Consider the following 72,089-nt stretch of genomic DNA (forward strand, 5'->3'; position numbering starts at 1 on the left):
TGGCTAAGGTTTAGAATCTTGGAAGGGTTCTACGGTTAAGATCTACTCCAATAATGAGAAGGATGGTCTAACTGCTATAATAAAATAATAAATGAGATAATAATAATTAGCTAAACTCAATAATTTCTCAATGCTTGAATGCTTAAAAAAAAGAACCCAATCACTTAAAAAAAAAAGAACCCAATTACTTTATATATAGAGGTAAAGTACAATGAGTTCTATTTAGACTTACCCTAAATGTTTATGCAACTCAAATTAGGATTTATCTTAAAAGCTTACATAATTTAATTAGACTTATTATAGAGGCTTACATGACTTAATTCGACTTGATTTAAGGGATTTTAAAGAGCTAAGTATAAATCAATTAAAAGATAAATAGATTTGATCCATCAAGCCTAATATACTTATAATGTGATTTGACCTGACCCGATTTGCATTAATCCATCATGCTTCCAGCGACTTTGTCTTTAAGGTGTCCATAGTTGTCTCCCAATCTTTCAGCGCTCTCAAACTACATGTCCTCAATCTTCATAGAAAACTAGGGTTCTATTATAGGGCTCACTTGTTCGAGCTATAATTTGCCCTAGTCACAAATGGATTAAGCTAAATCCTAGCCGTAGGCAATTCAATCTATAGTATTAGTGCATGTGATTTAGGCCATTGTTCTAGTGTGGGTGGTCCAAGGAAGGTGCTAGTGGCTTGGATCGAAAGTGTTTAGATTGGAAAACTAGGGTTTTGACCTTTATTTTCCATCTCAGGGGAAGATGGCTCGAGAACCATCGCTGGCGGTTGCTCCGTCGTCATGGCTATAGTGAGATTAATCTACGGGGGCAATGGGAGCTCAATGCTGCAAGAGGAGGAGGAGTTGTGGCGGTTTGAACTCCACCTCCTTCATAGGTGGATTCCTCTAGCAACGCGTGGGTTAAATTGCCTTCAAGGCTTAGATCATCTTGTCGATCCTCTCGAAGCTCTCTTTCGATAACTTAATCAATGCCTTTGCTCACATGGGTAATTCATCACCGATGGTTGCTAGTGGTGGTGGCTGTGCCGAAGAAACTCCCATAGGAACTGAGATGAGTTTTTAGTTATCTATGGTTGCTCCCTTCTCATTAGTCTTTCTCAATCTCATTTTAACCATCAGTTGAGGAATAGTTGCTTTGATACCAATGTTATGAACTAGATCTAGAACAATCTAGGCATAAGAAAATTATGAAATTTTTATGGTGGTAGCTCGTGAGTTAGAGTTTTAATGACTTTGGTTTTACATGAATCGAAGGTTAGACTGAAAGGATATAATCTAAATATTGGAGGAAGATCAAAATTGGATAGATTTTTACATATCTGATGTTACGGTGGTTATCGGAGTGCGAAAGACGTCCAAGAATGATGGTGAATGGACGTAAGGTAAGTTAACTCGTAGAGAAAGGTGGTGGCTAAGGTTTGAAAACTTGAAAAAGTTCTATATGCAAGATCTACTCCTATAAATTTAAAGATGATATAATGGCTATTATAAAATGGTAAATGTAATAATAAAAAATTAGCTAAACTCAATAATTTCTCAATAGTTGGATGCTTAAACAAAAGAGCCCAACATCTCTATATTAAAGATGTGGTATAATGAGTCCTACTACGACTACCCCTAAAGGATTACATGACTTGAATTAGAATTTATCTTAAAATCTTATATGACTAAATTAGATTTACCTTAAAGGCTTACATAACTTAATTGGACTTACCTTAGAGGTCTACATGACTTAATAAGACTTGTCTTAAGGGCTTACATAAGGAATAAGCATAAATTAACTAAAAAATAAATAGACTCGATCTATCAAATCTAATGTCCTCATAATGTGATCTTACTAGATCTGGTTTGCATCAAAATTTCTTTAAGTGGACCAAAACCTTCTACTTTGACTTATACTATCAAATTTGGTAAGAAGATTCAGTGCTACAAGTGTCAAGAATATAAACATGTGTCAAGAAAGTGCTCAAATTGGAAGCCTACTAGAAAGAATCTGAACTCCATTAGAAAATCATGTTGCTTTTACTACATTGTTATCCACTAATAGGTCTTGTGAATTTGTTTCAAATGAGCATAGGGATAACAAGGATGATGATGAGGGCATCGGTATTGATATTCAAAGGACCTATGATATGTTCCCCTGAGTCATAAAATGGCATGAAGATGATAGACAAGCTTAAAATTATCAATGAGGAATATATGTACTATTACGAACTTGATCTAGATGTAAGAAAATTGTGAGATTTTTGTGAGTGATACCTTCACAAGTCTAATGGGTTTTATTTCACATGAATCCAAGATCGAGGTGCAAAGTTATAAATAAAATCATTAATGAAGGTAGAATCTAGATAGATTGGTAAACATCTAATATTACAGCGCTCGTGGGAGAGCATTGGACGAACAAGGGTGGTGATGGATGGCTATAAAGTAGGGTGGCTCATGGAGGCCTTATTTCACAGGGCAACGCTTCACGATCTGCATCGATCAAAGTAGTTTGCCATATTTCCTTAGGCAGCGCATACATACACCAACCCAGCAAAGATGGGTGTCCAAGCTACTTGGATACGACTATGAGTTAGTGTACAAAAGGTGGACCGAAAATAGCATCGCTAATACTTTATCATGGCGTTCGAATCCAGCCGAGTTTGTAGTAATTTCGGCGCCAATTTTTCCATTTTTCTAGCAGCTATGGGAGGCCTACAAAAAGGATCCTAACACCATGAGGAAGATGGACGACCTTGCTATAGATCCCAGCAGAATGCAAGGAGTTTTGGTGAAGGATGGACTCATAGTGGACCATGGTAAGATGGTCGATCTAGCTGATCGCCGCTTACACATAGAGTTGGTGCGCCACTTCTATGACACCCCTATGGCTGGACATAAAGGGGTATTGTGCATCTTTAAATGGCTGAACCAGAGTTGCACATGGGCTAGAATGAAGAAGGATGCGCAAGCCTACGTCTGGGCTTGTGAGGTGTGTTAAAAAGCGAAGACCGAATCAGCTAAATCTTCCAGCTTGCTTCAACCGCTCCCGATTCCTGAGTAGGTTTGGGAGGACGTCGTGATGGACTTCATTGATGGTTTACCTAAGCATAGAGGTCATTCGGTGATCATGGTGGTTGTGGATTGCCTTAGCAAGTATGCACCTAAGGATAGAGGTCATCTGATTTTTCATGTCTCGAGCCTTAAGGCTCGAGTTCTTCATACCAAGCCAATTGAAGTTGTTCCACCCGAGCCAATTAGGACTGATCCGAGTGAGTATGAAGCCGAATTGAGTGCCTTTATTCTAGCTCATATCCTAGCCAGACGATGCACTCGAGTTTAGGACAGGTGTGTGATTGAAATTTTGGTGGAGTAGCGCTGACACACCGTGAATGAAGCGAGTCTGACTTCATGGACTGTTATCTAGATTTGACACCTTGAGGATAAGGTGAACGAAAGTGTGGTGGAGTGATATGACTTGATTGGATTGGATCTACTTACGGTATTGGTTTGATTAGGATGAGCCTATTTTTTACTTTGAGGGGGGGGGGGTGGGGGCGTTCGAATGCCAGGGACCTGTGTTTGAACGCACCATTTGAATGCCTACATGTGTTCATAAAAAAATAGAGAACGAAAATTGCGCATTCAAACGGCCTTGAGCCCGTTCAAATGCCTACACTCGTTCACAAAGACAAAAAACAGAATTTGCTTGATCGGGTGTGTTCGAATGCACCGCGGTGAGAATGGTTGGCTTTTTATGGATTTATTTTGGTTGTTTGGGTCAAAAGGCTGAGTTTCAATAAATATGTGAAGGAAACCCTAATTGGAGTTTATGTGATAATTACATCTGCATTGCTGCCGTAATCTCCCTCCTTCTTGCTCTAGCCGTCGACGCCCTCTCCCACCTCCTTCCTTCTATCGCCCAAGTCCTTGGACGGCCTCCTCTAACTCCTAATCCCCCTCTTCTGCAATTGCTTCTCCCCCTTCACTCTAAAAGAGAAGTTCTCCTAACATCTATCTAGCCATTGAAGGGCTAACAAGCTAGAGATTATCTGACATTTGGTCACTGTTTGGCCTATATCTCAAGATCTAGCCATCCAATAATGTGATTCGGACCACACCGAGTCATCTCAAGCATGAATACAACCTATGTGGATCTATTCTTATTTTATTTTAGTTATTTTCTTCAGAAAAATAAGGATTCTATATGTTGTGTTTGAATGCGAGGGGGTCACGTTTGAACGCCCTGTTCGAACACAAGGGATCACGTTCAAACGCCCTGTTTGAATGCCTACATACATTCACATCGGCAGAGAATGTGAAATCTACGTTCAAACGCGATCGGTGAGAATTCATTGTTTCTAGGGTTATTACTTGTTATTTTTGGCTTGTTTGGTTAGTCTCTTGAGGTGCGGATGGCAACTAAAAACATTATGATGAATGAATATTGAGTTCTATCCCCTTTTCTTGCCTCTCTACCCTATGAATCCAGAACCACTATGAATCAAATCAAGCCGGTTCATAACATTCATCTTGCCCAAATCATTAAATAGGAATCATTCTTTGTAATAATTCTATGCAAAATAAAATATTACAGTAGAAAATGAGAACCCAAATAAATAAGTTCAATCTATTTTGTTTAGATTTAAATAAATTAAAATCCCAAATTGTGATAACTCTCTACAAATGACATGGATGAAATCCCAAAATAAATACAGTGATGAATTTAATAAACTAAACAATTGTACAAATAGATTAAGACCCCAAAATCTATAACAAAAGATTGAGAACTTAAAGATCCTACTCTCTTACCAATTGGTAGATAATTTTCTTTTCTGGATTGGAGACTTACATGTCAATATGGTATATAGGATGTTGATCCACACAACTCTTTAGATGGAAGTGTTCATCTCTACGTCTTGGATCTCCACGCACTAGGGATTGCTGAGTTTTCTCTCACTCACTTACTAAATGAGATATTTACTAATAGGATGTGGACTCTCTATTTACAGGTGAGGGAGGGATCAGATCTTTTTATCATCACAACTTTTATCTTTATCTTATCCTACCCATCACGGATACATAAAAAACAACCAAATAGGAATATCTCCAATAGATTAGGAGACTCAAATCGATCAGGTTCAACTAACATGAGATAGTGGTCGACTTAATGGGGATAAGTGGATTAGTTAGCAATTATCTCTAACAAATATATGCATATGAGTTTCTCAAATAAATCCCATTTGATGTTGGACACATGGCAAAATAACATCTACATCCAACAAGGGAGAGAGAGAGAGAGAGAGAGAGAGAGAAAATAAAAAATAAAAAATTCACTTGAGGTTGTTGGAGGTCGAGATCGTCGACTCTTCATTCGAGCATGTTGCTGTAGAAGTTGATGTCACTCAGGATCTACTTAGGCACCAATGGATTAGGTTGGAGAGTAGAGAATGAGAGAGAAAAAAGAAAGAGAGAGAGAGAGAGAGAGAGAGAGAGAGAAGGGCTGGGAGGATCAGAGACATTAATAATTCATGTCCCGAGTTGGATATGAGTCCATCCACACCCTTATTATGTGAGATCGGCTAATACAACTGAACCTAGTCAAAACCAGTCAATAGACTAGTTTCATCTTGTGATCAAAATCGGCCAAAATTAAGTTCCTACTGTCTACGGCTTTTTGTTCACAACCCAATGGGCTTTTTTTTTTAACAAAAAATATATTATAGATTAACTTCTATAACTACAAAAAGCTCTATTAGAATCGGAGACCAAAAGTTGTAGAAGATCATAAGAAAACCCCCCATCCAGGTACAACCATAACCTTTGGTTCTACCATAATAAGTAAGCTAATCAGCAGCATGATTAGTCTCTCTAAAAGCATGAACAACTTTATAATTTTGATAATTGCAAGTGAGAAAATTAATATCAGCCACTATATCAGCCAAAGACCAAGCTGGCTTAGTGACACCATTAAGAATATCAACCAAAAGCTTGGAACCAGACTCAATGATGATATTTTGATTATATTTATCTTTCATGAAAAAAAGTGCCTCCCTAATTGCAATTGCCTCTACTATTAGCACTGATTTGTAGCTTCCTCAATGAGACCTTGCATAGATAGGAGCACAATTAGCTTGTCGAACCATAAATCTTGCTCCTCCAACCTCATTTGAGCTCTCAAATGAGACATCTATATTAACCTTCCACCAATAAGGGGGCAGAGGTTCCCGTCAAGAGTTCTGAGGATGCAAGTTTCATTGGTTCGACAAAGCGTGTCCAATGTAATCATTTGTTAATGGAATTAGGTGAGAGATAACCTGTTCTAAATTTTCCTGTTCACTTGTGAAGGCAACTCGATCTCTATATTTCCAGATCTGCCATAGAGTGGTTTCGATCAAAGCCCTAACCCAAGCTTTATTCCTGGCAGACAGACCCTCACCCTCTTTGAGCTAGTCCCTCTCAACCCAATTGTCCCAATGGAGTAGCCGACTTGGGATACGGAGAGCTATTTGGTATTTAAATGTAACCGTATTAATAGCTTTTAATTAGGAAAAGGATAAATATACCGCCAAGATAAGTTTTTAAAAAGATAAAAGGAGTCGTTTAATTTCTTGTATTTAAAAATATATGTTTAGTAAGAGATGCATATTTTTTGTAGATGTTATATCTAAAGAAATAAATGACTTATTTAGTTAATTGTATTTCATAACATTGTATTTGTTAACAAATATTTGATTAGTTATATGTATAATGACATATTTAAAATATAAGTGTTTAAGTAAAGAAGAAGAAAAGAGACGAGAGGAAGGATAGTTAAGTTTGATGATGAAAATTAGATGAGAGAAGAGAGATGTGTGCGAGTAGGATTGGGATGATGGGATGGGATACTTTCATTAGTATGTTGGGGCAGGTATTGTAGTATTTATGTTTTGAAAACAGGAATGAACGTATCGAATATATGTGCATATGCATAGCTCTGTATTACAGATTTTTAGCATGAGTATACGACAATTGTTAGTTTATATAACACCTTAATAGTCTAAATTTTTTGTCTCTTTTGCCTTGCCTTCCACAAGCATCTCTAGAACCGGTCAACTAGTAACTAAAAAAAAAAGAGACAAAATCTTGATCCAGCAACTAGGTTTGACAGTGAATTAAATGATATGAATTTGGTGCGGAAAATAGTAGGCATGAGCTCATTGTAGCAGCACGAGTTGGGCTCATCAGAGATGATTCTATTTTGATATCTTTGACTTATTAGCGAAATGTTTGCTGAAAAATATTATGGTGTTGTTTAGTGTGGTTTAGGATGAACATGTCACTGTGCAGGAGGCTAGGTCGAATATAGTGACTTGGAATTTGAATTATCGCAGAATGCGATCTAAAACGTGATTGAGAAGGAAGAACAGATGAAAAATTTTGTATCTCAGAATCGTGCTTTAGGGACTAATAGAACCGATAGAATTACTCGGCAGTTTGAGAATAATGGGACCTTTACCTTGAAGTCCTTATATAGAAAATACCTATAAAAGTCAGAGCCGTAATTTGATTGATTTGTAATAATAGGGTGTTAATCAGAGATAATTTACTGAAAAGAGGGTGGACGGTATTACGATCCAACCTCGTGGGTTAAATCGAGTCAAGTTGAGTCGAGTCTATTTATCTTTTAATTGATTCATGCTTATGTAAATCCTTAAAGCAAGTTCAATTAAATCATGTATGCCTCTAAGGCAAGTCCTAGTTGAAGTCTTATAAGCATTTAGAGTTAGTCTAAGGTAAATACTAGTTCGAGCCGTATAAGTTTTTAGGGGTAGTTCCAATAAGACTCATTGTACCCTATCTCTATATATGGAGGGGCAAGACTTCTTTGTTAAGCATCCAAGCATTGAAAATTAATTGAGCTTATGTAACGCCCCCGCTTGGCACGGGCACGTGCATGTCCACGCGCTCACACGGCACGCGCGGCGCACGCGGTCTGGCGGGGCCCGTCACGCAGAGATACACTACTGTGCACAAGTAATCATAACATAATCAAATAATACCTGCTGACATATCCATACTCACATAATCCAACACCAAATAAATTATATTATCAACCAAATAAATCTGTTAACATCCGAATATCCACGTCCACAATAATATACACCAGGCCACTATTTAATCTGGCAGGACTCACACAGGCCACTACAAACCATCAAGATACAACGGAAATAACTCATATAAGACTACACTATGATTCAACCTGTATTATACAAATCATCGTCTATACAAAAGAGTACAAATATCAAATACTGGTACAACTCAATATCTGGTTAAACTATCTTCCATACCATCTCACATCTATAGCTCATCTCATCCTCGCTCTGTAATATCTCTTTAAGATATCTCATGTCGCTATCACGTACCACATATCTGAGGGGGTTAGAAAAGAAATAAAGAGAGTCATGAGCAAAAGGCTTAGTGAATAGACCTTACTCTAAATCAGTGATACCAAACAGAGAGTAAATCATGTACTAGATAATATGAATCATAAATAGCATCATGTTATGAATAAGTATATGAATGTATCCTCAATAATACATAAATGAAAAATAGATAATATGTCATACTGATAAAAGTATATAATTCTCGACAATGAATAAACAAATCTCCATGTCATATGATCATCCTAACTCTCTATCAAATATGACACATGATGTATACCGACCATGACCATGCTATGATATCAAATACAACCATATATGGTATATATTGACAACTCAATAATCAGGTAATCAGATGATAATGAAATTATATGCATTTCTCAACATCTCAGTCATCAATGTCATCATCATACTAGACCACTGTGCACAGTCAACACCCGATACCCGATCTCAACATCATGCCCGAAGGCTCAGAGCATACTCTGCCATCCGCAAGGAGTATCTTAAATATAACCATACCCTGTCATCCGCTAAGGGTATCAACATCCATCCAGACTGGGCACCCTTCTAACTGATAGAAATCTTGTGAGGATAACTCACCACATATGCCCTGGCGAATGGCATGTGTTCGAATGTCTGCTGCCTACACAGACTAACGACCTCGGACATAAGGCCAACAGGATCGCCACTATGTCGAGCGATCAATTATCCACCAAGCGCGTCCTAACCCTCGTGTCCACTCAGGTATCCTCATGCTTTCTATTAACTATCCTATCAATCATATTTCATACTTTTCTTCTAAATGACAGATCATATGCATATATCCAATACGATACAAGTCAATGTATAATAGGAATGTAGGTGGAATAGAAATCAAGAGAAAAATGATGTAATGTAGTCTCCAACTATATAGTCAACACATGCATACTCATGCTAATCTATTATATGCATACCTATGCTATAGATCAACTAGACATAACCTTACAGCAGTATAATCATTTCTTATCATCTTTATTTATCATTATTATACTCATATCCAAGATCAGTCTAATTATATGCATGATAAAAATATGCTCGACTGTAATCATCTCTAGATAAAGTCATATAATCATGCTGGAGGCCAAAACATGCATGTATATAATATATAATATAACCTAATTTGAGAAAGGGATCTAGGGGATAAGACTACTCATATTGATCAGAAGATACAAACCACGTATCCTTTACATCCGCTCGTCAACCGTGTGACATTTCTCACTAGCAAGGTCCACGGGGTCTTAAATAAGGGGTCAGGATCTGAAAATGTTTAAGTAACATAAAGTTAGTTGTTTATCCCATTATAATCCGTTTGAGTAAAATACGATGATTTATTAGATTTTAGAATTTCTACTTATTTTATCACTACCTGCTCAAGCACTGTGCTGCTGAAAAAGAAGTAGAATCCGAGGGGAAGAGAAAAAGAAAGAAAGAAAGAAAGAAAGAAGAAGGAGAAGGAGGAGGAGAAAAAGAAGAAGAAGAAGGGAGGGGGGGAGGGAGGTGCGGACCCGGCTGACAGGGAGGGCACTGGCAGCTAGTGGCCAGCCAGCTGTCGGCCTCTCGCCGACAGCTCGGCTCCGACGAGCCCGAGCCCAAAGCAAGAAAAAGATAAAGAGAAAGAGAGAGAGATAGTGATAGAGAGAGAGAAGAAAAAGGAAGAAGGAGGAGGCTCACATGCGACAGTGCGACGACAGCGGCGGCGGTTCGGTAGTGGGGGGGAGAGAGAGAGAGAGAGAGAGTTTGAGGGAAGAAGGAAAGAGAGAGAGACCGAACGAGAGAGAGAAAGAGAGAGAGAGAGAGAGGAGAATAAAAAGATAGAGAGAGGCAGTAGGGGGGTTGACGGTGGGTGTGGCAGCGACGACGGCGATAGGCCGGCATCGGCAAGAGAATTTGCGAGAGAGAGAGAGAGAATATAAAGGGGAAGAGATAGGTGGTGGGGTCGTCGGCGCTGTAGCTACGGGGCTGGCGGGCCCATCAGAGCTAGCTGGCCTAGCCTGGTTGGCCGGGCCAGCGGCTGGGAGTGCGTGGCACCCCCAGCCCACGCCAACAGCATAGCATGATGCCATGCATAAATCCCTTTTTTTTATGTTGGGTTGTTATAGCTTAGTTATTTTCTTATTATTGTATTTACTATTTTCTCGTAATTGTTAGATTGTATTTATCTTTTTAGGAGTAGATCATATCTGTACAACTTCCAAGCTTCCAAATCCTAGCCACCACCTTCCTCTAGTAGCCACCCTATCTTACGACCGTCCACCACCACCTTTGGCCGTCCGCCACCCTTCGACGACCGCTGCAACGTCGGATATTTATCGTTCTGCCCCGTTCTAACCTATCTCCACTTTTTTATTTTAACTTTTTTATCTAGGCTATGATTTAGGTGAAACTAAAGCCATTAGAACCCTAACTCATGAGGCTACCACCACCTAAATTTTCATAATTTTCTTACTTCCAGATTAGTCCAAATTTGGTTCATAACATCGATATCAGAGCTGATATTCCTCAGATGATCGTTAACATGCGATCCAAGACAAACGAGAAAAGGGCAATTATGGAGGACCAGGAACTCATCTCTATTCTTATGGGTGTTTCATCGGCACCACTGCCATCTCCAGTAACCGCCAGCGATGAGCCACAAGCATGGGTGAAGGCATGGGTAGAGTCCATGGACTCATTGTGAGAATCATCAAAGAGAGCCACGGAAAGCTCTAAGAGGGTCGAGAAGGCAATCCAAGCCTTGACAACCGTTCTCCTAACCCAGCACGGTCACCTCGCACTGCTAACAACGCTATCCACAATCGAATTCGGCCACCAACTGCAAGAAAACCCAAGTTGTGAAGGATGGGACGAGCCAACCAAAACTATGGCCTCGACCCTTCCTCCAGCCGTAGTGGAGTTCCCTCCACCACCGTAGATCCTCGCATCGAAAGAGCCGCCATCACAAGAGCCAAGGTCTTCTTTCCCACACACAATGGAAGTTAGGGCCGAAAACCCTAGCTTTCCACCAGCGGTGGTCCAACCCCCACCTACGCCGAACTCCACGTTTGACACCTTCCTCGGACCACCCGCACTCAAGCCCAGGTCACCATTCGCGTTGACACCAGCTTGAAAACCACCAGAGATGGCGGTTTAGGTTGCAGCAAACTCGTGGGTCCGATGCTTCCACAACCACCCATGGCCATGACTAGCTTCCTCGGGCCGACTAACAACCAGTGGTGGCTGTCAAAGCCGTTGGTGAATATCGGGTGGCCAAACCCAACAGCCACCACCGTGGGAAGCTACTGCTACGTCGGGGTGGCTCTATTGTGGCTTCCCGCCACCATCACTCCCTTGTAGTGGGGCCAATGGTCCCTTCCGCAGCTATCGAGGGTCGATGGACTAGCCGCCGATGCACCAGCTTGAGCCAACGCTCACGTTTGGCCTTCCACCACCGCTTGCCGCCATTCCACCACCGCGAGGACTAACTAGGGGTCGACTGCCAGTGACCTACGACCAAACCTAGCCATCGCCGCGCCCCCATGCAACCTATGGCGATGCCCCTAGGCCGAATTCCAAATTCAACCCCTAGGATTCAGGTTAGGTTATTTGCGTGAAGGTGATGAAGTGCATGAATTCTAAGGCAGGCTAGATTTTTATGAATCGGTTCAACCAGGTCGTGTATGTCAATTTGGGACATATGTGCATGACCCCCTTGAGTACGAGCCTGAGGATGACTAGTGGAATGACCTGGTTGGCCCGGGCTATCAAATTGAGCCGAACCCGTATGTAGCCCGGGTGTGACATGAATCGGACCCATGGGCCCATGTCCCACGTGACCAGCCTCGATCGCGAGGTCACTTGGCCCATGATGATAGGCCACGTATTGAGATCCAAGCTCAGATCGTCAAGTTTGATTTCCCAAAATTTTCTAAAGGAGATACGTTGGATTAGACCTATCCAATGGAGCAATTTTTCACGTACCATGGCATGCCCAACCACCAAAAGGTCCAGCTAGCATCATTCCACTTAAAGGGCGTGGCGATTAGGTGGTACCAGTCGGCTGAGCCGGCTCGACCATTCGACTCTAAGTAGGACTTTGCGTATGCGATTTGTGCTCGGTTTGGTCCGACCAAGTACAAGGACTTTCAAGCCATGTTGAAATAGCTGGCTCAGTCAGCAACAGTTCAAGCTTACTAGGAGGAGTTCGAGCGGATATGCAATCTAGTTATTAACTGGTCAAACTCAGCCCTTAAGAGAGCACATTCATTAGTGGGCTCAGACCTGACATTCAGGCTGAGGTCAAAGCTTTGGGGCCTACTACTTCTAATGAGGCCTTCTACTTAGCTATTTTGATGGAGTCTAAGTTGGATCAATTGAACTAGATCCACAAGAAGGAGAGAAGAAAGATGGCCCAAACCCACGGCCCACTAGAGACTACAGCTACCCTGACTCAGCCTGCACAGACGATTCAGCCCAACTACCAAATGATTTTGTGCCGCTTTACCCAATAACTAACTTGGAGGAGCACAGAGAAATATTGTGACGACCAATTTACCCTCGGTCATAAATGCAAGCACCAGCCAGCCCACATCATATTCCTAAATGGACTCGAAGAGGATGACCCTAAGTCCACTAATGGGCATGATAAGTTATACAAGTATAAGAATATGAGAAACTAGGCACCTTGAGAACAAGGTATCAGAAGCGTGGTGAATTATTACGATCCGACCACGTGGGTTAAGTTGAATCAAGTCAAGTTGAGTCTATTTATCTTTTAATTAATTTATATTTATGTAAGCCCTTAAGGTAAGTCCAATTAAGTCATGTAAGCCTCTAAGGCAAGTTCTTGTTCGAGTAGTATAAGCCTTTGGTTAGTCTAGGGCAAGTACTAGTTCGAGTCATATAAGCTTTTAAGACTTATTGTACCCCACCTCTATATATAGAGGGGTAGAGCTTCTTTGTTAAGCATCTAAGCATTGAGAATTAATTGAGTTTACTTATTTTCTTATTACCGTATTTATTATTTTATCGTAGTCGTTAGATTGTCTTTACCTTTCAAGAAATATATCATATCCGTAGAACCTCTAAAGCTCCCAAACCCTACCTTACAGCCATCCACCACCAACCACCCTTGGCCATCTGCCACATTTCGACGACCGCCACAATGTCGGATATTTACTATTCTACCCTATTCTAACATATCTCCACCATTTTATTTTTAACTTTTTATACTGACCTTCGATGTAGATGAAATTAGAGCCGTTGTAAATTTTCATAAATTTTTTAACATATCTCCACCATTCTAAATTTTCATAATTTTCCTACATCCGAATTAGTCTAGATTTGCTTCATAACATATGGGTAATTTATCTTGTATCTTTTGTAATCAAGTTGAATAAGTGGATCATCTATTCTTGAGATGTAGATTTGGAAAATAGTTGCTAAGGCAAATGAAGAGGATTTTGGGTATAAAGGTGCATAAACATGTCAAAGATTGGTTTCGGCTAAATCTCATCTGGAGAAAAATGGTAGTATATATAGCTAGTACTTTTCTATGGAGCTTATGGGTAGAAAGAAATAATTGGATATTTAATAGTTGCATTCAAACTTATGAAGCCTTTACCCATAAGGTCACTACCTTATTCCTCTGTTGGGCAGGAATCCAGAAAGAGGAAGCTGTGAAGAAAGTTCAGTTTTTAACTCTGGAGGCTAAGGTGATCATGGACATGAAAGAGGAGGATTGATGGGGTGCAGCTGCTGCTTTCTATATTGTCTTCTCTTGTTATGTAGTTATTTCTGTAATGTACTTGCGAACCTTGATAACTTACTTTCTAGAGAATTGTGTGATAGAAATTTAGGACCTTGTGTGGTCCATCTACTGGTTTTGTTATTTCTGAATATATTTTGTTGTAATAATCTAGTGAGGAGGTTACTATGTTTTTAAGTTTCTAATGAAACAGAGGTTGCAGCCTGTTTGTTAAAAAAAATATATATATTATGGTGCTGAAGGTTTGGATATGTTGAGAAACATAGTTCATGAATGATATTGGTTAAGACTTGTACTAAAAAAGTTATGTGAAAAGTTACTTTGATTGATGAGGTGTGGACAAAACATATTAGAAGTTAATTTGAATTACTTTTAAATATATAATATATATATATATATATATATATATATATATATATATATATATATATACCTATGGAGTACTGGTTGAGAGAGCTAATGCTGACTTAAAAAATACTGATGTGAGATTTAAAGCATACTACTATAAGGTCTCTTTCTCAGTTTAAATTTCATTAATGTGCAAGCTCTTACTTGAGTAGGAGTACTTCCATATCAATTATAATAACTTCATTTCTAATATTCTTTTTGCTACCAACCAACTACTTCCGGTAGAGTTGGTACTTCCTCAAAATTAAGGAAGTCATTAAATCGACTCTAATTCTAAATAATTATTGTAAAAAAAATTATTTGGTAGTTGATGATGGCTTGACTCAATCATTTTACTTACTTGATGACTCGCAATGCGATTAGCTTAAAGGAACAGTTCGGCAGTACTGATAGCTTATAGTAATGTTTCAAGCGTTTAATTCAGAGCAATAGTTCAGCGACGCAGACAACCTAATATATTGGTGAAAGCTTGATGAGGGCATTAATGCCTTTGTATCTAGGGAGGGTTAGCTCTATATCTAGTCTTCGATCTCTTGAATAATAAAAAAAATATTCTTTTAGCTGTGACGTGGTCGCAATTTTTATATCGATATTATGTTGCTATGTATTATTCTTGGCATTACTGCTCCTCTATCAATAAGTCTTTTTTGCTTGGCTACTCTTCTTTTTCTATAATTTATGGGCTTTTCTACCTTTTGTCTTTATTGATCTCCCATCCTTAAATTACATACTAGCATTTTCATAATAAGGTTCCCTTGCAAGTTTTAGGTGGGAACTTCTTTGTTATAAACTTGCTTGTTTATACGACTACCTCTTTATAATTTATTTTAATTTTAAAATAACACTAATTAAATATTTCTAAGATGATAGTTATTTTTTAGAATTCTAATTCATTGGAGACAAAAGAATAATCATTATCAGTGTCAAGTTATGCTATCCTAATGAGTTATACTTTTAGTGAAATGCCACTAGAACTTTAGGGCATTTGCATACGTGCCACTAGAACTTTAGAGATTTAGCGGTGTTTTTTGATTGCCTGTATATCTTACTTGACCATTTTGGGACCATTTGATTTCTTATATTTAGAGATACATGTCTCTCTAAATATTATATCTACTGAAATAAAATACAATCAATTAAACATTATGAAATATAATCAGTCAAATATATATATTTAACAAATATAGCATTAGAAAATATAATCAATCAAACAATCCTTTTATATCTCTAAATACATCTATGCACCTGAATGTTTAAATGCATGGAACCAGAGTCACTTGGAGTATTCAACAGTCCTTGTATAGTACACCATGTAGTCATTCAGTAGAAATTCCCTCGATAGTGGAGGACTTCCATCAGATAACAACTCTTTGATGGGGCCATAAAGCTTTTGTTCATCTAAACTCGGATTAAGAAACGTAGCCACAGAAATCCTTGGTCCATTTGGGAGGGCCAAGACCCGATGCTCAACGCTCTTGAATTTGTCATTGCTCACGAGCTGCAATTGAATCATTAAGACCATCATCGTGATGTGGTTTGTAATAATCACATTCTTAAGAAATACACAAATGAGTTAATTTACATAATCTCTGGTCTATTTTATTTCAAACCATGGAAGGCAAAGGAGTCATTAATGCTTGATGATGAGTGTTTATTTTACTATGTTAACTACATGTGTTATAGAGCTCCAAAAACTACTTACCTATGTAGTAAGTGATGGTCGAGCTAGGAATTTTCCGAAGGGTGTTCGGTTGCAAAATATTAAAGTCAGTAAAGTGGCTCAGTTTAGTGAAGTAATTTTTTAATAAAAAAGTTAAAATAAGGAAGTAAAATTATTTTTGATAAGTAAGAAAGTCATTTCTTTAACTTATGTTTTATAATCAAAGATCAAAAGTACATTTTTTTCTTTCCTCGATTTCTAGCAACCAAACACCCATTTAGGAAGTTATTAAGTGGCATATATAGAAAATAGTTCCATCAACTTTCTTTTGACAACCATAGGTGCATTCAAGAATAAACCATTTGAATATGATTTCTAGTAACTCACTGGTTACTCTAAAAGTATAAGTTGTTAGATAACCATAATTTTTATATTCTAACATTCTCTTTCACATCTAGACTAAAGACATTTTATCAAATAATTGCAATATCTATTTATATGATATATCCTGACAGCAACAAAAAAAAAATCAGTTACTAAAACTAAGAGGGATGAGTACTTGAAGGAGATCACCAATGTTCACAATCAAAGCACCATGAATAGGGGAAACATCCACCCAACGGCCTTGATGAAAGATTTGTAGGCCACCGAGCCCATCTTGGAAAAGAATGGTGAGGAATGCCGGGCCCGTATGCCTGGCTGTGCCAAGAGTTAACTCTGGCTGAGGGCATGGTGGATAGTAGTGGGCGACCAACACTTGGCTCTTGTCACAATTCATGCCTCTTAAGTAGTCCGACCTTAGCCTAAGAGCCTCTGATAGCAATTCACACACTACTTCTACAACTCCAAGACAATGCTTCCTATACTCCATAATTGTCTCTCTGCAATATGGTTATCACAAATAAAATTCTAGTTCTTGGGCTTAAGACACTCTTAGATAAAGTTATATATATTCTTTATTAGAGCATTATATGCATATGGTTTGAAGCCTTATTGTAGTTTAGTTGTTGAGAGAGCCAATTAGAATTATTCTCTAGGGCAAGGATACCAAGTCATAGAAAGAGTTATGCTAACAACTTTTAAAGTATCGAGACAAATTTGTCTTTTGTAACAAAATTTTTGACTAACAGGTCGATTTTTATGTTAATTTCTTAAAAAATTTATTTCAAATTGAGCATCATATTAGTAAATAAAATTTAAACAACATGATAAAAAATTATAACTGATCGTAATACTTAAATTAGAAGATCTCATACTGAAAAAAAAACGTTAAATAATTACCTTGTCTTTTATTTCTTTTTGAGAAATCGTAGTTGTGGTTGTTTCGACTTATATTGACAGACTAACAATTTAACGAGATTTTGTTTTTGTACTCCTTGGAAGACAAAAGTGTTACTCTATATTTAATGTAATTTTTTAATTTATATCCTCTTATAACTATTTATAGAATCTAAAACTTATTTACCTGAGGACCATCGGTATATTATCTGGATCAAGCGATCCATCGAAGACGATGGTAATCGTGTCTCTCCAGTTGGCGGCGTTGGATTCGTAGAGATCGAAGTTACAGGAGTACCTGACCTTCTCACGATCATCACGAGTATAAATCTTTGCCTTCTCTTCCACGTCTTGTTCATGGAAACTCCGAGTTGCTTCTACCAAATTATCCAAAACAGTGGTTGGAACTCCATGGCCAACCAACTCGAAGAACCCCCACGAAGCCGAGGCCTCGCGGATCTCTACGACCACCGCCTCGCGGCGAAGGCCGCCGTGGACGATGTCTTTCAGGTCGATGATTGGAATTTTGATGCTAGAAGAGTTGTCGCCATGATCCGAGGATTTTGGTAGGTCTTCTCGTGCGTGGAGAAAGATTCTTGGGATCTTGGTGATGCCAGAGTCGGCGAGGCCTTTAACGCCGGCTTTTTGGTGTCATCGAATTGCTTCACTTGTTGCTTTCGATCGTATCCGGCTACTGCTGCTTCTGGCATCCTGAAACCAACTCAATAATGCGGCAAATGACTTCAAATTGAGAATTCTTTGGATTTACTGAGGAGTTGGTAGTAAAAAGATCCAACCAAAATGGCTGGTTCTCGTGGCGCCATGATGGGTGGATATTAAAATGCTACGCTATAAAATGTTTTTTTTTTTTTTTTTTTGAACTGAAAGTCCAAGCTTTGACCATTCCTTGCTGCTAGCCCAACAAGTGAGTGTACATATGATCTCAATTGTTGTGTTGGCCATTAAAAGGCTTCTGCATTCATGAAGAATACTAGCAACAGACCAGTCTTAGGACCCTCCTGCCTATTGATAGCGTTGACCATTCTAAGGCAGTCGATAAATACCCATCTGTAGGAGTCGCAGGAGTTAGAGATGACCCCATTTTAATCCCAACAGAAGAGCATGCGCTTCTTCTACAAGGGCATTTTGCTGTGCTTCAAGAAGATACATTGTTTAAACCCTCATCGTTGGGATATTTGATTAAGTGGATACCCACTCCACCATCATGAGAGCCTCACCACGACGCATCCACCCAACATATCAGATCTCCGGCAGGAAGTTGCATCTCTCTTGTATGATCGGGTGTGGAGCCAAGTTCCCTCCATCTTAAGCTCCTTGTATATTTGAGGGGAGTGTGTTGCCATTTTCCCTCAACTTAGCAGCTTTTTCAATGAATGCATCTGTGTTCGGCTATTTCTTGTCAAAGGTCTGCTTGTTTTGTTCTTTCATAATGCCCAAGCAGTAGTGAAAGCATAAGCTAGATTGTCCGTCGAGAGTTTTGCATGCAGTGCTACTATCCATTGATCAACCTGAGAAGCGAGAGCTCAACCCTGAGGCTTAGCCTACTGGCGAACCACACTGCTCTTGCAAAGCTACAGCAAAGCAAAAAGTGAGCAACTGTTTCTAAAGCTTCATTACACATTGGACATGTGTAATAACCCAGATAAAAAAAAAATTAATTAATTAAAATAAAATAAAATAATAATATTAGTAACAATAATAATAATAATGTATAAATTAAATATAAAAAGAGACAAAAAAAAAAGAAATTTTAAAAAAAAATTGGTGTTGCATGGCACGAGCTCGTGCCATGCAAATTGTGGGCGCACAATGAGGGCACTGACGGTGCCACGTGCGCTCACAATTGCCTGCCCGGCCAACCGAGCCGAGCCAGTTGGTTGCGGCGGGCCGGGCGCTGCCGCAGCTGCTGCCTTACCTCCTTCATTGGCTTTTCTCTCTATAGCTCTCTCTCTAACTTGCTCGTTCTCTCTCTCTCTCTCTTACCCTCCTCTCTCTCTATCACCTCTGAAAAAACCCCTAGACACACGTATGTATCTAACTTCTAGGCAATGATATTGCTCTTTCGTTTAAGTAAAAATTAGAAGAAATATTAAAAACGAAAGTAGAGATGAACGCCAAGATTTTAACGTGGAAAAACCTAAAACAGGAAAAAAAACCACGGATCCAAACTCGGATCAAAACCAATCACTATGATAGTAGTAGTTACAAGACTGACTCACAAAACAACCCGTCGATCCAAACGACTTTGTTCCTCTCAGTCTTGATCGCTAGAACCCACGATTCACTACTTCTTGTGATTGAAGTCCAATCTCAGTAGCCCTCGAGATTGATCTTTCGTCTAGATAGCCCTTAAGACGAAAGATTAAATTCTTGTAGATGAGTAGAACCTTGTTCGTTGAAAAACCGATGTAACCTCAAGAAGTCTCCTTCAATAATCTTCTCCAACCACCCTAGAGATAGGGTTTCATAATCCTTATATATGATATTCAAGATAGAGCCAAATCCGAGTCTTATCCATACTAATGATCTTCAAGATAGAGCCAAATCCGAGTCTTATCCGTACTCATGATCTTCAAGATAGAGCTAAATCCGAGTCTTATCCGTACTCACGAAAGTCCAAGATTTTCAAACTTCGTTGGTATGACTTGATCTCATCAACTTTGCTTCAATAATTTTACAATTATTCAAACCAGAGATTTTCTAGACTTGTGTAAAGCTCATATACATGTAAAAAATACACTTAGAATATTTTGTACACAATTGCCAATAATTAAAAACCTAATAATCTCCCCCTTTGGTAATTTGTGACAAAACAACTAGATTACAAAATATTATAAAGAATTCAAAATGAGTATTCAACAAGTCTAGAAGATTTCGCACTTCAATCCCTGCAAATAATAAAAATATACCAATACAAGATCAAGTGAAAATAACTTGAAATGAATAACAATCCAAACACAAGTTATTAAGCAAGCATAAGTTCAAAAGTACTTAAGCAAAGTTATTATGCAGTAAACATAAACCAGTAAACTCTAATAAACTCACGTAAACTAGTAAACTCTAATAAACTCTCCCTATGCCAACACTCCCCCTACACCAGTAAACTCCTAAACTTTCCACGCACCACACACTACACACTCTCCCCCTTTTTGACACAAATGCCAAAGACTAGGAACTCGGAATGAACTGACGATGAAGAATCGTCAACACAGAGTCGAGGTAGGTGAAGAAGGCGGCCTTGGTTTCTTAGTAACTGTAGCTTTGTTAGGCATTCTAGAGAAGGAAAAAAGTCGCAAGATTCAACGTATGCCCAAAGCATACAAAAAAATAACAAGAAATCCAAAAATTCTAGAAACCATGAAGACCCTAAATGAAATCCATCTTATCACGTTTAAACGCAAAAATCTACGTTCAAACCCCCAATTAAGAAAAATCAGAAATAACCACGGGCCGTTCATAGATAACAGGTGGAGTGCCAAAATTATGTTTGTATCGCTCTGTAGCCGTTGATGTAGAAAACATTGAAAAAAAACCCCTTTTTTTTTAAAGTAAAAAGTCTAAGAAAAAATCAGAAATCTTTTTGGAGATGCACTTCTAGAAAATCAAAATAGATTCAAGACATAGAATATGATAATCAAATAAAATAAGTCATACACAGATTAATCAAATCATCAAAAGCATATTATAATCAATTCTAATGCATCACTCAAAATTAAATTAATCTTGATTGATCATAACAATATACATATGCAAGTTGAGCATAGATAACATGAAACTATCTTCTTAAACAAACTTTCCTATTTAACTAATGATACAACACAGTAGTCAAACCGACTTAGTATAGAAAATTTTACACTTTTCGACTTATTCTCCATAACATGACAGGAATTTTTCCTGTAATTTTTTTTTTACTGAAACATATAGGTGCAATAATGGCTTTCACACATGAGTAGGTAGCCCTTTTCTTGTAGTAAAAATCAAACAATGTGCAAGAAGAAATTCACATATATAATTTTTTTTTTTAATTTGCAAATAATGTACTGAGTCAAACTGGACTCTAAACAAGACGGCTTTCACACTAACTCATTGTAGCCCTTTTCATTGATCTTTTATGAACAAATTTTTGATGACTAAGAATTATGTCAAACTATGCAAATCAAAGTTAATAGTGAGCTATTTAAAAAAATAATTCATGATATCATGCTCACTCAAGAATACACAATACGTTATGAGTGCATTAAATTTGGTTTCATTATTATAAAAGTTGAGGGAGTGACAAAATCAAAATTGATACAATATACTACAAGATGAGAAAATTGACTATAATAACTCATAATCAAGAGACAAATCATATTTTTATGTCAAGAGTATATTATTGAATCTAAGAGTGCATCATTTTTTTTTTATGACAAAAACTCTCGGCAAATCTGAAACTTAAAACTAAAGAAAATTTCAAAGTAAAACAAAACCTAAATCAAACGAAACGAAAGAAACTCACAAACTAAAAGGAACACAAATCCCAATAAAATCAGTCCAAAGCACAAATCCCTAAAGAAATACGAAGATACTCAAATCTCTGTAAATCCAAAGGTTTTATAAACAAATCACCCAACTGTTTCTCCATCTCAGTATGTTCTAGTGCTATTATTTTGTCTTCAAGTAACTCACATATAAAATAATGTCGGATGTCTATATGTTTTGTACGCAAGTGTTGAACATGATTTTTCGATATATTAATAGCACTCATGTTGTCACAATAAAGCACCATAGTATCTTGTTTAATATCGTAATCTTTGACCATCTGTTTCATCCATAGTAACTGAGAACAACAACTCCCTACTGCAATGTACTCGGCCTCTGCAGTAGATAAATATATCGAGTTTTGTTTCTTACTGTGCCAAGCAACTAGATTATTTCCAACATAAAAACATCCACCTTAAGTTTTGTTTCTTACTGTGCCAAGCAACTAGATTGTTTCCAACATAAAAACATCCACCTGAAGTAATTTTTCTATCATCACATGAACCTGCCCAATCAGAATCCGTGTATCCCGATATGATAGTACCCGAGTCATAATTAAACCAGATACCTAAATCAACTGTGCCACTGACATATTTTATGATACGTTTCATAGCAAACAAATGAGTCTCCTTAGGTTCAGACTGAAACCTAGCACACACACTGATACTAAATGCAATGTCTGGTCTACTAGTAGTTAAGTACAAAAGACTATCAATCATGCTCCTATATAGTGTCTGATCAACACTTTTTCGTAAAGTGTCTTTTCCTAGTTTGGTAGTTGTACTCATATGAGTTCTAGTATGTTTTGCATTGGTACATTTCAGATTATGTGAAGTTCTAATAACATAGCAATTATCAGATGTTCTAGATTCAAAACATATAACATTACCATCATGATCTAGAATAGTACAATCATTTTTTGAGAATTTTACCTCATAACCTTCGTCACAAAATTGACTGATGCTTAGTAGATTTACTTTCAATCCCTTAACATAAAGAACATTTTCAAGAATAGGAACACTTGGAATACTTACCTTTCCTTTACCTATTACCTTGGATGAGTTACCATCTCCAAATGTCACAACTCCCTCTTCATGTTCTTCGAGATTAGAAAATAAGGATTTATCGCCTGACATATGTCTTGAACAGCCACTGTCTAAATACCACAAGTCAGAATTTAAAGCTTTCAAGGCAGTATGTACAACATAACATTTCAAGTCACTTTTCTTGACTCATATGGCTTTTGTTTTCATCCCATAAATGAAAGCACTTCTTGGTTTTTGCAAAAATTTGCAACGGGGTCAAATATGCCCTAGAATGCCGCAATGAAAGCATGTTGGAACAAACCCTTTTCTACTCACCTTTTGTCGAGGAGTATGACTAAAGTTTACCTTTGGTGCTGTTGAAGAGTTACCAGTTTGTTGATTGAACTTCAATTTAGAGACATTTATCCAGGATTATTTTGAAAAAGCGGTTGATGACCTCACGTTTTCTTCCTTTTGTATACCTACAGAAACAAAGACAGTTTTATTATTATTTGAATTACCAGTGTATCCAATATCATACCTGTCTTTTCCAGAGATCTGAGCTTTTAGAATCTCGTCAAGTTTGTTCTTCCCTTTTAGAAATGTCATTTCCTTCTGCAATCGCTTTAGTTCAATTTCATCAGCCTTCATCTTATTTTTTGCATTATCAAGTTGTTCAGAAAGGTTTTTGACACGTTTAAGTTCTAATTTGTACTTCTCCTCAAATTGAATTCTTTCTGATTCGATTACCTTGAGTCGTTGAAGTAGTCTAAGATTGCTTTTTTTGAGTTTAAACGACTCCAGGTACAAGTTATTAGATGCCTTTTGAATTTCAGATTCATCTTCCTTAGCTGGTAACATGTCTTGATCATCTGAACTATATGTATCAATAACAGAGTCAGTATTAAGTAGAGAAGAGGCAAAAGCTATAAAGTTTTCTTCGTCTTTTTTAGAATCCTCATCAGATTTATCTGAGTCATCCCGAGTAACTTTCATAGCTTTACCCTTCCTCTTAAGACGATTAGGGCATTCTTGTGCGATGTGTCCAAAACAAAACATTCAAAACATTGAACTTTATTATCAGAATTCTTATTTTTCTGTTTGACATTGTTGTTGCTACCACCTGTATTCGAACTCACAGTATTTTTCTTTTTCATAAAATCTTTGCTTTTATCAAATTTTTCAGCATTCAACTTGTTTGGCTTCCGAAAGAATTTATTAAACTTTTTGACAAAGATAGCCAACATCTCAACATCTAAATCACCTTCATCATCAGACTCCTCTAAATTTTGTTCAACAGTGGATAGAGCCATCCCTTTGGACTTTCTCGGTTTTGAAAGACTGGACTCAAATGTTTGTAGATTTCCTACCAATTGTTCAACTTTCATAGAGTCGATGTCCTTACTTTCCTCAATAGTTGTAACTTTTGATCGCCCTTAAGACGAAAGATTAAATTCTTGTAGATGAGTGGAACCTTGTTGGTAGAAGAACCGATGTAGCTTCAAGAAGTCACCCTCAATAATGTTTCTTCCACTCCCCTAGAGATAGGGTTTCATAATCCTTATATATGATATTCAAGATAGAGCCAAATCCGAGTCTTATCTGTACTCATGATCTTCAAGATAGAGCCAAATCCTAGCCTTATCCGTACTCACGAAAGTCCAAGATTTTCAAACTTCGTTGGTATGACTTGATCTCATAAACTTTGCTTCAATAATTTTGCAATTATTCAAACCAGAGATTTTCTAGACTTGTGTAAAACTCATATACATGTAAAAAATACACTTAGAATATTTTGTACACAATTGCCAATAATTAAAAACCTAACAACCTCTCTCTTTCTCTCCGTCGTGCTGACGGCTTCTCGCCGTCGCCGTCATCGCTACCGCACCCCTCACCACCTTCTCTCTCTTTAGCGCTCTCTATCTAACTCTAACAACCCAATCCCAAACAAAAAAAAAAAAAAAAATCATGGGCACGACGCGACCGGCCACACTGTGGCCGGCCTCGTGCCCATGCCAGCTGCTCATGCAGCTTGGTGGGGCGCCACGCGCCTGCGGCCAGCTGGCCGCGGTGGGCCCCGGCGGGCCCCGGCGCCGCCACTACTCCTCCTCCACCGCCTTCCCTCTCTCTCTTTAAATCTCTCTCTCTCTCTCTCCCGGTTGGTCTCTCTCTAAACCTCTCTCTCTCTCTCTCTCTCTCGCCGAGGCCGGACTATCGCCACCGCCGCCACCTCCACGAGCGCCGGTGAGCTCTTTCTCCTCCTCTCTCTTCTTCTCTCTCTCTCTCTCTCTCTCTCTCTCTCTCTCTTTCTTACCTTGGGCTCGGGCCCGTCGGAGCCGAGCCGTCGGCGAGAGGCCGGCAGCTGGCTGGCCACCAGCTGCCGGCGCCCTCCCTGCATTCCGGGTCCGCACGTCCCTCCCATCCTCCCTTCTTCTTCTTCTTCTTCTTCTTCTTCTTCTTCTTCTTTCTTTCTTTCTTTCTTTTTCTTTTCCCTCCTCAGCTTCCACCCTTCTTTTCTTTTTCTGCACAGTGCTGGGCTCGGCCCAGCACTGTAGCAGGCAGTGCTGGGCCGAGCCCAGCACTGTAGCAGTGTCTTAATTATTTATCTCTTTATTTATTTGATGTTATTTATTTAGGTTTTTCCTTCTTAATTAATGCAAATAGATTATTTAGACATTAATTATTTTAATAATAATATACTCTTCAATATGATTAGTATTAATTGTAATTTGTATAATCAATGATTAATTAGGTATAAATATAAGTAATACTCATGATTATTTATTTATATCTCTATTAGATTAATATATAGATTTGTAAATTATAATTATCAAATTTATATACCAATATTTTCATGAGATACATTTTAAATAATTCTAATAATTTATTATACATTATTATTTTGTAACAAATAAGATAATGACTACATAGTCCCTAATTAATCAAGATATAATTTAATTATAATTAAATTTTTTATCTATATTTTATTTATAATTAAAATCTAGCCAATCATAAAAACAAGTAGAAATTCTAAAATCTAATAAATCATCATATTTTACTCGAACGGATTATAATGGGATAAACAACTAACTTTATGTTACTTAAACATTTTCAGATCCCGAACCCCCTTATTTGAGACCCCGTGGACCTTGCTAGTGATGAGTGTCACTCGGTTACCTGACGGACGTGAGAGATGCGTGGTTTGTATCTTCTGATCAGACGGTGAGTAGTCTTATCCCCTAGACCCCTTTCTCAAATTAGGTTATATTATATATTATGTACATGCATGTTTTGGCCTCCAGCATGATTATATGACTTTATATAAAGATGATTTCAGTCGAGCATATTTTATCATGCACTTGATTAGACTGATCTGGGATATGAGTACATTGGTGATATATAGAGATGATTGGAGATGATTATGCTGTTATGGTTTTATGTCGGGATGATTTCTATCATGAGTATGGATGTGATAGATTAGCATGAGTATGCATGTGATAGATTAGCATGAGTATGCATGTGTTAGATACATGGTTGGAATTTGCATTACATCATTTTGCTCTTGATTCCTATTCCACCTAAATTTCTGTTATGCATTGACTTGTTATTGTACTGGATATATGCATATGATCTGTCATTTAGAAGGAAAGCATGAAATGTGATTGATAGGATAGTTGATAGAAAGCGTGAGGATACCCGAGTGGGCGCGAGGGTTAGGACGCGCATGGTGGATGATTGATCGCTCGACATGGTCGCGATCCTGTTGGCCTTACGTCCGAGGTCGTTAGTCTGTGTGCGCAGCAGACATTCGGACACATGTCGTTCGCCAGGGCATATGTGGCGAGTTATCCTCACGAGATTTCTATCAGCTAGAAGGGTGCCCGGTCTGGATGGATGTTGATACCCTTAGCGGATGGCAGGGTATGCTTATATTTGAGATACTCCTTGCGGATGGCAGAGTATGCTCTGAGCCTTCGGGCATGATGTTGAGATCGGGTACCGGGTGTTGACTGTGCACAGTGGTCTAGTATGATGATGACATATAGAGATGACATTGATGATTGAGATGTTGAGAAATGCATATAATTTCATTATCATCTGATTACCTGATTATCGAGTGGTCAATATACATCACATATGATTGCATTTGATATCATAACATGGTCATGGTCGGCATGCATCATGTGTCATATTTGATAGAGAGTTATGATGATTATATGACATGGAGATTTATTTATTCATTGTCGAGGATTGTATATTTTTATCAGTATGACATGTTATCTACTTTTTATTTATGTATTATTGAGGATACATTCATATACTCATTCATGACATGATGGTGCTTTCTGATTCATATTATCCAGTACATGATTTACTCTCTGTTTGGCATCACTGATTCGGGGTAAGGTCTATTCACTGAGCCTTTTGCTCATGACTTTCTTTATTTCTTTTCTAACCCCTCAGATATGTGGTACGTGATAGCGACTTGAGAAGATATTTTAGAGCGATGATGAGGTGAGCTATAGATACGAGTTGGTATAGATGATAGTTTATATAGAAATTGAGTTGTACCAGTATTTGATATTTGTACTCTTTTGTATTAGACGATGATTTGTATAATACAGGTCGAATCATAGTGTACTCTTGTATCAGTTGTTTAGTTGTATCTTGATGGTTTGTTGTGGCCTGTGTGGGTCCTGCCAGATTATGTAGCGGTCTAGTGTGTATTATTGTGTATTTTGATATTCATATGTTAACAGGTTTATTTGGTTAAGAGTATGATTTATTTGGTGATGGATTATGTGATCATGGATATGTTAGCAGGTGTTATTTGATGATGTCATGATTGTATGTGCACAGGAGTGTATCTGTGCGTGACGGGCCCCGCCTGACCTGTCGCGTGCGCCGCGCGTGCCGTGTGGGCGCGTGGGCGTGCACGTGTCCGTGCCGGGCGGGGGCGTTACACTCGTTCTCTCTCTCTTACCCTCCTCTCTCTCTCTCTCAATCACCTCTCTCTCTCGAGCTCTCTTTCCCTTCTCTTACCGATGCCAGCCTACCGCCGTCGCCGTCGTCGCCGCCACACCCCCTCACCGCTTCTCTCTATAGCTCTCTCTCTCTCTCTCTAAGACTCTCGTGCTCTCTCTCTCTCTCTCTCTCTCACTCTCTTACCCTCCTCTCTCTCAATCACCTACCTCTCTCTTTCTATCCTCTTACCGACGCCGGCCTGCCTCTATCGCTATCGCCATCACCACCGCCGCAGCCTAGGTCAGCCTCCCTTCCTTCTCTTCTTCTTCTTCTTCTTCTTCTTTTCCTCTACTTCTTTTTCCTCTCTTCGTTTTACCTTCTCTAGCAATAAAAAAACATGTTTAAATTACTTATGTTATTTAGTTAATCTAAATTAGATTTTTAGTTTAATTTTTCAAGAATAGATATATTTAGTAACATGGTTATTAGATAAGTGTAATTTGTGTAATTTTAGTTAATTATAATTATAAATATTTGTACATAATTATATTTTTAACTTCATATATTTTTATTAGATTAATACATGTCTTTCTAATTAGGCATATATATATATATATATGTACAACTTATTATACATTATTATGCATGTAATATAATAGTAGGCTTACTTAATATTTATATTACATGATTAAGTAAAGATTATTTTACATGCAACTCTTAATTTGTTTAGCAAGGGTAGCAGTGACAAAATAATTAAAGTACAATTATATAATATTATATAATATATGTGCTTGTATTTTAAATTACATTATTGTACATGTTGCTTTTTTACATTTTTTTATCAAAAGAGATTGACTATTATATACTTAATATATAATTAGCAAACTATGGTTTTATAAATAAATCTACAATTAGAATAATAACATATTAATATTATTATAATTAAATATATGATATAGATCAAATTATTTAATAAAAATAAAAGAAGAAATTTTAAACCTAATAAATCATCATATGTTATACAAACGGATTCCAATTGGATAAATAACTAACTTTATATTACTTAAACATTTTCAGACCCCAATCCTCTTATTCGAGACCCTATGGACCTTGCTAGTGATTTGTGATGATGGATTGATAGACGTGAGGGACACGTGTATTAGGTCTTTTGATCAAACGGTGAGTAATTTTATCTCCTAGACGTCTTTATCAAATTAAGATATATTATATATTATATACATACATGTTTTGGCCTCCAACATGATTATATGACTTTATCTAGAGATAATTTTAGTCAAACATATTTTATCATGTATTTGATTAGGCTGATCTGGGATATGAATATATTGGTGATATATAAAGATGGTTGGAGATGATTATATTGTTATGATTTTATACCGAGATGATCTCTAGCATGAGTGTGCATGTGATAGACTAGCAGGAGTTTGCATGTGTTAGATACATAGTTGGGGTCTATATTACTCATTTTTCTCTTGGTTTCTTTACCACCTAAATTCCTAAGTTGCATGATCTATTGTAATACTAGATATATTAATATAATCTATCATGTATAGGAAATCATAAAAATACTTGTGTATGTGATGTGATGGTTGAAACGGTATCTGGTCCGGACTGATACTAGACATACTTTTAGCGTATGGCAGAGTATGGTGATGGCTGATGGTTATACTCTTAGCGTATAACAGGGTATAACTATCATTAATACACCCTTAGCGTATGGCAGGATATAATTACTTTCTTCTGAGATGTTCTTATCGTATGGCAGGGTATGATTTATCTCCAGATATACTCTTAGCGTGTGACAGAGTATGCTCTGAGCTTGTGGCATGATGTGTATCAAGTTTGAGGCCGAGTACCGTAGTCTAGCATAGTGGATGATATTCAGAGTTGAGACGAATGATTATGATAGTGAGAGATATATGGATTATATCTAGCTCTGACATATACGATTATCTAGTTGTTGGCATGCATCATTCATCATCATTGATGTGACTAGTATCATTAGATCATGATTGTTATACATGATATGTTGTTATATTCGGTGATGTTATATTATAATTTCATCATGAAATATAATTTTGGTTGAGGGTATAATATGCTCATTCATGAGAATTGATTTTATTTATATATATGTCATTGGGGATACATATATATATGCTCATACATGGCATTATGCTCTTTCTGATTCATATTATCTAGTACATGATTTACTCTCTATTTGGCATCACTGATTCGAGGTAAGGTTTATTCACTGAGTCTTTTGCTCATGACTCTCTTTATTTGTTTTCTAACCCTCTCAAATATGTTGTACGTGATAGCGACTTGAGATATCCTAAGAAGATATTTTAGATTGATGAGGTGAGCTATAGGTGCGAGACGGTATAGATGATAGTTTGTATAGAAATTGAGTTATATTGTTGATTGTTATATTTGTACTTTATTATATCAGACGATGATTTATATAGTAATTGTCAGATTATAGTGTACTCGTGTATTAGTTGTTTAGTTGTATCTTGATAGTTTGTCGTGGCCTGTGTGAGTCCTGCTAGATTATGTAGTGGTATAATGTATATTATTGTGAACTTAAATATTCATATATTAATAGGTTTATTTGGTTGATAATATGATTTATTTGATATTGGATTATGTGAGCATGGATATGTTTACATGTATTATTTGATGATGTCATAATTATACGTGCACAGGGGTATATCTATGCTTTACAGGCTCCGCCCGATCTGTCGCGTGCGCCGCGCGTGCCATATGGTCACATGGGCTTGCACATGCGCATGCCGAGTGGGGGGCGTTACATGTTGGCTCTATCATTGGTATTCTTCGATTGAGCGAAGTGTGGATCGGTAGCATATCAACGACACAACGCCAAAGAAAAGTTAGAATTCAAGTGATAACTCCTTTGCATTTTTAGATAATCTTCCAAATCTCAATGTTGATCTCATCAGATGGCTAGCTCCTCTAGTCTCCATTTAAGATAACATTTAGGGCGGACTTTGTGGAGAATTGACCATTCTTAGTTTGTGTCCAGACTAGCCTATCCTCATTTGTTGGAACATTGGTTTTCAAAAAAATGTTTAGAATTGACTTAGCTGCTTTTGAGAAAAAATAGATTTAATGCTTCTAATTCCAACTGTTGTTTTACATTAGGTCACTGACTTTAAGAATACCTTCCGGTAGCTCCACTTCATTTAGGTCATGGCCAAGCAACTAGGGATCTCCTTGTATAGAGATTGATTGCCATCTTCAACAAGCCACTTGACTTCCTTCTACAAGCTTTCTCTGACTTGAAGAATATAACTTCAAGACCATGAGGGCTATTTCCTTTAGTGGCATCCCAAAAAGAGGAGTTAGGGAAGTACCTTGCCTTGATGATTCTTGCCTAGAGGCTACCATGGTTAGTAAGTAGTCTCTATGCAAGCTTTTTAACCAGGGCTAAATTAGCCAGCTTAGGGTGCCTTATTCGCAGTCACCCCAAAAAGATAGTAGCAGTCAACCCTTTTCTTGAAATAAAGGAGGCGATTGTGGTCTTTGAAGCCCCACCAGAAATCTATAATGGTGCTATTGATATTTTTAAGGATATATTAAGGGAAAATCATTGTCGACATGAAGTAGATTTGAATTGAGCATTGCACAAACTTGATGAGGATTAGGCGACCAACGTGGGAGAGGTTGCTTAGTTTCCATCTCACCAGTTTGCTTCTTAGTTTATCTACCACAAATTTGAGAGTTTCCTTTTTGGAGACCGGCACTACTAGGGGACTACCCAAGTACTTTTTCCCCCTGAGACAAAGGTTTGATTTTGATAATTCTAGTAACTTGATTTTTGACTTCAGTAGAAGTGTACTTGCTAAAATGGATTGCAAATTTTTCAAGATTGATGGCTTGCCTCGAGGCTTTGCAGTATTTATCAATGACATCTTTTAGAGTAGAGGCCTGAATCGCCTTCCCAAATAGAAGGTCATCTGCAAAAAGTAAATAGGTTAGAGGAGGAGCTGCTGAGCAATCTTGATGCCTCCAAGTTCTTTTTGCAACTGTTTTCCTCCGGCAAGAGAGACAATACATTTGAGCACATGATAAATAGATAAGGCGAGGGGGAATCCTTCTCAGATGCCCCTAGTCGATTTGGAATAACCATCTGCAGCTCCATTAATATTCATCGCCAAGGATGTGGATGTCATGCCCGCCATCATAAGGGCCATGAACTCTTTCGAGTACCTGTAGAGATTGAGTGTCTTCTATAAAAGCCCACTCCACCCTATCAAAGGCTTTCGAGAGGTCAGCTTTAATCATGAAGACGCTTGGCTTGCACTTGGTGCGCTTAAGATAGTTAAGCTAATTATTCCTGAGCAATAATATGGTTGTCAAGGATTTGCCTTCCCGGGACCAATGCATTTTGGGCAATGGAAATTATCCCAAGAAGAAGAGGGTTTATTCTTAGTGCAATGATCTTGGGAATGACTTTATAAAGGGTGTTGCATGAGCTAATCAGTCTATAGTCTTCAATCAGGACAGAGTCCTCCTTCTTTGGGATGAGAGCTATGATGATCTTGTTTAGATCATCATCCATTTTAGTAGATTCAAAGAAGCATTTGATCTCATAGCAGATTGCAGGCTTAAGGTCCCCCCAACAGTTTGAAAAAAGCAAGCATTCAAGCTGTCAGGCTCTAATGTCTTGTCGGGGCTTAGATTTCTTACCAGAATCGCGGTTAGATCGTAAGCAAGATATGCAGGAATTTTTTCCACCCGGCTCAACCTGTGCTGCATATAATTTAGAATAGAGGGAGGATTAGTGGACTTGAATAGATGTGTTGGTCTATGTTGGTGTTTAGAATATAGTTTTTTTCTTTCTTTTGCATGTATACCTCATGATTTGTATTTTTTGGCCAAAGCCTTGTTTCATTTGAAACAATAAACATCCTGAACGTCACACCTGAATTCAATGAAAAAAAACCATCAAATTCCAATCAAAGCATATCCCCATTTAGTAACAAAAGGCAATTTAACAAGCCATATCTAGAGGGTACACAACTACACAACAAATATCATCCAATTAACCATCTAAACACCAACATAGACCTACACCATCAAAGTAAAGATAATATCTACACCAGTAGAGCAACTAGTAGTAAAAAATTTTGAGTTCGCAAGAGTAAAATCATTCTCTAGCCAGCAATCCAAGCCACCTAATGTTCAATCATCATCTTCCAGGTTCACCACCACTCGGGAAGCAAAATTCTTGGCCTTTTAGCAACTTGCTCCCCTTGACTATCTGCTTAGTGCAAAAATAAAGCTGTTTTTTTTAAGATATAAAAATTTCCAGTATTTTGTATTATTTATTTCTAGCCAAATGCTCCAAACCAAAACAACAATCCAAATTAAGACCTCAATCTTTGCTCTTCCATGGTATCTCTACTTGACCACCTCTGTCGACATGTGGTTATTAGAGTTAAGCAATATCCACCACCACTTAGCTAGGAGGGCTTTGCTCATATCTAGGGGTGTAAAAGAGCCGAGCTTGAGCGAGCTGGGCCCAGCATGGCTTGGCTCGAGAGGAAGAAAATCTCGGCTTGGCTTGTCTTCAGCTCAATGAGGCTCATGCTCGGCTCGACAGCTCGTGGGCTTAATGGGTCGATTACAATATGTGACTAATATCTAATAGTCTTTATGGAAACAAATAACATTTGAGGCTCATGCTCGGCTCGACAGCTCGTGGGCTTAATGGGTCGATTACAATATGTGACTAATATCTAATAGTCTTTATGGAAACAAATAACATTTAGTAGGTAGGATTCGAACCCAGACCAGCTGAATAATAAAATTTGTTTTAACCAACTATGCTATCTAATATTTAAATATTTATTTTGGTATATATATAATATTATCTCACATATTATATATCGAGCCTATTCAAGCCGAGCTCGAGCGAGTTGACTCTAGCTCGGTTCAGCTCGATTAGCCTTTCGAGCTTAAAAATCCAGCTCGGCTCGACTCATTTAGAGCTCAAGTCGAGCTCTAAACTAGTCGAGCTCACGAGCCTCACGAGCCGGCAAGCTTTTTTGATAGCCCTACTCATATCTATGAGATCAGTAACCCCCAAATTCTTTCTTCTTACAAATTTTCCTCTAGTTCATTAAAGAGTAGCCTTTCTTATTCTCAATAGACCCTCTCCAAAGGAAACTCCTCCTCAATCTATCAATTTCAATTTTATTTTTCACCCACAATGATATATTAAAAAAGACAAGTAATAGGGATGAAGCTCAATACTGAACAAGCATCCAATCACTCTTCTTGAGCTTACTATCATGTAATCGTAAACCCAAATACTTAATAGAGAGTTTTACACTTGATAGTTCAAAATATGAGCTAGTCTCTTTCCTTTTGTCAAGATTTGAGCCCAAATATACCAGAGAGTTTTTTTTTCAAAGTTAATCTTCAATTCAGAAAATAGTAAAGAATAAACTTTAGAATCTCAACTTCTTTCCCTTGGGAACAAGTGTATCATCTATTACAGCCTATTAGCTTTAGCTTGCTCAATCTTTCGACTTAATCAATCACCCATAAGAAGAAATAGATAGGAGGATATAGGATCCCTTGCCACAACCATTTTCTACATCTAAAATACTTTTCAAGATCCCCATTAATCATTACTACAGAGAAGCCAGTCGAAATCGACTACGTAATTTCGACTACGTAGCCCACTTAACCCAACTATCAGGAAAGTCTCTCCATCTTAACACATCCTCTAGGAAATCCCTTTTCACTTTGTTATACGTTTTTTTTTTTTCAAACATAAGCTTCAAATCCATTCCTCTTTTTCTTTTTAACTCCAGAAATTATCTCACGGGCACACAACATACTGTCTATAATATATCTCTTTTTAATAAAAGCACTTTGATAATTAACTATTAGATTTCCAATCACTTTCGCAAAGCTTGCTGGTAAGGACTTTTTAACATAAAGTCCTCAGCATAGCATAGTGTAATTTGTCTAATGATTCTTTCCCTTCATACAACTCTTGAAATATATTGATCAATTCATGTTTTATCATCTCCAAAAAATGGTGATTAAATTTTATGCTAAAGCCACCAGGACTCAGAGCTTTATGTTTTGCCATCCCATAGATAGTCTGGTTGATTTCCTCCTTTTAGTAAAACGCCCACTCAGCAAGAGAGCCTCCTCATCCTCCATTTTAAGGTGCTCCTACATTCTTTGGTCATCTACGGCCTCCATTCACTTACAACACCAAATAAATTCTCATAGTAGCTCGTAATATGATTTTTAATTGTCATCACCTCCTTAACCTGCTCCCTTGCAATCATAAAGGAATTAATAGTATTCCTTATCTTTCTGCCATTTGCAATGGCATGAAAATAAGAAGTATTTAGATCACCCTGTAGCGGTCATTGTTGCCTTGACCTCTACTGCCAAAATAGCTCCTCCTCTTTATACGATTGAGTAAGTTTAGTAATCAAGTCCCCTACGGTACCCACCTCAACATTTAAGTTTCTATCCTCCTCAATCATGTCTAGAGCATTGATACCCTCAAACCAAGTTTTCTTTTAAATTTGGTTTATTTTTTTAATGTTCTTGCTCCATTTTCTTACCCCTTGTCTCACCTGTTTAATTTTTGCTCTCCGCACATCCATTGCTAAGTTTTCTCGTACTAGAGAATTCCAACATTTTCTCCCCAAGTCATCAAAATCCTCTTTAGAGAACAATAAATGCTCCAATCTAGAATTTTTTTATTTTCACAACCTTTGCACCTATTTCCACTAACAAAGGTACATGGTCTGATTAGATTCTGGGCAAGTATTTACTTTTGTCATCGGAAATCTATATTCTCAAGCAGTGTTCACAAAAATTTTGTCCAATAGAGCTAGGACCGGTTGCTCTCTCATTTTAACCAAATAAACTTTCTACTACTCTTTTCATCTCAATCAACTCGAAGTCATGTATCACTTTATTGAAATTGCTTCTCTCTTTTATTCCTCCACTCTTCTGTTTTCTATTAGATGAGTAAGTAGTAGAATTGAAGTCACCACCAATAATTCAATCAATGTCATGCCATTGTTTCATTTGGCTCGGCTCCTCCCAAAGTACTTTTTTCCTCCCAAGTTTGAGGCCCATAAATAGTTGTTAAAACCTAATAATAGTTGCCTTTTTTACTCTTTAGGTGCACTGCCATAGAATGTTGATTTAACTTTCGGTCCAAAACTTCCAAATTATCTTCATTCACACCAATCAACGTGCCCCCCGAGCTCCTAGTAGATGTAATATAAGACCAACATCTTATTCTTCAACTACTAAGAGCATGCAGCATTCTGGCATGTATAGATGTTTTTTTTTCTTTTTAGTTTTTTGCAGGGCAAATAAAATCTAATTGCTCTTATAAACTCAGCTCCTAAATTCTCTTCTTCTCATTGCCTCCCAGCTCTTTGATATTCCATAATAAACTTTACATTCAGCACCCATGCTTCCCTCAGTTTGTGCCATATTCTTTTCTTTAATGGTCTGTAGAAATTTTTTTGCTATTTCCCTCTCAAGGGATCTGAGAATCCCTAGATTCTCCTCTTGCTCAGCCATAGTTTCTCTCAGCTTATTTCCATGGGTATGGGCAATAGACAGTAATTCATTAGTAAAACAATTTGAAAAATAAAAGACACAGCAATATAAGGATCATTACTTGAATTGTTCCTTCTCATGATAGATTGTTCTAGAGCCTTTGCGTTGCCTACATCTATAATCCTCTCTTGGATCTTCTTTTCTTACCCACCTAGTTTTAGAATATTTTTGATACTCCACTTTATAAGCTCCCGAGGGGATTTGCTCAATTTCTTTCTCATGTATTTTCTCAATCGTTGTGCGTTAACAGCTTATGGTGGCTCTTTATCTAGAATATCTTCTTCAAAATAGACTATCATCTGCCAATCTTGCCCCTCCATTAACTGATCAGTTGAACCCTCTTCTTCCAGATCCTCTTCCTCCCAATATAATGAGCCCCCAACCTCCCATCTTCTTTTATGTCTTCTTTTCTATCAGTATTTTTCTTCCTTTCTAATCTTTCTCCATGATTACCATTGTGTTGTCTTCCTTTCCTTTCTCAGTCATTTCATGGGGTTCATCATCCTCTAGTGAATTCACTAAGACAATCTCAGTTTTGACTATTCTAGTGTAAATTTATTATCTTTTCTCTTCTTTCGACAACTGATTTTCATTTAGATAATGTTGTATCTCCATCATTTGACCACTATGCTGGCTATGTTCCTATGCCACATTTTTGCGAACACCTGTCCCGCCTTATTTCCAACTTTCTTTCCTAGATGAACATTTGCTTGGAATTGTTCCAGACCTTTCTCCCTGACTACCTTAACTCTTGTTACTACTCATGGTTGAGCCATACACTGTTCCTCTGTAAACCCAATGAAAAACTTTCTCCTTTCCAACTTGTTCATGTTCCCTTCCACTTCACAGGCAACATCAAAAACCATACATTCAATCAAGATCATTATTTTTACTAGAATATCATTGATGTCTTTAATCATCACCCTCAACCAAGCACATTTAGATTTATCTTTTTAGTGGTTCTTCCAGCTACCACATTTAAGAAACCAAAAGATTCTACAATCTTCAAAAAAAGATATATAATTCTAGCACTATGTGGAATACTTGAAATGGAATCTAGATAGGCTCTCTTTTGGAAATCATTCTTAAATTTGTTCTCCACGACACAAAGTTGATGGAGAAATCCATCAAATACTCCTCGCCCGAGCCCACTAGACATGCCCCCAAGACCACATGGCATCCATCACTAGTTCCAAATTGTTTGTTGAGATCTAGCAATGTTAACCATCACCACCATACTTAGCTTCAATTTAAACTCATTCAGTCTCATCTCTTCCGACGCTCTCAACATCATAAATCGAAGACCCTCTCGTTAAGATCTTACTTTCCATCTGACCCAATTTGCAAAATCTTACCAAATAGCCAAATTTGTTGCTCATATAGCACAAGATACTATTCCGACAACTCACTGCCCAGTGATCTCGTCCACCACAATGAAAACAACCACCCAATCGTCGATCTTTCTCTTTAGATGGTGGAACCATGGACGAAAATGCCTCAGCCAACTCATTCTTAATTTTCTTGACAATGGTGTGCTACACCCCTCTTCTCCCCGATTATAGGTCTCTCTCCTTGCTTAGGATTCTCTCGCTGAGTGAACACCTCTTCGAATTCTCCATTCGGGGTGAAATAATTGATACCAATCCCGAGGAATTCCCACTCACCATCGGCCCTGATTCTCGTCCCTCCATCTGCCTCTTTGAACTCGAACTCGCTTTGTGAGGGAACTGGGCTTCCAGCTGGGCCGGATTCCAGGCCAAACTATCGACAGGATTGCCAGAGCCCACACCCCTTTCTTGATCACTAGAGCCCAACATTCTCAGTATGAATAAACGAAAGATTAACAAACAAAGTATACAAAAAGTTAGCTCGTGCACGTTTCCAATGTACCATGTTCTTGGAGCTTGCTTTCTATACCATATGAGTGGATATAAATTAAGTAAAGAAATTGATATTTATAGAGCAGTTTTTATTATTTTATAGGAACTTAAGTATGTTTGTAATGACTCTTTTATCCTAATAATTGGAAAATAAAAGTTTATACTTTGGCATAAAATTGAGTAATAATGATATAACTAAATGGTAAAAGAGCCAACATGCAAATATACATTTGAACGACTCTGTAAATAATAATGAAGTCTGCCAAGTCTTATTGCAACGAGTTAAAACTATAGAATTAAAATAAAACAATAAACTTGGTCTACCTAATGCCTCACTTCATCGAAGTTATTTATTATACACATAAAACACATAGAATGGTAATCCAATCCGAGCGAGACATTGAGATGCGTAGATAAGCTTAATAATTTATTTCTTATTCAATTTTAGTTATCTTATGACTCTATTTTATTTCCCATGAATAAGACATTATATCTTATATCTTAGGTATGCATTAAATTATTGAATTGTTATGAATTAAATTTAGACCGATCCGAACGTAAGAAAATTATAAAACTTTAGATGGTGGTAGCCTCGTGAGTTAGGGTTCTAATGGCTCTAGTTTCACCTAGATCAAAGATCGGAATGAAAAGTTAAAAATAAAATAATAGAGATATGTCATAATAGGGCAGAACAGTAAATATCCGACGTTATGGCCAAGGGTGGTGGTGGACGACCATAGGGTATGGTGGCTACTGGAGGTTATGGTGGCTGTTGGAGGTGATGGTGGTTATGGGTTGGAGGTAGCATTAGGATTTCTAACTTAGATTTACTCGTAGAAAAATAAAGACGATCTAACGGCTACGATAAAATGCTAAATACGGTAATAAAAAAATAACTAAACTCAATTAATTCTCAATGCTTGGATTTACTTGGATTTATAAACAAAGAAGCCCAACCCTCTATATATAAAGATGGGGTACAATGAGTCCTACTCGGACTAATCATAAAGGCTAATACGACTCGAACTACAACTTGCCTTAGTGGCTTACATGAATTAATTGAACTTACCTTAGTTACTTATATGACTTAATTAGACTTACCTTAAGGGCTTACATAAGAGATAAACATGACATAGCTAAATTAGCCTTCCTTATCCTTCTCGGATTAATTCTTCATTCTGCCATAAATAAAGTTTGAATTTGGAGAAACCTTAAATACGGAAGTTGTAGATCAAAAGATCTTCGATCTTCTCCAAGTAGTTTCGTAATATTTGGTCGTCTGTGGAATATCTTTTAAATATTTTCCAAAACTGCACATAGCTAAATTAGTTAACTAATAAATTCTAACCTAATAAGACTCTAATTAAATCAAATAAGCAGATAAGATAACTAAACTCAATCCATTGAGCTCAATCTCCCCTTGATATGATCTGATCTAACCCAGTTCGTATCATGAATAGATTACTATGTTCTTCTATCATATCTATCTCTTTATATCTCTTTGCCCAGCTATCTCTTTTGTCTCTTGCTTCTCCCATTCTTTTTGCCTTAGTCATTTCTATCTCTCTTATGACTCTCGCCCTTGCCCATGTAAAGTTGTAGGCTAATCATAGCCTTCAATGATCTATAGCATTTGCTAGCCACAACCACTATCAACTACTCGACCTCTACTGAATCATCACCACCACCCCATGACCAACCTCCATCTCTGCTCGCATCATTCTTCAACCCTATCCATCTTTCATCATTATTCGCATTAGCTCTAGCTATTTATTTACCCTATCCAAACTCTAGATATTTATATCACCTGACTATGTTTTCTTTATGAGCATTTCTTGAGTCCAAACATCACCCCTTGACATGTAATACCTAGAAGTCTCATCAGCAATAGCCACTAGATCAACCTCAGTGAGCTCACCAACCTGCATCGATGAGCATTATTTCCAAAAACATGCAAATGCAAATCGGCCAACCTGAGCTCTATGTGCACCCCACCTGGTCAGTGCGCACCATATCAAGCACCATGTCAAGACAACATCAAAGTTCTTCTTAGCTTGCCAATTCAGATGTGATCCTTCATAGGGTCGTATCAGTTTGGCATCAGAACTAGTTGGATAATTACAAATTGCTACCGCACTCACCTTTCCTCGGCATGCCTATTACTCATTTGATGGCAACAAGGTGGTAGAAGATTATGGATCTGAGTTCCTCAACATCCATGCCACTTGATCCATTAATTAAACATAAGATCAAGAGCATCCCACTACTGGCCTTCTTGGCTTATCGGACGAAACCACTACCTAGCTACCCTCCACCTTGAATCAAACCACCTAGAGACCCTAGCTAGGGTTGGTTTAAATTCATGTCGACCACTCCTCCCTTAAACATGCCCCCTCTACGGTTGCCATGGCCACCCATATGAGTAGCTCAAGCCCAACACTTCCACTACCGCCTCAACATGATGACATGCCACTCTTACCTTCAATGCAGGAAATTTGTGCATGGTTGCTGCCCACTCTAGTGTTGAGAGTGTGTGGCACTCCCATAGATCAGTTTCATGGATATGTGGCCATGAATTTGCGCAACCTTGCTCATGATCCAAGTGCTCATCATGCCGACCTCTGGTAGCCATAATAGAGGACAATAAAGGAGCTCCATCATGGACGAAGAGAGTTGTAATATGGATCATAGACGAAGAGAGTTGTAATATGGATCATAGACGAAGAGAGTTGTAATGTGGAGAAACTCATGAACTACCGATCAGCTCACTAATCAAGGTTATTGTGGCCACACATATGTCCAATCATATCCCACCTCCTCCATGGCCATACAAGCATGAAGACATGGCCATCACATTCTAGTCAACATCAGCTTCACCTGTTGCTCCATTAACAACTACCAACCTCAGCAATCAACTAACACACTCACCTATTAACGAAATGGTTTCACCCCCTTGTGTCCAAGCCTAACCCTACATCACACCTAAGCTAAGTTGTGATCCAAATAAGCGTTAGGCACGCTCGGGGTCTAGCCAGCCTAGCTCAAGCCACACATGTGCCCACTGACCAATTGGGCTCTCCTCTTGCATCTGAGTTTTACCTAGCTCAGGCCTAAGCTAAGCCCTAGTCCAACCCTTACTAGGTTCCTCACTACTTTAAAATGCTCTTTCTCATATTTAAATAGGCCCCCTTCATGTTGGCATGCACCACCGCTTCAACTAGTCAACCCATGCGCCTAGACCAAATCTGAATCCACCATAGTTTGCGATTTGGCCTACCTCAGGCAATGCTTTCACAAGCTCTTCATATACTAAGGCTTCACTAGGTCACTTCGATGAGTTGTGCACCGATTGGCAACATCTACATCCAAATTAAGCACACCCATAGCCTATCGAGTTGTTTAGTGGTGTTCAAGCTCTATCCATCATCTACCTTGAGCCGAGTAGTGCTCCAACGCTCCTTAAAGTTGTGTCCAACCATGGGACAACAGCCGCATTCACCATTCCTGCATACACCTTATCTAGGAGCAAACAACCCACTTGAAGAAGGACACCCACCCAAACCCTTTAGCTGCCAAGAGCACCGACTAAATCCGATCATTGTCCCCCATCTTTTTTTAGTCAAGCTTTAGTATAAACCCTCCTATGGTGGTCCCCACTATAAACGACCATCTTCAACCATGAGATAAATGGACACTAACTCGAAACATAGCCACTTATTAGATTAGTCGAAACGCTATGCACCCTATTTCAGTCCAAATCTAGGTGCCCTTTGGTCGGCCTTACCTATATTAGATCCAACCCTCTATCTCGGTGCAACAATTAACATGAGAGAGTCGTAAATTTGGTGCACATCTATCTTGGTTTGTCTAGCCCTATATCGAGAGCTCCAGCTGATGCAAACTCATCAAGTCCAAGATGTATGGTGCCGGCTCAATGTGAGACTATTTTGATCACTTTTCCTTAATTCTAATTATACCTCTAATTAAATTTTGGGTAAATTATAAATTACCCCAAAGTTTTGCATAAAATCAAACAACCTTCTAACTTTATCTATATTACTTTTCCTCCTGTGATTTAGACAAGTAAAACTATTAACTTTTTCATCCAAACTTAATTAGAAAGTACAAAATAAAATAAAAAATTATGAGAGGAAATTTGTTCCACCATAATGAATATCAGAATGTAATAGTTGTTCATCTCCTTTCATTAAATTTACTCACTGTATCATTTTCTTCAAATTTAATAATTCTAATTATCTTGAACATATAGGTACAAGATATATATTTACTCAAACAATGGATTATTAATAGTAATTTATATTTTCTCTATTAAGTTTAGAGAAATTATTAACGATTTCACAATTAGTTTGAACCACTAAGGGCGAATTAATACATTACTAAAACATCTCACATGAGACAAAGTATCAATTATCATCTCCTCATAAACAAATTATACCTTGAAGTGGCTAAGGGGAGATCCTGTGATTCCATTGCTAAAGTAGTGCACCATATAGTCCTTCACTAGAAATTCTCTATATAGTGGAGGACTTTCGTCAGATAATAACTCTTTGACGGGGCCATAAAGCTTCTGTTCATCTGAACTTGGAATAAGAAACATAGCCACAGAAATTCTAGGTCCATTTGGGAGGGCCAAAACCCGATGGTCAACGCTCTTGAATTTGTCATTGCTCACGAGCTGCAAATGAATCATTAAGACTATGATCATGATGCAGTTTGCTGTAATGAAGTACTTCAGGAATATTTAAATGAGTTAATTTACAAAAGCTCTGCTCTATTTTATTCAAAATGTGGGAAGGTAAAGAGCCATTATGCTCAATAATGAGCATTACTTCTGCTACACAGAAACTAGATGTCTTTCACAACTTCAAAAACTAGTTACCTACATAGTACATAGTGGCAGAGCTAGGAATTTTTGCTTGGTTAGAGAACAGTGAATTCTATATTTTATATTCCATTAGTTTCATCAATAATTTTAAACTGGAAAAATTTCTATTAAAATACATTTTAACCGTCTAAGGTTTACCTCCTTATAGTTTTATTTGTATCAGTTTACCCCTCACTGTGTAGATTAAAATGCAAGTGTGAAATTATTATTTTTTCTTTATATTTGATTAAATTATATATCAAATTAAAAAATATTTATTAGCTATAAGTTGTAAAAAATTATATAAATTTTCTCAAGGCATCTAAAATGATATATTGAATAGATATATATTTTTATTATATATTTATTATTTGAAATTTGATCTATATTATTTAAGATGTATTGGATAGTTTATTTAATTCTCTACGGTTTACTCTCTAATGTATATTTTTAAATTCGATATTTAATTTGATCAAATATGATTAAAAAAAATAAAAAAATTAATCTGCATATAGCAAATGAAACTATAACAGTAAAATGAATTTACATTGCAGTATGTATAATATCCTGATAGTCATGGATAGAAACATTAGTTAATGAAACTGAGAGAGGGATGAGAACCTGAAAGAGATCGCCAATATTTACCACCAAAGCTTCATGAAGAGGGGAAACATCCACCCAACAGCCCTGGTAAAGGACTTGGAGGCCACCGAGCTCGTCTTGGAGAAGAATGGTGAGGAAAGCTGGGTCCGTATGCTTGGTTGTGCCAAGAGTTAGCTTTGGCTCAGGGCATGGAGGGTAGTAGTGGGCGAGCAAGGTCTGGTTCTTGCCACAATTCATGCCTCTTAGGTAGTCCGGCCTTAACCCAAGAGCCTCTGATAGCAATTCACACACTGTTTCTCCAACTTTAAAAACATGTTTCCTGTACTCCATAGTTGCCTCTCTACAATACGGTTATTATGAATAAATATAATTAAGCATAAGACCCTCTTAGATGAAGTTAATATATATATATATATATATATATATACACACCATTTCTTCTTATTGTGGCGAGGGAGGGTGTGTGTCAGAAAGCTATAGGTCAATTATTATATTATTATTCCATGAGCCCCGGCCGATTTGGCCAAAGGCCGATCTGCTTTATTAGTTGGACAAAAAAAATATTAAGTAGGAATCCAAGGTATTTAAGGTTTCTCATTTTGGATGGGAGCAAATAATATAGTTATTAGTTAATGTGGACCACATCTAGTTATAGATTTTTTTTTTCTTGAAAACATAGATGGAGGGCAATTGCCGTCCTTCGTCCTCTCCTGGATCCGCCCGTCGTTGGGTCCTTTGTCGAACTTTTAATTAGCTTAATGAGTCATAACCTATTAAATTAGCTTAACTTTAGGCTTTAGCCCATTTTGAAAGATTTACTTGGGATAGTTACCATGTTGTATAGCCTTTTAATTATCTAAGATTTAAGCAGTCTAAGCAGTTTAAAGCGACTTGTTTTGTTTGAGGCTAAGCTTCAAACTCCATTACTTAATTTTACTTTTTTTAGTTTTAATTATTTTAAGAGTAAACTTAATTAAATACAAATAAAATAAAATAAATATTTAGTTCCCTAAACGGAAAGCAAACAATAAAAAAATCAGGAAACAAAGAAGTGAAGCAATTAATGTCCAAATTCTGATGTCCTTCGTTACAGTAGTTATAGAAATTGGACTTGATAAGATGAGCAAAGATAAGGGAAAGTAAGATCGGGTTAAAACTATTTATTTACCTGAGGACCATCGGTATATCATCTGGATCAAGCGATCCGTCGAAGATGAAGCCAACCGTATCCCTCCAGTTTGCAGCTTTGGATTGGTAGAGATCGAAGTTACTGGAATACCTCACCTTCTTTTGAGGATCACGGGTATAAATCTTTGCCTTCTCTTCCGCGCCTTGCTCATGGAAACTCCGAGTTGCTTCTATCATCTCATCCAGAACAGCGGTCGGTATTCCATGGCCGACCAACTGGAAGAACCCCCACGAAGCCGAGGCCTCGCGGATCTCCGCGACCACCGCCTCGCGGCGAAGGCCATCGTGGACGATGTCTTTGAGGTCGATGATTGGAATTTTGATGCTAGAAGGGTTGTCGCCATGATCCGAGGATTTTGGTAGGTCTTCGTGTGAGTGGAGAAAGATTCTTGGTATGTTGGTGATGCCGGAGTCGACGAGGCCTTTGACGCCGGCTTTGGTGTCGTCGAATTGCTTTACTTCTTGCTTTCGATCATATCCGGCGGCTACTGCTTCTGGCATCTCGAATCCAACTCAATAGTAAGGCAGTTGACTTCAAATGGGGAATTCCTTGGAACAACTCAGGAGTTGGTATTTATTAGTTCCTACCGCAGTAGTTGGTTCTCATCACCTCGTGAGTGGATATAAAAATTCGGCAAATACTTCATTACCCTCTAAGAATTTTAATTCTAAACTGACCTCTACAATAATAGCCTATTTTTCTAACCCCTATTAATTTTAACGCCGGAAGAAAAATAGCCTATTAGTCCTTTGGGAAGATTATGTGTAATAATCTGCCCCGAAAAAAAAAAAAAATTTAGGCACGACATGCTCATGCCCATGCTAGCTGCATGAGCAGCTTGCGTGGTGAGGCGCCACGTGCCCACAGCCGCTGCCGCAGCCAATCGACTGCGAACAGCTAGCCGCGGCGGGCCTCGGCGCCGCCGATCTTTCCCCTCCACCGCCTCTCTTTCTCCTTCTATCTCTCTCTCTCTCGCTCTCTTTCTCGGTCTCTCTCTCACTCACTCTCTTCTCTCTCTCAAACTTTCTTTCTCCCTCTCTCTAACTACTACCGCCACCGCCCCGCCAGCCTGCCAGCCGACACTACCTCCCCTGGAACTGTCGCCGCCACCGATGAGGTCTCTCACTTCCCCTCTTTCCTTTTCTCTCCCTCTAACTTTCTTGCTTTGGGCTCGGGCTCATTGGAGCTGAGCCACAGGTGAGAGGCCGGTAGCTGGCTAGCCACCAACTGCTGATGCCCTCCCCTCCTCCCTTCTTCTCTTCTTCTTCTTCTTCTTCTTCTTCTTTCTTTTTCTTTTTCCTTTTTTCTTCTTCTTCCTCGGCTTCTTCTCCTTCTCTTTCTACATAGTGTTGGGCTCGGCCCAGCACTGATGACAGTGATTTATTATTTATTTATGTTATATTATTTTTATTTATGTTATTTATTTAGGTATTTCCTTCTTAATTAATGCAAATAGATTATTTAGATATTAAATATTTTAATAATATTATATATTCTTCAATATGATTATTATTAATTATAATTTGTATAATTAATGATTAATTAGGTATAAGTATAGGTAATACTTATATTTATTATTTATATCTCTATTAGATTAATATATAGATTTGTAAATTATAATTATCAAATTTATATACTAATATTCTTATTAGATACATTTTAAGTAATTCTAATAATTTATTATACATTATTATTTTGTAAGAAATAAAATACTAGGCTTATGTATCTATTTATTATTTTATAAAGTAATGACTACATAGTCCCTAATTAATCAAGATATAATTATAATTAGGTTTTTATCTATATTTATATTTTTATTGTTATTTATAATTAAAAATCTAGCTAGTTATAAAGATAAGTAGAAATTCTAAAACTTACTAAATCATCATATATTACATAAACGGATTTTAATTAGATAAACGGCTAACTTCATGCTACATAAATATTTTCAAATCCCGAACCTCTTATGTGAGGCTCCGTGGACCCTATTAAGACGAGTTGTCACTCGATTACCGGATGTGAGGGATACGTGAGAGGTGTCTTCTAATCAGATGTGAGTAGTCTTATCCCCTAGATGCCTTTCTCAAATTAAGTCATATTATATATTATGTACATGCATGTTTTGGCCTCCAATATGATTATATGACTTTATCTAGAGATGATTACAGTCGAGCATATTTTATCATGAATGTAATTCGGTTGATCTTGGATACGAGTATGATGATGATATATATAGATGATTAGATATGACTATACTATTATAATTTTATGTCCAGTTGATCTATATCATGAGTATGCATGTTGTGATAGATTAGCATGGGTATGCATGTGTCGACTACATGATTGGAGATTACATTGCATTTTTTTTCTCTTGATTCCTATTTCACCTAAATTTCTGTTATACATTGACTTATTATCGTACTGGATATATGCATATAATTTGTCATTTAGAAGGAAAGCATAAAATGTGATTGATATGATAGTTGATAGAAAGCGTGAGGATACCCGATTGGGCTCGAGGGTTAGGACGCGCTTGCTAGATGATTGATCGCTCGACATATGACATTCACGAGGGTATATGTGGCGAGTTATCCCCACGAGATTTCTATTAGCTAAAAAGGTGCCCGGTCTAGATGGATATTGATATCCTTAGCAAGGTATGGTTATATTTGAGATACTCCATACAGATGACAGAGTATGCTCTGAGCCTTCGGGCATGATGCTGAGACTGAGTACCGGGTTTTGACTATACATAGTGGTCTAGTATGATGATGACATATAGAGCTGACATTGATGAGTAAGATGTTGATAAATGCATATGATTTCATTATCACCTGATTACCTGATTATCGAGTGGTCAATATATATCATATATGGTTGTATTCGATATCATAGCATCATCATAGTTGGCATTCATCATCTGTCATATTTGAGAGAGAGTTATGATGATAGTATGACATGGAGATTTGTTTATTTATTATCTAGGATTATATAATTTATCAGTTATGACATGTTATCTACTTTTTATTTATATATTATTGAGGATACATTAATATATTCATTCATAACATAATACTCTTTTGGATTTATATTATCCGGTACATGATTTACACTCTGCTTGGCATCACTAATTCGGGATAAGGTCTATTTACTGAGCCTTTTGCTCATGGCTCTTTTTATTTCTTTTCTAACCCCCTTAGATATGTGATACGTGATAGTGACTTGAGATATCTTGAGGAGATATGTTAGAGTGAGGATAAGGTGAGCTATAGGCGTGAGATGGTATAGAAGATAGTTTAACCAGATATTGAGTTGTACAATTATTTAATATTTATAGTTTATTGTATCAGATGGTGATTTGTATAATACATGTCAGATTATAGTGTACTCGTGTAGTTGTTTAGTTGTATCTTCATGGTTTATTATGGTTTGTATGGGTTCTACTAGATTATGTAGTGGTCTAGTGTATATTATTATGGACTTGGATATTCATATGTTAACAAGTTTATTTGGTTGATAGTATGATTTATTTGGTGTTTGATGATGTCATGATTGTATGTGCATAGGAGTATATCTGTGCGTGACGGGCCGTGTCCGTCTAGTGAGTTCTCCAACCAAAGATAGGCTACACAACGATTCTTTCAAGATCTGAATGCATTATAAGAATCAGTCCGCGCGACCGTGGGAAACTATTGGTTAAATATTCTCCGATAGTCATAAAATTAATAAACTAAGTAGATTAGATCCGTAACTTCCAAATCTACAATTTCGTATTTAAGTCGTTCACAGATTCGAACTACAATTGGGACGAAAATATGGAATAACGTGGGTGATAGTGGTGGTGACAGGTGGAGTGGATGTTAGGGTTATGAATGAATATAGAGATGAAGGTGGATTGTGGATGTGATTTAGGGATACAGACGAAGGGAACAAATGCTTGAGATCCCAAAGAAGAAGGGGGCTCGATAGTTGAGGGAGATTAGAAGTTAGGAGAAGCCTTGCCAATGATAGAGGTGGAAAGAGGGTGAAGAGGGAGGAGGGAGATTAGGGTAGATAGATGATAGAGAGGCAAGAAATTAATGTTCCAATAGCATATTGAATTAGGCTGCCATCCACATATATATAGAGGCTAGCCAACAAGTTCTAAAGCAATAAGTAACCCTAATTTCTAGAGGATTCCCATCGATTGCGTTCGAACGCACGCGATCGCCTTCGAACGCACAATAGACGTTATCTATATGTGCGAGCACAATGCAGGCGTTCGAACGCGGGCGTTCGAACTCGCCCGACCGTGTTCGGATCCACAATATGCGTTCTCTGTATTTGCGAACCTGATGCAGGCGTTCGCAAGGGCGTTCGAACGCGACCCCTCCTGCGTTCGAATGCGACCTACAATTTAGGTGGTATCAGAGCCTAGGTTTAAGGATGATCTGGCAAACCATCAAGTACACTAGTTGTCGATTTGGTTTAGGGTTATGCTAGTAGTCGATCTCGATGAGTTTGATATTAATTGGTCGAGATAGAAATCTAGTGTGATGTTGAGATTATTAAGTTTTGATACTTGATGATATTGATAGAAATAATTTGTGATATTGGTATATTGATAATTTATCTGAGCGACTAATAAATAGGAAGATATATTACTAAATCATGCATTGATGTTATCGATGTCGAGGTGTTATAGTCTGTGGAGCATAATATTTGAGATGTCGACATGTTCATATGATGTAATAAAATGTAGAAATTCTTAAACATGTGGAGATATTTATTTATGCAGAAGAGTTATTAGCAGTAGATTTGAGATTATTCTAAACAGATATAGCATATTTTTGGATTTTTGATCTTTTATGGATACATTTGAGATTAGGAGATTGATGAAAGAAAAGGTATATGTGGAGAGAGACTTTTTTAATTTCTTTATGAGAGTCATAATTATTGATTGTGGATGGATGAGTAAGATTTGTGATGATTTAGTATAGTGGAAAAGATATTAAGTGATGTAATATAGATGATTGTAGATTGTATATGGAAAAGAATTTTTGGGATGACTAGTATGATAAATTGTATTTGCAAGATACTTGTATTAGTAAGTATAAAATTTTGATTGTACCGACAAGATGGATGATTTAATAGGGATATGTTTGTCCAATAGTATTACTAGAGGATTTACGTCTTATTTAAATCTTTAAGTTGATGATTACCAAATAGAGTAATGAGCATAGGAAATATGATATGGATATAGCTATTGAATTATGAATTATTTCAGTAGTAGAGACTTAATGTATATATTTCTCGATGGCATGATAGTAGGTTTAGTTTAGAAGTTACTGATTGTGTGAATTTGATTAGATGGAAAGAATGATAATGAAATGAATTATATATGGTGATGATAGTTGCTAATGTTGATAGTCTCATGATATATCTTGTATGATAGTGAAAATATATTTTGATTATTAGTTTAGTTTTGGGCATTGATTTAGAGGATAAGAATATTATAGCATGAAGATCGTGTATTTTGGGTGATGAATTTTAATTACAAGTATACAAACTTATTTTATCATGATTATTAGGTGATATTAATGATGTTATAGAAGGATTTTGATGATGTTATAAGACTAAATTGTGAAGTATATGTAGTGGACTTTGTATAGAGGATATGATAAAATATTAAGTTGAGACTCTTGAAGAAATATGAGGTTTAAATGATTTAATTAGGAATGAGATATGTTATTTTTTTAATCATAGATGTTAAATTGGGATATTATGTACTTTGACATGTTAGTTGTTTCGATGATACTAATTGGAGAGATAACTTGATAGAATTATTTATACAGCCGATAAACTTAATCATTTGTTATGACTGATAGATAATTTGGAAGTTGAACTAATTGCTTCATAGGACAGATCATATTCAGTATATCGATAGATGTTTATTATACTGCTAGAAGATAACCAGATAATGATGTATAGAAAAGTGATTATATAACACCCACAACCCTAAACACGTGCATGGCACGAGCCCACATAGCACGTTCATGGTACCTGACTATTTTGTTAGTTACTAACAATCAAATAAACATGTATCAACATCATAAATTTATCCACAACATCTAAACTAAGAATAACATAAGTCTAACTGTCAACAGTACACGGATAACCCTACTTGGGCCCCACACAGGCCACAACACATCATCAAGAGCTTCTCACCACAACATATACACAACGGTGGTATATACATAATTATACAAGTACAAAGTCACCTACTAGAATATAAGACAAGGATAAAGACACACTTTAGAGGATGTCCACTAATATATCAAATAAGATAACTCATCTAGCGCATAACACTAACTACACACTACTCTTCACCCACTAGCAAGATCTCTAAGGGAGTATTCTGCTCCACTCGTTCACCTAGGTTTTTGGAAAGGAGAAAACAAAGAGAGTCATGAGCTAAAGACTTAGTGAATAAACCTTACCCCGCATAAGTGAAGCCAAATAAAGAATAAATCATGTACTGGATAATATGAATTAGAAAGAGCATCATGTTATGAATTGGAGTATGAATATAACCTCAATAATATATAATTGAAATGTAGATAATATGTCATAACTGATAAAAACATATAATCCTCGACAATAAGTAAATAAATCTCCACGTCATAGTATCATCATAACTCTCTCTCAAATATGACGCATGATGCATGCCGTCTATAACCATGCTATGATATCAAATATAACAATATATGATGTAAATTGACCATTTGATAATCAAGTATTTAGATAAGAATAAAATCATATGCAGTTCTATACATCACGATCATCACCGACATTTTGGTATAATATCATCATACTAGACCACTGTGCACAGTCAACACCCAGTACCCGATCTCAATATCCTGCCCGTAGGCTCAAAGCATACCCTACCATACACTAAGGGTATCTCAGTCACCATCATACCCTGCCATACGCTAAGGGTATATTAAAATCCATTTAGATCGGGTACCCCCACCAATTAATAGAGATCACGTGAGGGTAACTCACCACACGCATGAGCGAACGGTAGGTGTTGTCTGTGCGCACAGACTCAACTGACCTCGGATATGGGCCACGTGATATCGCATATCAGTGACCATAATCATCATTCCAGGCACCCCTAACCCTGGCGCCTACTCGGATACCCTCATGCTTTTTTTTATCAACTTTCCTAGCAATGAGATTTATGCATTTCCTTCTATATGATAGATCATGTGTAAATATCCAGTACTATAACAAGTCATGAATATTAGAAATTTAGGTGGTAAGAAAGTCAAGAGGAAAATAATACAATGCAGTCTCCAACCACATAACTAACACATGTATATCACCGCTAGTCTATCACATGCATACTCATGCTAGAGATCACCATGACACAAAGTCATAACAGTATAATCATCTCCAATCATCTGTATATATCACCAATGTATTAATATCCCAAATCAGCCTAATCAAATACATAATAAAATATGCTCGACTGAAATCATCTCTAGATAAAGTCATAAAATCATGTTGGAAGCCAAAACATGCATGTACATAATATATAATATATCCTAATTTGAGAAAAGCGTCTAGGGGATAAGACTACTTACATCTGATCAGAAGACGCAACTCATGTATCCGTCACATCCGGCAACCGAGCGACAACTTGTCCTAATAGGGTCCACGGGGTCTCAAATAAGGGGTTCGGGATCTTAAAATATTTAAGTAGCATGAAGTTAGCCATTCAACTAATTAAAATCGTTCATGTAATATATGATGATTTATTAGGCTTTATAATTTCTACTTATCTTTATAACTAGTTAGATTTTTAATTATAAATAAAAATATAAATATAGATAAAAACCTAATTATAATTAAATTATATCTTGATTAATTAGGGACTATGTACTCATTACTTTATAAAATAATAAATAAATAAATACGTAAGCATAGTATTTTATTTGTTACAAAATAATAATGTATAATAAACTATTAAAATTACTTAAAATGTATCTTATTCTACAAATTTGATAATTATAATTTACAAATCTATATATTAATCTAATAGAGATATAAATAAATAAATATAAGTATTACCTATAATTATACCTAATTAATCATTAATTATACTAATTATAATTAATAATAAACATATTACTGAATATATATTGTTATTAAAATAATTAATGTCTAAATAATCTATTTGCATTAATTAAGAAGGAAAAGTCTAAATAAATAACATCAATAAAATAAATAAATAAATAATTAATTAATTAAGATGCTACCATCAGTGCTGGGCTTGGCCTAGCACTGCCTGCTATAGTGCTAGGATGAGCCCAGCACTTTGCAGAAAGAGAAGCAGAAGAAGCCGAAGAAAAAGAAGAAAAAGAAAGAAGAAAGAAGAAGAAGAAGAAGAAGAAGTAGAAGAAGAAAAAGAGGAGAGGAGAAGAAGGGAGAGGATGGAGGGGGTTGCGGACCCAGGCTGGCGGAAAGGGCACCAGTTGCTGCTGGCCAGCCAGCGACCGACGGCTTGGCTCCGACGAGCCTGAGCTCGGGTATTAGCGTGCGCGCAAGAGAGAGAGAGAGAGAAAGAGAGAGAGAGAGAGAGAGGGGGGGGGAGGTGGCGGCAGCAGCGGTAGGCCGGCGGAGTGGCGATGGTACTAGATAGAGAGAGAGAAAGAGAGAAAAGTAGGAGAGAGACCGAAAGAGAGAAAGAGAGAGAGAGAAATAAAAGGCAGAGAGGCGATGGGGAGGAAGGCCGTGGCGACAGCGGCGGCGGGCCCACCGTGCTAGCTGGCCTGGCCAGGTTGGCCGAGCCAGCGCTTGGGGCGTGTGGCGTCCTCCCCATTTGCCACTACTTGGCACGAGGCTGTCGTGCCATGTAGTGAATTTTTTTTTTCAAATTGGGTTATTACAGATTATACTAGCATTTGTGTAACCGTTGGCTTTCATGTTCGATTATTACTAGAGGTTATTAAGCGAGGCTTTTAGAATCATTAGATTGATCTTAATAATTGTAAAGATTTACATGTTTACATTTGAGTCTTAAAATAAAGATTCGTGATTGGGAGATAATGATTTCATGATTGGTTCCTTATAGTTTGTGAAAAATTGATCTTTATTTGAATTGCAAAGTTAAGGTTGTGAGTTAATCTATAGTAAAATGGAAGATATACTAGTAAGGTTGTAATTTATATTTTTGGATGTCTTCTGATCTATATGAATCAATTAGTGTCAGTTATTTTATTAGCAGATCATGTATAGCATTACCAATTCGGTAGATTAATCTTAGTAGCTTTAGTTCATGATTTTGTGGATTTGTCTAAGATATGTTTATGTATTCTTAAAGATCAAGTATTATGGATTAGTAAATATTTGTATGGCAATGGATTAATATTATGAATTGAATATTATATTTGTCGAGATATTGAAGAGATTATTGGATTACTTAGTAGAACTTAGTGGATAGTCTTTGGATCTGAATATCGATATCATTAAATGATATTTTGGTGGATATACTAGTAGTGATAGTAATTAAATAGATAATGATCAAACTGGAATTATGTGAATCGAGGAATGAATAGTTTGGATACAGAAATAATTGATAGAAAGATCATTATAAAGTTTATCATGTATGTTTCTTGAGATAGTTTGAATTTAACCTTTCAGATATTGCAGATTAAGAAGAAAGATAATGTGGAGAATCAGAAGGGTGTATAAATTCGTTTGAGGTTGCATTACGATTAACATTGATATGTTAGATTTGATGAACTGTATGTTATTTTGAAGAATTTATTATGAATACAAGCTGATATTGTAGTCTTATACGAATAGGTGTGATCTCTTATATTAATTTATTTCGTAATTTCTATAATGGTTTAAGTATATGAGCAGTGCACTTTAAATAAGAGAGTTTGTGCTATCGCCTAAATTTTATGAGGATATCGGATGATGCTGAGTATGTTTAGATTAATGACATTATTTGTCTAGAAAGATAAGCATGAATTAAGTATTTCAGATGTTCTGAAATAACTTGTATTTATCGTTCTACCTAGTATTAGTGATAGTATTGAGGGATAATCAATTGAGCATGTTTGGGATCGAAGTATATATTTAGTAGATTGGAGATAATTTACTTAAATAGGTTGTATTGTATTATCATAGGTGATTATGGCATTATGTTGTTATATTGTTGCAGTTAGCAAAAAAGAGTGATAGATTTGGATAGCTTGAGACATTTTGGAGTAGGATGTGATTCAATTAATAGGTGACAACACTTTTTATATTGTAGTATGAATGTACTCTTTCTTGCAGACCAGTGGTATTATTGATGTCTATAAACACAGTATGATTACCTAACTGACCTAGATCAAGAAATTTTATCCTTGTAAGGGAGTTACTTGTGGTTGTGTAATGTTAGGAGTTAATAAGTAAGTTAGTCAATGAAATATTAATATGATGATGATGTAAGTTAGTCAATGAAATTTTATTATGCATGTAATTAGGCTGATCTTGGATACGAGTATGATGATGATATATAGAGATGATTAGAAATGACTAAACTATTATAATTTTATGTCCAGTTGATCTGTAGCATGAGTATGTATGTTGTGATAGATTAGCATAGGTATGCATGTGTCGACTACATGATTAGAGATTACATTGCATTATTTTTCTCTTAATTCATATTCCACCTAAATTCCTATTATGCATTGACTTGTTATCATACTAGATATATGCATATGATCTGTCATTTAGAAGGAAAACATAAAATATCAAACACATATGTTGTTTTATCCTCCCCCCTTTTCTACTTCTCTCTCTTTTCCTCCTTCCCTCATCACACAAACCCCTTCCTTTTTTTTCTATTGCTGCGTTAGAGTGCCACTAGAGCTTAACACCCCCTTAATCTGCATTATGGATGAGTCCTCTATTTCCCTCTTTATTTAATTTCATTTTAATAGCATATTGAGTCTCTCTCTCTCTCTCTCTCTCTCTCTCTCTCTCTCTCTCTCTCTCTCTCTCTCTCAGAGCTGCTGGCTAATCAACGACCTTGTCGATGTCATGCCGGTTCGAGGAGCTTCACCTGGTGAAGCTGTCTTGTTTGTTGCCCATCCTGAACTCTCCTCGCCTTTGTGGGAGGTCACAAGAAGTGGTCTTTCCCGCTAATTTTTGAGATAAATCCGACTATCACCATCTCAGTCTCCTTCTCTTGTTTGGTCAAAAGTATTCATCTTGCAAAAGGAACCTTCCAAGGTTTTTCTTTGGTCCTCTTATGGTTGAGTTTGCTGAACGAGCCATCTCTATGGCTACCGTGGAGATGGGACCGACCGCCGCTAGCCATCTCGGCCAATCATTCTCCACTTAGTGTGAACTATACTAGTTGAGGGGAGGGCTTTTGTCTCGTCAACTTGGACGACCGGAAGACTCCTTCTCCGCCACTATTGAGCTCTTTTCCATTGAGAAAGGTTCCATGCTCTATCTTTAACTGGATTATTACCTCGTGTTCCTTCCTCAGCTTGTGGGTGCTAGTGAGCATGCTGACCTCAGCTGCCAATGACATTGTTCACTCGCAGCCATCTCCTTCTTGTCTCTTGGTTGGTCTTCCATCGAGAGAGAGGAGGGAGGGTGAGGTGGGCTGCACTAGGTGCACCCTAGCACAACTTGGACTTCAATGGCTTACAATTGAGGTTCTTAAACTACGATAATGAACTATTGGCCATGCTATTTGTTTTGGTGAATGTAAATAATTCTATCACTAGATGACTTTTTTTCTCGATGTGTGTTGCTTGATATGAGGTTTGTTGATATTTATGATTATGGCTATGCCTGAGCCTATGGTAGAGAAGTTGAAGTTTTAAAATTATGCATATCATACTTATTGTTACTAATGCATATGAGCTATAGTTATAGATGTGATAAGTATGCGGTAAGGGTGCATTATTATGATTATGGTTAGCATTTGTATATGGTATTACATAATTCTTTATATTATTTTTAGATTGTAAATGTGCATACTTGGTGGATTTATGCTCACTGACTTTTAGTAGAAATATTTTCAAAATAGTAGATAATTATGAGTTCATGGAGAAGCTAGTGTGGATTACTTTAAATTAATTAATTAATTTTATTATTATAAACTAAGTTAAATGGATTGACGCTCTTGCACAGTATTTTTATCTATTATGGTTTGTGATATTTTGATATTTATTTATTTTTGGCGTTGCTTGGGTTATTTGTAAAATAAAAGAGTGGAAAGCAACAAGCAACTGAAAGTTAAGACACTCAATGTAACGCTCTCATTTGGCACAGGCACGTGCACGCTCACATGGCACGCGTGACACACGCGACAGGACGGGCGGGTCCTGTCACGTACAGGTACACTCCTGTGCACATACAATCATTCCATCATCAAATAAATCATACTATCAACCAAATAAACTTGTTAACATATGAATATCCAAGTCCACAATAATATATACTAAGCAATACATAATATGGCAGGACCCACACAGGCCACGACAAACTATCAAGATACAACTAAACAACTGATATACGAGTACACTATAATCTGATATGTATTATACAAATCACTGTCTGATACAATAAACTATAAATATTAAATAATGGTACAACTCAATATCTAATTAAACTATCTTTTATATCATCTCACATCTATAGCTTACCTTGTCCTCACTCTAAAATATCTCCTCAAGATATCTCAAGTTGCTATCACATACCACATATTTGAGAGGGGTTAGAAAAGAAATAAAGAGAGTCATAAACAAAAGGCTCAGTGAATAGACCTTACCTCGAATTAGTGATGCCAAATAGAGAGTAAATTATGTACTAGATAATATAAATCCGAAAGAGCATTATGTCATGAATAAATATATGAATGTATCATCAATAATACATAAATGAAAAATAGATAACATGTCATAACTAATAAATTATATAATCCTCGACAATAAATAAAAAATCTCCATGTCATACTATCATCATAACTCTCTCTCAAATATTAGATATGATGCATGCTGACCATGACGATGCTATGATATCAAATGCAACCATATATGATATATATTGACCACTCGATAATCAGGTAATCAGGTGATAATAAAATCATATGCATTTCTCAACATCTTAGTCATAAATGTTATCTCTATGTGTCATCATCATACTAGACCATTATGCACAGTCAACACCCGGTACCCGGTCTCAACATCATGCCCGAAGGCTTAGAGCATACTCTGTCATCCACAAGGAGTATCTCAAATATAACCATACCCTGTCATTCTCTAAGGGTATCAACATCCATCCAGATTGGGCACCCTCCTAGCTGATAGAAATTTCGTGAGGATAACTCGCCACATATGCCCTAGCGAACGGCATGTGTGCGAATGTCTACTGTGCACAATACTAATTGTTAGGTTTTTATTTGTTGGCAATTGTGTACAAAATATTCTAAGTGTATTTTTTACATGTATATGAGCTTTACACAAGTCTAGAATATCTCTGGTCTGAAGAATTGCAAGGTTATTGGAGAAAAGCTGTTGAGTTCACACCGCGTTCACAAACGCGTTCGAACGCGGTGCGTTCACAAACGAGTTCGAACGTGAAATCTGCATTCACACAGACAAAGAGCCGCGTTCACAAACGCGTTCGAATGCGGGCACTGCGTTCACACAGACAGAGAGCCGCGTTCACAAACGCGTTCGAACGCAACCTGAAGAATTCAAGCTGTCGCGTTCGAACGCACCAACAAAGTTTAAAAATATTGGACTTTCATGAGAACGGATAAGATTCAGATTTGGCTCTATCTTGAAGATCATGAGTACGGATAAGACTCGGAGTTGACTCTATCTTGAAGTTCATGAGTACGGATAAGACTCGGATTTGTCTCTACCTTGAAGATCATATATAAGGATTGTGAAACCCTATCTGAAGGTGAGTTGAAGAAATATTATTGAAGGAGACTTCTTGAGGCTACATCGATTCTTCAACTAACAATGTTCCACTCATCTACAAGAATTTAATCTTTCGTCTTAAGGGTGATCTAGACGAAAGATCAATCTCGAGGGCTACTGAGATTGGACTTCAATCACAAGAAGTAGTGAATCGTGGGTTCTAGCGATCAAGACTGAGAGAAACAAAGTCGTTTGGATCGACGGGGTGTTTTGTGAGTCAGTCTTGTAACTGCTACTATTATAGTGATTGGTTTTGATCCGAGTTTGGATCCGTGGTTTTTTTCCCGTTTTGGGTTTTTCCACGTTAAAATCTTGGCATTCATCTCTGCTTTCGTTCTTAATATTTCTTCGGACTTTTACTTAAGCGAACGAGAAATATCATTGCCTAGAGGTTAAATACATACGTGTGTCTAGGGATTTATTTTTTCACTAATGACCTCAGACGTAAGGGCCTTTGGCCCAACTTGGTGGGCTAGTATTAGGGTCTTTGGTTTGATTGCAGCCCAGCTCATTTCTTTGGGCATTGGGCTACCCTAAAGGGATTAGTTGCTCTCTTTTTTATCTTAATTTAATTTAGTCTTTTTATTTAGTTAATCATGTCAAGTTAAGCCCCAAAATATAAATCATTAGTAGAGAATAGCTCTGTTAATTATAGTATTTGTCATAAATCAATATCAATAGATGAGACTATGGTTTGAGAGTACCTCTACTAATTGCTCATAATGGAGAATTAATTTTAATTAGAGATTGGTAATTATGTTCAACATGTTTTGATATTCAATAAATTAAGTTAATCAAATATTATTTTTAAATTTGTATGAAATGGACAATAATTAGTGGAGTGATAAATTTGATGATAATTATATTAAGTACTCCAAATAATACATCAGACCATCATTATTATTATATCAATTTTACTTGAACGATAAATGTAAGAATTCTCAAATAGACCTACCCAAAACTGTAGTGGCTATTCGGAAATTAAAATTAGTTTCAAGCAAATTCTATGTTTATGCTTGAATTACTTTCATTATTATAGTAGATCCATAACTATAAACGAATAATTCCATGGCGTAGGAGAAGCTATTTAACTAGGAAGCGGCACTAGGTAAGTGAATTCTCTATAGATTAGGAGTAGTGTAATATTAAAGTGATATTTTATCTTACAATTTCATCAAATTAATATCATGCATTTATAGATATTTATTTAATAATCAGTATAATTATATTTATTTACTACGTCATAATTATGCATGAAATATTAGGTGCATTCCTAGGATATAGTAATTGCGATATGCATGTCATATGATTGATGATGTTAATCACTACACTACTTGCACATATCACCATATAGCTAAATCCAGTCTCGGTAGTGCCCTTTTACTCGCTTAGCCTACGATAACCTATATTTATATCGGCCATAGCTTGAGGTCATTAGGTAGGTCAGGAAGGGACTATCAGGCATCACATATGTTAGTAGAGCAAGCATAAACACTACTAAGTATGGAGACTTGACTTATTTTCACCTCCGACAAAGTTTTTGGTGCTTTTGAAAAATTTCTTAAAACATTTTCATAAATAAGATCATCATATTAGGATTAATTTTAAGATCATCATCACTACCCTTATTAGTTTTACCACTTTGGCATATCTTGTTTGCTCCCCAAAGATGGAACTACTTATTTTGGTCAGTTTGGCAAGATCTGTTTTCTTCAGTCTTTTAGGCCACAATTACTTTGGAAATAAGATCAAGTTTAGAATACATATTTATCTATGTTATTCCTAAAATTAAGGTCTTTATTCCAAAAATTACTATTTTTGTTCCCTTGTATTCTAGAATAAGAGTATAACAATTACCTTTGAAGTGATATAAAGTGATAAAAAATAGAAAAAATATATTTATATTTTATGAAATTACCATGGTCTATGAATGCCCTTTATTTGATTTAAAGTAGGTTGATGGGATTGATATCAAAGGTAAATTAGTAATTGATTTAGTGTGTAGTATAAAATATAATTTTGATAAATAGTGTTATTTACTCAAGTGGATTGTCATATACTCTAATTTTGTAGATTTTAGTTTTAAATCCTAATCCTATCATATATTCAAAATACATGAATATTTCTTTTGCTTATTAATAAGCTTATTTAGGCTCAAACTAAGCTCGAATTAGAAATTAGCTCGAAATTGGCTTGAATTATAAATCTAGGCTAAAATTATTTTCAATTCAAGCTTAAACAGAGATTTGATCAAGCTCGACTAGATTACACCCCTAGGCCTTGGTTTAACTTCAAGGTATTAAGGAGATTGTTAGTCTATGGAGCCTATCCAATACTTCGATCTACAGTAATTCCCTCACTGTAGTAAAGTTTGTTAGCGAGTTAATGGACTCGATGGACTGATCAATTCTATCTCTGATCAAAGAAGCATCTTAGTTGTCATCCCTTAACTCATCTATCCATATCTATTTCACTAACTAGAGGCAATAATTTGTTTGCTCTAAATTCCAACTGTATAAAACTTATTCTGGCCGTCAAGTTGATGCACTTGTAAAATAAATTTAGTCCATAAACATTTTATCAAAAAAAAACAAAAAGAAAAATAATATGCATAATTTTGGACTGAAAAATATTTCATCCTTTGTACTACCCTATTGGCTACACTGAAATAATTAGTTATTTACTATACGAAGAACACTACTAATGAGACCCTTTACTGATTAAAACATTAAAATAAAACAACGCTTCATACAAAACACAAAATTAATGTCGAAAAACTTTTATCAACTAAGAGTGAAAAAAATCACATACATTTTCCATGAGATAAAACCAAGCACTATATATTAAGTGGTTTCAATACTACTTACAAATCGATTGTTGTTACCCGCAATTATCACGATAGTGTTTTGCTTAACTCTCTTTCAATACACCGCCTCTTATACTTGGATCCCAACCTTGTTAACCCTTAAGGTTCTCAGTGACCCTTGAAGCAATCTCCAATTATCTTCTTCAATTTTGGACTAAACAAGCATGAGATAATCCAATATCTTCAAGTTTCTAGTATCTCCAAGGGCATCTCTAACTTCTCTCAAATGTAGCTAAATGTCACCTCCAGAGGTCTCCCTCACCTTTTTGCAAGTTGCTTTTTTATATCCTTAGAAAGATAGCCTCCAAAATGATCTAATTTGGGACATCCCGACCTACAACAACCATTTTGTTTGGACAATAAAAGGCATCTATGAATAGATAAAGATTACCATAATATAAGAAAAAAAGAAAATATTGAAATATTGAAGCATCATACTGGGGAAGGAATTATCCCAAGCCAATGAGAGCAGATATAACAAACCCATTCGAACTAGATCTAGAGCATTCAAATGGGTTGAGGTTTTCAAGAGACTTTAAACGTCAAAAAGATTGCCTCCCTAAAAATCCCATTCTAATGGGTTTTCATCATTTGAAGTCTTTAAATAGCGTTCAAACCCCTTTCCCAAGTTGACTACAGTAGACTCTCTGAAATATTTTGTTTAGACACCTTACCTGTGTTGGATATAGTGGACTATTTAGAAAATCGTTTTCGAACGTTTTGTTTTATGTTGGATAGTCATTTGCTCTCTGTTGATATGTTTCTTCAAATTGTGTGTATTGCCTTCAAAGGGAACTGCATTTAAAAAGATCATTCGAACAAGTTTTCACTACTGTGAAAATCTTGCTTCGCTAGAAGAACCAATTAGAACGAGATATCATTTTTGCTTCCAAGATGTGCTGTTGTTATTTATAATAAAATCCAACTATTTACAACTCAAAAGGTTTTATTTTGTCACAAATTAGTTAGTTAGAAATGCTAACATACACAATCCCTTTATATTGTTTTTTTTATCGTTAAACACTCTTTTACTTCACATTTCCAAACCCTATTTGGTATCGTGTATCTCTCTATGGTATTCTTTGAACCGTGGAAGGGGAATCATTCTAATATTTTACGGATTCATCTAGAGTGATGAACGTTTATCAGCCGGTTTCTAGTTGGTATTAGTCCGTAATAAATAGTATTCTTTTCACTGATAATATTTTATTAAATTCTGCCCTTAGAAGTAAGAACATTATGGCCATTGATCGGTCAGAAGCTTACACATTTAAGAACAGTTATTGAATCTCCTTCTAATGGAAACCCATCTCCTGCTCTGAGAGAGTCTTAAGACCATTTTCTAAGTAGTTGTTAAGGAATCCCATCTCATGCTCTGGAAGAGCGAATCCAATCTCGACTCCACCTGGATCTTCTCTGCTCTCCGCGAAGGATATGACGTCGAAGATCGCAATGGAAGGAATGTCGACCTTCGCTGGTCTCCCCCATCCGAAGTCAACATCGTAGACTTTAAACTTGGGTGACCCAGCGACACCTATGGGTTGCTCATTCATAATAGATGCGAACCTTGTTGGCCATTCTTGCGAACTTTGAAAGCTAACGTTCAATTCTTCGATGGCTTTGCCAATAGCCTCCGACGCTACTTTTAGCCCATCTCCGCCGACGAGTTTGCCGACGTCAGCCTCCACGAAACAAAGCCCAACACAGTTCCCGAAGTACGCCGGCGGCAGCGCCGGCTCGATCCGGTCCCTGAAGTTCGCCCCGAAGGAGAGGTGGGCTCTCTTCCTCCCCGGAGATAATTGTTCCCGTAGTCTAACAAAGCCGACCCACATATATGCAAATGTTACTACAAAGGTCGATAAATGGAACGGCTTTTCCCGATCAGTTTTGGCAAGGACTACTTCTTTAAGCATCTTAATGTGAGCTCGTGTGAGAGTGAAGGTGGCCAGAAGTTTATCGGCCGGAGCGGCCGCAACGGGCTGCGAGGAGCCGGGAGAATTAAGGCTCATTAATCTTGATACGCCTTCTTTGAAGATTGCGTACAACCCGCGAGGATCGGGGATCAAGGATCTATCAATGATTGGAATATGCCTCTCGGAGGCGGAGCCTCCCGACCGACAAGCCGACGCCCAGGCGTGCATGAACTGGGTAGAGCTCGTGCCATCGCACGCAGCGTGGTGCACCGTGGTCCCGATGACGACGCCGTCTCGGGGGAAAACCGTCACCTGAATGGCTAGCAATGGACAAGAATCTCCAAGCTTTGGTAGAGTCGGAAGCAACGGTCGGAGATTAGAGATGTCACGTGCATCGTTCCCCGCGAGGATGTCGAAACCACCGTCGACGCATTCTGCTACGATGAGCGCGACAGAGTCGCCGTCGGAGTAGCAGAGCTGGAAGTCGTCGCTGCTGCCGGGGATTCGTTGGAGAGTCCCCGCGAGAGGGTAGAAGGATTGGAGAGTGATGGAGAGAGAGGATTTGAGGGTTGGGAGGATGGAGTTAATGAGGTGGGAAGTGGAGTAGAGAAAGGGGTAGAAGAAGAGGCGCTCCGTTGGGGGAGAAGATTGCCACATCACGTCAAAGAAGGTGAGGGGAAGAGAGGTTGGAGGTATGGATCCTTGAGGTGGGGAGATTCGGGAAGTCTCTAGGATTCTAACCGATGGACGAGAGTAGGAGGAGAACATTGTCGGAGTCTTTGGAGGAGAGAAGAAGAGGGATTTGGAGACGGTGAAATGCGTCTTAGATCTTTACCTGCCACTTTTATAAGCAATTGACAGCCATTTACACCAAAAACCAGCTCAGCTTCCGATTTTGAATTTGTACCCAATTTAGAATGTCTTGCATCTTTATCTAATCACTGTGTAAGATGACAAGAATTCTCTTTAACTCCTTTCGACTTCATTTAAATTCTCAATAGCTTTATTCTTTCGTATTTAATGTTTTGTTTGACTGTTTGATTGGTACTTCTTTCTCAAAACACTCTAGTTCACTTCTCCAAAAAGGACTAAGGTTCTATAGTCCTTTACCATACCCTATTGGAATCAGACTTTTATCTTATTCTTTCTACAAAATCTCTCACAAGTTTCTCATGTTAGTTTTGTTAGATCGAAAACTTATTTCTTTATTAGTCTATCACCTTATGTCAAATTATATAAATTTAGATTTTCCATCAACCGAATTAAATATGAATTTGAAAATTAGGCTTAACAAAATTAATCTTGAGATATACAATTTAGACATATTGTTAAGTTATCTTTAATTTAGTTTATGAGTAATTATTATTATTTGATGTGGTTGGGTAACCTAGATAAGTAGGATGAATTTTTGCAATGACAAATTCGTAGACAAAAGTATATTTGTTTAAGTTATACAAATTATATTTATGTGTATGATCATGTCATATAGTTTATAGAATATTAGATGTGAAAAGAAGTCAAGTCAAAAGAAGAAAAACATAAAGCTTCAAGTTTTAGAAGTGCATCCAAATAGAGTCAAGGGCATCTTGACAGTTGGAACAATTCACTTTAGGAGACTTAAGGGGCGTCCGGATGGGATAAGTGACATATAGATAGGATAAATGACATTCGGACGGCATGCCTAGGCACGAATCTAAATGTTCTGATTCAGATAGTAAATTGAGTAGTAATTCAGAAATAATTCTTGAGATTCCCTTGGAGACTTATCCTAACATGAATCATAGATATTTCTTATCTTGATTTAACTGAATGAGAATCATAGATTGAAACATCCATCCAATTGAGAACTTTATGAATTTCTAGTCTCATTTTAGAAGAGTTTTCTAGTTCTCTCATGGAGCTAAATTCCTAATTGTTGTGAGAAGCACTTCTACATATGCCCGAGTGTTAGTTCTACATTAGAGATTGATTAATAGTATATTGACTACCACCATTGATGCAAGGAGTTTGATGAGCGATCCATGGTGATGTACTATAAATTATACTCAGAGGCAATCTATTTCTAGAGTAGTTAATCGATATAGACTTCGTGCAAGTGATGTGGACTTCAAGCAAGAGACGTGGACTTCAATACTTAGATGACGGATTGTCCATATGATTGTAAATACTTTTTATTTATACGAATGATAGGATATATATATTGATCCATTTTGGGTATATCCAAACTTTTTTCCTCTCGATGCATTGACAGATTTTCCATTTAAAAAAAATTCATGTCATTATGTTTATCATGCATTTACTTTTCCATAGTCTAAAAAAATTTATGTTATTATGTTTCTCAAGCATTAAGAGATTTTGGGTAGATCCATTGTGTTAGGTTTTTATTTGTTGGCAATTGTGTACAAAATATTCTAAGTGTATTTTTTTACATGTATATGAGCTTTACACAAGTCTAGAATATCTCTGGTCTGAAGAATTGCAAGGTTATTGGAGAAAAGCTGTTGAGTTCACACCGCGTTCACAAACGCGTTCGAACGCGATGCGTTCACAAACGAGTTCGAACGCGGGTACTGCGTTCACACAGACAGAGAGCTGCGTTCACAAACGAGTTCGAACGCGGTGCGTTCACAAACGAGTTCGAACGCGAAATCTGCGTTCACACAGACAGAGAGCCGCGTTCACAAACGCGTTCGAACGCGGGCACTGCGTTCACACAGACAGAGAGTCGTGTTCACAAACGCGTTCGAACGCAACCTGAAGAATTCAAGCTGTCGCGTTCGAACGCACTCGAGCCCGTTCGAACGCACCAACAAAGTTTAAAAATATTGGACTTTCATGAGTACGGATAAGATTCAGATTTGGCTCTATCTTGAAGATCATGAGTACGGATAAGACTCGGATTTGGCTCTATCTTGAATATCATATATAAGGATTATGAAACCCTAACTCTAGGGTAGTGGAAGAAACATTATTGAGGGTGACTTCTTGAAGCTACATCGGTTCTTCTACCAACAAGATTCCACTCATCTACAAGAATTTAATCTTTCGTCTTAAGGGTGATCTAGACGAAAGATCAATCTCAAGGGCTACTGAGATTGGACTTCAATCATAAGAAGCAGTGAATCGTGGGTTCTAGCTATCAAGACTGAGAGAAACAAAGTCGTTTGGATCGACGGGGTGTTTTGTGAGTCAGTCTTGTAACTGCTACTATTATAGTGATTGGTTTTGATTCGAGTTTGGATCCGTAGTTTTTTTCCCGTTTGGGTTTTCCACGTTAAAATCTTGGCGTTCATCTCTACTTTCGTTTTTAATATTTCTTCCGACTTTTACTTAAGTGAACGAGAAGTATCATTGCCTAGAGGTTAGATACATACGTGTGTCTAGGGGGTTTTTCAATTGGTATCAGAGCAGGTTCTCTCACTCTTTGAGAGAGATCAAATATGCATGGATTTTCATAGAGATGGACCCTCATCTATTAGACCTCCTATTCTAGATGGATCAAATTATGGATATTGGAAAGCTAGGATGAGAGCTTATTTGAAATCTATAGATGAGCGAGTATGGATGGCCATTGTGAACGGTTGGAGTCCACCAATGTACATGGTGAATGATGAGTTAGTTGAGAAACCGATTGAGTCATGGGATAAAACAGATTATGAAAAAGTTGGCTGGAATAGCAAAGCAATAAATGCAATTTTTAGTTGTGTTTCCTCGGAAGAATTTAGAAGAATTTCTACGTGTGAGATAGCAAAAGAAGCCTGGACGATCTTAGAAACTACTTACGAAGGAACCATGGCTGTAAAACTTTCGAAACTTCAGAGGTTGACTACTAGTTTTGAAACCCTACGTATGGAAGAGAATGAGACATTTGATGAGTTCTATGCAAAGCTGAGTGATATAGTCAACTCCAGTTTCAACCTAGGAGAGAAACTTCCTGAAAACAGAATTATCCGTAAGATCCTTAGGTCCCTTCCAGAAAGGTTTCAGGCAAAAGTTACAGCTATTAAGGAAAGTAAGGATATCGATTCAATAAAAGTTGAACAATTGGTAGGAAATCTACAAACATTTGAGTCCAGTCTTTCAAAACCGAGGAAGTCCAAAGGGATAGCTATATCCACTGTTGAACAAAATTTAGAGGAGTCGGATGATGAAGGTGATTTAGATGTTGAGATGTTGACCATGTTTGTCAAAAAGTTCAATAAATTCTTTCGGAAGCCAAACAAGTTAAATGCTGAAAAACTTGAGAAAAGCAAAGCCTTTGTAAAAAGGAAGAATACTGTGAGTTCAAATATAGGTGGTACCAACAACAATGTCAAACAGAAAAATAAGAATTTTGAGAATAAAGTTCAATGTTTTGAATGTTCTGGTTTTGGACACATCGCACAAGAATGCCCTAATCGTCTTAAGAGAAAGGGCAAAGCTATGAAAGTTACTTGGGATGACTCAGATGAATCTATTGATGATTCTGAAAAGGACGAAGAAAACTTTGTAGCTTTTACCTCTTCTCTACTTTATACTGACTCTATTGTTGATACTGATAGTACAGATGATCAGGATATGTTACCTGCTGAGGAAGATGAATCTGAAATCCAAAAGGCATATAATGACTTATACCTAGAGTCATTTAAACTCAAGAAAAGTAATCTTAGACTACTTCAACGACTCAAGATAATCGAACCAGAAAGAATTCAATTTGAAGAGATGTACAAATTGGAGCTTGAACATGTCAAAGACCTTTCTGAACAACTTGACAATGCAAAAAATAAAATGAAGGCTGATGAAATTGAACTAGAGCGATTGCATAAGGAAGTTACATTTCTGAAAGGGAAGAACAAACTTGACAAAATTCTAAAAGCTCAGATCTCTAGAAAAGACAGGTATGGTGTTGGATACACTGGTAATTCAAATAATAATAAAACTGTATTTGTTTCTGCAGGTATACAAAAGGAAGAATACCTAAAGCCATCAACCGCATTTACAAAGGAATCGTGGATGAACCCTTCTAAACAGAACTTGAATATACAAACTGGTGAATCTTCGACGGTACCAAAGGTAAACTCTAATCACTCTCCTCGACATAAGGTGAGTAGAAAAAGGTTTGTTCCGACATGCTATCATTGCGGCATTCTAGGGCATATTCGACCACATTGCAAATTTTTGCAAAAGCCTAGAAGTGCTTTTATTTATGGGATGAAAACAAAGGCCATATGGATCAAGAAATCTGATTTGAAATGTTATGTTGTGCATACTGTCTTGAAAGCCTTAAATTCTGAATTGTGGTATTTAAATAGTGGTTGTTCAAGACATATGTCGGGTGACAAGTCTTTATTTTCTAATCTCGAAAAACATGAAGGGGGAGTTGTGACATTCGGAGATGGTAACTTATCCAAGGTAATAGGTAAAGGAAAGGTAAGTACTCCAGGGATTCCTAGTCTCGAAAATGTTCTTTATGTTAATGGCTTGAAAGTAAATTTATTAAGCATCATTCAATTTTGTGATGAAGGTTATGAGGTAGAATTCTCTAAAAATGATTGTACTATTCTAGATCATGATGGTAATGTTATATGTTTTGGATCTAGAACATCTAATAATTGCTATATTGTTAGAACTTCACATAATCTGAAATGTAACAAGACAAAACAATAGCAATAGAACAAGTTGAGACGGAGAAACAGTTGGGTGATTTGTTACAAAACCGTCTTGTTTCGAGTCCAATTTGACTCAGTACATTATATGCAAATTCAAAAAAAAATGATAGATGTGAATTTCTTCTTGCACTTTATTTGATTTGTACTACAAGAAAAGGGCTACCTACTCATGTGTGAAAGCCATCATTGCACCTATTTTTTTTAAAAAAAATACAGGAAAAATTCCTGTTATGTTATGGAGAATAAGTCGAAAAGTGCAAAATTTTAATACTAAGTCGGTTTGACTATTGTGTTGCATCATTGTTTATAGAGGAAAGTTTGTTTAAGAAGATTGGTTCATGTTATCTATGCTCATCTTGCATATGCGTATCGTTATGATCAATCAAGATTAATTTAATTTTGAGTGATGCATTAGAATTGATTATAATATGCTTTTGATGACTTGATTAATCTGTGTATGACTTATTTCATTTGATTGTCATATTCTGTCTTGAATGTATTTTGAATTTCTAGAAGTGCATCTCCAAATTCTATTGATCTTGATTGATTTCGTGTAGTTTCAAGTTTTGATCACGTTAAAGTTAATATCTTGATATTTTTTTGTGCGATTGAACGTGATAACTTGCATTTTTAAGTGGAAGATGGATTTCACTTAGGGTCTTCATGGTTTCTAGAATTTTTGGATTTTTTTTGTATTCTTTGGGCATATGTTGAATCTTGCGACTTTTTTCCTTCTCTAGAATGCCTAAGAAAGCTACAGTTACCAAGAAACCAAGGCCGCCTTCTTCACCTACCTCGACTCTGTGTTGACGATTCTTCATCGTCAGTTTCCTCCGAGTTCCTAGTCTTTGGCATTTGTGTCAAAAAGGGGGAGAGTGTCTTAGTGTCTAGGTTAGTGTCTAGGTGTCTAGGTGTGTAGGGGGAGTATGAGCATAGGGGGAGTTTATGAGAGTCTTAAGTACTTTTGAACTTTGCTTGAAGTAACTGTGAACTGCTTAAGTACTTTTGAATTTATGCTACATTGATAACTTGTGTTTAGATTGTTTATTCATTTCAAGTTATTTTCACTTGATCTTGGATTGATATATGTTTATTTGCAGGGCTTGATGTGCAAAATATTCTAGACTTGTTGATTGCTCAATTTGAAGTCTTTGTAATATCTTGTAACCTAGGTGTTTTGTCACAAATTGCCAAAGGGGGAGATTGTTAGGTTTTTATTTGTTGGCAATTGTGTACAAAATATTCTAAGTGTATTTTTTTACATGTATATGAGCTTTACACAAGTCTAGAATATCTCTGGTCTGAAGAATTACAAGGTTATTGGAGAAAAGCTGTTGAGTTCACACCGCGTTCACAAACGCGTTCGAACGCGTTCACAAACGAGTTCGAACGCGGGTACTGCGTTCACACAGACAGAGAGCTGCGTTCACAAACGAGTTCGAACGCGGTGCGTTCACAAACGAGTTCGAACGCGAAATTTGCGTTCACACAGATAGAGAGCTGCGTTCACAAACGCGTTCGAACGCGGGCACTGCGTTCACATAGACAGAGAGCCGTGTTCACAAACGCGTTCGAACGCAACCTGAAGAATTCAAGCTGTCGCGTTCGAACGCACTCGAGCCCGTTCGAACGCACCAACAAAGTTTAAAAATATTGGACTTTCATGAGTACGGATAAGATTCAGATTTGGCTCTATCTTGAAGATCATGAGTACCGATAAGACTCGGATTTGACTCTATCTTGAATATCATATATAAGGATTATGAAACCCTAACTCTAGGGCAGTGGAAGAAACATTATTGAGGGTGACTTCTTGAAGCTACATCAGTTCTTCTACCAACAAGGTTCCACTCATCTACAAGAATTTAATCTTTCATCTTAAGGGTGATCTAGACGAAAGATCAATCTCGAGGGCTACTGAGATTGGACTTCAATCACAAGAAGCAGTGAATCGTGGGTTCTAGCGATCAAGACTGAGAGAAACAAAGTCGTTTGGATCGACGGGGTGTTTTGTGAGTCAGTCTTGTAACTGCTACTATTATAGTGATTGGTTTTGATCCGAGTTTGGATCCGTGGTTTTTTTCCCGTTTGGGTTTTCCACGTTAAAATCTTGGCGTTCATCTCTACTTTCGTTTTTAATATTTCTTCCGACTTTTACTTAAGTGAACGAGAAGTATCATTGCCTAGAGGTTAGATACATACGTGTGTCTATGGGGTTTTTCACATTGCCTAAAAAAGTTAAAGATATTATTTCATCATCTTTGAAAAGGAAGATTATGATTTTGGCAATGATGTTGATACTATATTTATGGTTTTCCTTGTTAAGAAATTTAAAATGTTCATCATAAAAACTAACAATACGATGGGGA

General features: G+C 37.1%; 3 protein-coding genes across 3 annotated transcripts; all 3 read right to left on the reverse strand.

Moving 5' to 3' along the window:
* Positions 1-15,749: 15,749 nt before the first annotated feature.
* On the reverse strand, positions 15,750-42,130 carry LOC140762559 (1-aminocyclopropane-1-carboxylate oxidase homolog 12-like). The gene is made up of 8 exons (XM_073100435.1): positions 42,060-42,130; positions 41,108-41,249; positions 40,498-40,550; positions 19,085-19,147; positions 18,559-18,623; positions 17,743-18,208; positions 16,837-17,158; positions 15,750-16,115 (listed from the first exon to the last, which is right to left on the reverse strand). The coding sequence occupies exons 1-8, from the start codon at positions 42,128-42,130 to the stop codon at positions 15,891-15,893; spliced, it is 1,407 nt and encodes a 468-aa protein (XP_072956536.1). The 3' UTR covers positions 15,750-15,890.
* A 795-nt stretch (positions 42,131-42,925) lies between these two features.
* Positions 42,926-45,875, reverse strand: LOC140762183 (1-aminocyclopropane-1-carboxylate oxidase homolog 1-like). Its single transcript, XM_073099814.1, has 3 exons — positions 45,285-45,875; positions 44,135-44,456; positions 42,926-43,324 (listed from the first exon to the last, which is right to left on the reverse strand). Exons 1-3 carry the CDS (start codon positions 45,803-45,805, stop codon positions 43,079-43,081), a joined length of 1,089 nt encoding a protein of 362 aa, XP_072955915.1. The 5' UTR covers positions 45,806-45,875; the 3' UTR covers positions 42,926-43,078.
* A 17,579-nt stretch (positions 45,876-63,454) lies between these two features.
* Positions 63,455-64,840, reverse strand: LOC140762560 (anthocyanin 5-aromatic acyltransferase-like). The gene has a single exon (XM_073100436.1). It carries the CDS (start codon positions 64,838-64,840, stop codon positions 63,455-63,457), a length of 1,386 nt encoding a protein of 461 aa, XP_072956537.1.
* Between the last annotated feature and the right edge of the window lie 7,249 nt (positions 64,841-72,089).

Source organism: Typha angustifolia, chromosome 7, assembly GCF_048772165.1.
Source record: "Typha angustifolia cultivar Huaian chromosome 7, ASM4877216v1, whole genome shotgun sequence".
NCBI lineage: Eukaryota > Viridiplantae > Streptophyta > Magnoliopsida > Poales > Typhaceae > Typha > Typha angustifolia.

Excerpts from the sequence above, each read along its gene's own strand:
- LOC140762560 (XM_073100436.1), bottom strand. The coding sequence starts at position 64,840 with ATGTTCTCCTCCTACTCTCGTCCATCGGTTAGAATCCTAGAGACTTCC.
- LOC140762183 (XM_073099814.1), bottom strand. The coding sequence starts at position 45,805 with ATGCCAGAAGCAGTAGCCGCCGGATATGATCGAAAGCAAGAAGTAAAG. Across the intron at positions 44,457-45,284 it reads GATATACCGATGGTCCTCAG|AGAGGCAACTATGGAGTACA; the intron begins GTAAATAAATAG and ends ACCGTATTGTAG. Across the intron at positions 43,325-44,134 it reads ATATTGGCGATCTCTTTCAG|CTCGTGAGCAATGACAAATT; the intron begins GTTCTCATCCCT and ends ATTCATTTGCAG.
- LOC140762559 (XM_073100435.1), bottom strand. The coding sequence starts at position 42,130 with ATGGTGAATGCGGCTGTTGTCCCATGGTTGGACACAACTTTAAGGAGC. Across the intron at positions 19,148-40,497 it reads ATTGCTGATGAGACTTCTAG|CTTTGCAAGAGCAGTGTGGT; the intron begins GTATTACATGTC and ends GCTTTGCTGTAG. Across the intron at positions 16,116-16,836 it reads ACATTGGTGATCTCCTTCAA|CTCGTGAGCAATGACAAATT; the intron begins GTACTCATCCCT and ends ATTCAATTGCAG.